General features: G+C 44.3%; 3 protein-coding genes and 1 long non-coding RNA gene across 6 annotated transcripts; 3 read left to right on the top strand and 1 right to left on the bottom strand.

Moving 5' to 3' along the window:
- The first annotated feature begins 4,562 nt into the window (after positions 1 to 4,562).
- Positions 4,563 to 10,237, top strand: LOC142665677 (protein kinase C delta type-like). 2 transcript variants are annotated; one of them, XM_075845406.1, is made up of 3 exons: positions 4,563 to 4,907; positions 8,354 to 8,882; positions 9,050 to 10,237. In XM_075845406.1, exons 2-3 carry the CDS (start codon positions 8,785 to 8,787, stop codon positions 9,606 to 9,608), a joined length of 657 nt encoding a protein of 218 aa, XP_075701521.1. In that variant the 5' UTR covers positions 4,563 to 4,907; positions 8,354 to 8,784; the 3' UTR covers positions 9,609 to 10,237. The 2 variants fall into 2 exon arrangements, with proteins under 2 accessions (XP_075701521.1, XP_075701522.1); XM_075845407.1 differs by having other exon boundaries at positions 4,564 to 4,907.
- Positions 10,238 to 12,676: 2,439 nt separating this feature from the next.
- Positions 12,677 to 33,462, bottom strand: LOC142665471 (uncharacterized). The gene is made up of 3 exons (XR_012851509.1): positions 33,373 to 33,462; positions 26,206 to 26,357; positions 12,677 to 12,750 (listed from the first exon to the last, which is right to left on the bottom strand). It is a non-coding gene; the product is annotated as an uncharacterized LOC142665471 (long non-coding RNA).
- On the top strand, positions 28,175 to 30,613 carry LOC142665662 (protein kinase C delta type-like). Its single transcript, XM_075845384.1, has 2 exons — positions 28,175 to 28,697; positions 28,865 to 30,613. Exons 1-2 carry the CDS (start codon positions 28,600 to 28,602, stop codon positions 29,421 to 29,423), a joined length of 657 nt encoding a protein of 218 aa, XP_075701499.1. The 5' UTR covers positions 28,175 to 28,599; the 3' UTR covers positions 29,424 to 30,613.
- Positions 33,463 to 51,839: 18,377 nt separating the features above from the next.
- LOC142665656 (protein kinase C delta type-like) lies at positions 51,840 to 57,614 on the top strand. Of its 2 annotated transcripts, none has more exons than XM_075845376.1 (3): positions 51,840 to 52,247; positions 55,618 to 56,146; positions 56,314 to 57,614. In XM_075845376.1, exons 2-3 carry the CDS (start codon positions 56,049 to 56,051, stop codon positions 56,870 to 56,872), a joined length of 657 nt encoding a protein of 218 aa, XP_075701491.1. In that variant the 5' UTR covers positions 51,840 to 52,247; positions 55,618 to 56,048; the 3' UTR covers positions 56,873 to 57,614. Both variants share the same exon structure in this region, with proteins under 2 accessions (XP_075701491.1, XP_075701492.1).
- Positions 57,615 to 72,089: the final 14,475 nt, after the last annotated feature.

Raw genomic sequence — 72,089 nt, 5'->3', positions numbered from 1 at the left:
CTCATAACATATATACAGCACCAGAAACAAGCTCAGTAGATATATACATCACCAGAACCAAGCTCAGTACATATATACTGTAGCGTCCATGGCCGTGGGCCGTCAGTTCTACTCACCGCCTGATGCCCGCAGCCATGGATCTGTGAACGCTGGTCCCGATCTCCTTCCTAGGAGACGCCGCGCTCACTTCCGCTCCGGTCCGCTGTGTCCCGTAGGGTGCGCGCACGCTCGTGCCCACTCTTAAAGGGCCAGCGCGCGCACATGTAAGAAATCATCATCATCATCAACACACATGATTTCCTGGACTATAAGAGGGCCCCAGCCCATCTGATCCTTGCCTGAGTGTTGTTAGTTATCCCTAGTCTGTCTTGCAAATGGTCCCTTAGTGTTTCCCGTTCCAGTTGTTACCCATGCCCAGATACTTGTTCCTGTATCCCGTGCTGTGTACTTCTTCCTGTGCCTACTAGTTGGAGTCGTGTCTACTGCACCTGCTGTTGTTTGCCACGTCCTGTGTCATCCGCTCCGTCCTGTGTCATCTGCCATGTCCGGAGGGATTCGCCACGTCTGGCGCAACCTGCGGCACCTGCTGTCATCCGCCACGTCTGGCATTACATGCTGCACCCACCTCCATCCGTGTCAGAGCTGCGGCCACTGTCTGGACTATCCAGGTACCCTTGTGCGGGACTTTGTATTGCTGGCGTTCCCTGTTTGGCCAGCTGCCTCCCCGCTACGTCGGTGCGGCATAGTTGGTCCACATACCCACAAACCGTGACATATACAGCATGAGAATCAACTCAGTACATATATACAGCACCAGAAAAAAGCTCAGTACAAAAATACAGCATCAGAATCAAGATGATAACATATATACAGCACCAGAACTAAGATCATAGATATATACAGCACCAGCACAAATACAGCTCAATGTAGTGCAACCCCTGCTACATAGGTTTGTACAGCGTAAAACTACAGCTCCCAGCATTGGCCGAACAATCATAAGGATATGCTGGGAGTTGCTGTTCCACAAAAAAACACAACTCATACCACCCATCATCTCGCTGCAGATCATACAGTGACTACAGTGCTGATTAGAGGCAGAATAAACATTTACATTAGGTGACTCACCGGTGACGTCTTCTCGAATTCTAGTTCTTTTTCTCTTTTCTTCTCCATCCGGTCCACACCTCTATGACTACTTCTCCCGGCCACAGCCCATTTCTGCAGTTTTCCGCACAGATGTATTCAGCTTCTCACTTTTCAAACATTTCTGCACTTATAAACGAAGATAAAATTCTCATGGTGTCACACACTAAGCCGCAAAATATAATAGCGCCATACACTGCACCTCTAATTAAAATAGTGCCATACACTGTGTCCCTGATTATAATATCACTATACATTGTTTCCCACAGTCACAGTGCTCCCTGTAGATAGTGCCCCCCATGGAGACCCCTGCAGATCGTGCCCCACATAGATCCCACTGTAAATGGTGCCCCACTTAGATGCCCCTGTAGATATTGCCCCACATAAAGCCCCCTGTAGATAGTGCCCCACATAGAGCTCCCTGTAGATAAGGCCCCACATACAGCCCCCTTTAAATAGTGCCCTACATACAGCCCCCTGTAGATAATCCCCACATATAGCCCCCCGTAAATAGTGCACACATATAACTCCCCTGTATATAGTGCCCCATATATAGCTCATCCCTGTAGATAGTGGCCTACATATAGCTCCCCCTATAGCTAGTGCTCCAGATATAGCTGACTCCTGTATATAGTGCCCCACATATAGCCCACCCGTGTATATAGTGCCCCACATATAGCCCACCCCTGTATATACTGCCCTACATATAGCCCACCCCTGTAGATAGTGCTCCACATATAGCCCACCCCTGTATATAGTGCCCCACATATAGCCCCCCATATATAATGCCCCACATATAGCCCATCCATCTATATAATGCCCCACATATAGCCCACCCTTATATATAGTATCCCTCATATAGCCCACCCGTGTATATAATGCCCCACATATAGCCCACCCCTGTATATAGTATCCCTCATATAGCCCACCCCTGTATATAATGCCCCACATATAGCTCCCTCTGTAGATAATGACACGCCCTTTTTATTCTAAAAAAACGAAAACTTTACATGCTCACCCTGATCCCATTCCCACGCCGTTCGGTGGCAATCCAGACCTGCTCTCTTCTGGGCAGGTTTGCTTTGGCTGAACGACGAAAGGCGTTGATTGACAGGGCAAGAAATTCTGCCCTGTCATTCAGCAGCTTTCAATGACGCAAGCGGCGTAAAGAAGTCATCGTGCCGCATGCATCGTTGAAAAGCGCTAAATGGCCGGGAACGGTGCACGGCCATTCATCGCTTATGCAATTATAGTGCAAGAGGTGGTGGCGGCGGCTGGTTTCAGTGGCGCCGCCGCCCAATTAGAGAGGGGAATTTACTCATCCTTTGACTAAACGGACATATGAGAAACGATTCTATCCCACAGGTCGGGATGGGTTGACGCACGTTTATCGTGTATATAACTTAGTGTACTATTACATCATTTGTTATAACTTTAAAATGATCTCTTTCAGATTACTTTACCTGAGCCATATACAAGTTCTCCCCATGTTTACTTTGGACTCCCTTTGTTCCGGTGGGTAACATACATTTTTATATTTAATATCGCCATGAGCATCGAAATTTATCTTTATAAATTGCGTCTATGTACCATAAGAAAACCAGGATGATATATAATAACAGTGTTCTTGTGACCAGAAATTTTTAATATTGAATTTTCCAACATTATGTCTCTATTCACACCGATGCGTTTTTTCAGCTACTTTTTTTTTTTACTTTGATATAATTCTAGTTATATTATCACAATAACTTTCAGAATTTATAACATAGGGACATATACTACATAATAAAATGTCACCTCTAAACAAACTATATTATATTAGGGACTATATTTATAATGTCTCATATATAATTCTCTTAAATTTGAGTAGTGAGCGATTTCACTGTTTCCTATATCATTCTCATTGACCTAGTACGATAGTTTATCACATCACGCATGCGCTGACACGCGCAGTATTTCATCTATTAGGTAATGATATTATATTAACCAAAAAGGCCGCCGATGACTACACATGTCTAATGCGCATGCGCGAACCCGCGTGATGTCATAGACATGCGCAAACGAATCCTTAGAACCCCCGAAATCAACACACACGTGAACTTGGATCCAAAGTATTACATGTTAATGTTTTTAATTGTTCACAGCTGTACATGTTTAATAACGGACACATTAATTAGCACATTATGCACTTTTCTTGTGTATTGAGAAGATATTTGTATTGATCACTGTGGATACTTTATGTATTATTATATGTGATGTCATTTATAGACATCATTGTTGTTTTTAGTCTTTGTATTAATCACATGTTAATGGGACTATTTGTTCAGCCCCCGTATATACCACTGTTTTATACACTATCAGCGTGCTTGAAAAAGCCTCCACAAATACAGCCGAAACCTTGCACAGGGGCTAATAAAACCCACTTTTTTCACTTTGAATCGGAGTGCTGCCTATTCTTGGAAACATATTGAAAGATTTGGAACCAAAAATCGGGTTCCCAAGGCGTGCACCCATCCGTTATATGTGCTGGTGCTGCTGGACGGTGGACTCTATCTATCTATATAATCTATCTATCTATCTATCTATCTATCTATCTATCTATCTATCTCATATCTATCTATAATTTATAATATAAATGTGTATGTAATAAAATATAATAATGTATTTTCTCCTCCATAGACATTGGACTGGGATGAGGACATAGATGACGTGCAGGAGACAACGCATCAATCTCACATTACTGCTGGCGGGTCCTTTCAGAATCTCTGTCACAAACTCAATCAGATGACATCAAAACTACTGACACAATGACCGAACCCAATGGTCATAATAAGTCAATGGTGTCCTGGTGCCGGGGGTGTCCTTCATACGATGGATCCGGCGCTGTGTCATGGTTTACATTATAAATAATCTTATAATTATGATCTATTCACACTCCTTTATTTATTGTACATCCACTGCCAGCCCGATATACCAGTCTCATCACCTGTCCCATCCCCCATCTACTAATGATACAGCACTAGAAGATCCGCCATGACGTTCTCTCTCATTCCTCTAGACCGGTGTTTCCCAACCTTAAAACATGGAACATGTTTTCCACTCCCGGGGAACTACTACTCCCATTCCTATGTATCTCATAGAAGTTTGGTGTAAAGGAGGTAAAGCGTTCTATTATTGTATATTCTGGATGAGAAATGTTTCACCAATAACTTGAGCAAATAGAACTCTGTTTTCTATTTCTACTGTAGGAGTGACATGTATTGCTACTGTGTTCTGTGGACCCCTGACCTGGAATCTCAGGAACCATGGTTGGAAAACATTATGCTGGACACGAGTCTGGCACTCATGATGCCCACATCAGACATGGCAGAGCAGGTTACTGCCAGGCAGGTGCCAACTGAGGATTCCATGACCTCTGACATCATGTGACCTGCACACGACCAACTGCCCTTTACTTTCAACTGTCGACGGCAGCGATCGGACTGGAGTCTACAGGTAGGAAGATATTGGAGAAAATGGCGTCCAATGGACATGGAGAAGACAGTGAGAAGAGAGAAGAAGAGAAGAGGAAGAGGGAGGAGGACAGCGTCACCGGATTCAAGAAGATCATGAAGAAGAGGAGAGGAGCCAAGGACAGAGGATTGGAGGATGAGGAGCCAAGACCTGGGAGCAGCGGAGACCCTGGAACATCCAGCCCCTATGCCAGGCTTACCATCAGCCGCTTCACCATCCACCAGGTCCTGGGTAGGGGCAGCTTTGGCAAAGTGAGTATAATATCTAAATATTACATTTGAAAGGGGCAGTAAACCTAAAGTTTCCATTTTATCTCCATCATTTGTTCTCTGTTATCAGCCATGTCACGCTGGATGGATGATGATTGTAGTGTTAGTCTATGGGATGCTACTTCCGTTTTTTATTTTCGTTTTTTCCTCCCCACCTTCTAAAAGTCATAACTTTTTTATTTTTCTGCTGACACAGCCGTATGAGATTGTTATTATTTTTATTGCGGGATGAGTTGTAGTTTTTCATGCTGCCATTAATGTTTCATATAATGTACTGGGAAATGATTAAAACTTATTTTGATGAATGGAGTGGAAAACAAAACAGCAATTCGTCCATTATTTTTAGGATTTCACTTTTTTAGAGTCAACTGAAAAGTAAAAATAATGTGTTGCCTTTATTCTGCGGTCAGCACAACTACGGTGACAGCAAAATTATAACTTTTTTTTTTTTACACTTTTTATCCAATAAAAACCATTTGTAAAAAATATTCTGAAACCCAGAAGTTTTTTTATTTTTCGGTCGGTGGAGCGGTGTGAGGACTTGTTTTTTGCAGGGCGAGCTGTAGTTTTAATTGGTACCATTTTGGGTTACATATAACATTTCATCACTGTGTATTTCATTTTTTAGTGAGCAAAACAAAATGTAAAAAGTTTTTTTAATTTCGTTTTTTTTAATTTATTTTTTACGGCGTTCACCTTACGGTTAAATAACGTTCGATTTTAAACGTTTATCTTTTTTACGGATAACAATTCATCTTATTTTTTTTTATTTTATCAATTAGGGGTAAAGTGACTTTTTAGATATTTTTTGTATGTTCCGTACACATTTGTTTGACCATTTTTTAAATGAGTTTCTATAAATTCCACTAGAGGACTTGATGGTAAGATTGCTGGTACAATACACTGTAATATTTATGTCTTGTGCTTTTAGCATCCTCCTATTAAGCCCTTCCTCTGGCATGGCTTAATAGGAGTACCAAGATGGCAGCCGTCATTAGGACCTCTAGCTGCCATGACAACTATCTATACACCGCGATCGTGTCACGTAATAGAGGTGATGGGGTGACAAAGGGAGCTTTCCCCTGAGTAACGGTTTAGATGGCACGGTCGCTATTAGTTTATACTTACATAACCATGGTGACACACCCAGTGGCGGATTAAGTAGACCATGGGCCCTGGGCTGTTACCAAACTTGGGCCCCCCTTCCGCACCGCCGCCCTGCCGCGCCGTAACAATTTTTAACACTAGCTTTTTGGGCAAGCATTAACAAATGGGTGTTACGATTCCCCTTGTCACAGGGCTGTGTCCCTACATACTGACAGTATCACACTGTGCAGGGACACGTCCTCCTGACAAGGGGAATTGTCTATCAGTCCTGGACTGCAGAAAGACTTTTTGTGAAATACAAGAATTTCCTATAATAAACATGTCAGGAGAGGTGACAGATTTTTTATAAATCTAGTGACTCACAGATGACAACGTCTCAGATTTTAGTATTTTTTTCCCTCTTTTCTACTCCATCCGGTCCAGAGCTCATGACGACTTTTCCCAGCCATGACTCATTTCTGCAGAATTTGCCACTCAGATGTCTTCGGCTCCTCACTTTTCCACCATTTCCACACCTATAAATGAAAATAAAGTTATCATGGTGCCACAAACTGTACCCCTAAATATAATAGCACCAAACACTGCGCGCCTGAATATAATAATACCACACACTGTAAAACACCACATACACACCGCCCCCTGTACATAGTGCCACACACAGCCCCCTGGACATAGTGCCACACATAGCCCCCTGTACATAGTGCCACACACAGCCCCCCATACATAGTGCCACACACACAGCCCCTGTAGATATTACACACCCCCATAGATAGCGCCCCACACAGCCCCCTGTAGATATCACACATCCCCCGTAGAGAGCGTTACACACAGCCCCCTAAAGATAGTGCCATACAGCCCCACTGTAGAAAGCGCCACACAGCCCTCCCCTCTTGTAAATAGCGCCAAAAAAAACCCTATAAAGAGCGCCACACACATACCGCTGTGGATAGCGCTACACAGCCCCCCCTTGTATATAGTGCTACTCAGCCCTCCCCCTTTGTGCATAGTGTCACACAGCACTCCCCCTTGCATAAAGGCCACATAGCACCCCCCCTTGTATATTGTGACACAGAGCACTTCCCCCTTTGTATACAGGCTCACACAGCGCTACCCTCCCCCTTGTATATAGGGCCACCCAGCACTCCCCCTTGTATATAGTGTAACGGAGCAATCCCCCCCTCCTTGAATATATACACAGCGATAGTCCCCCACCTAAAAAAATGTATACAGTTTACTTACCTTACCCCGTGTCGGCCGCTCCAGCTGGACGCATGTGAATCCTCCGGACTAGACGCATGCGCAGACCGGCGTGATGCAGTACTGGGAGTCTTCCCAGTGCCTTATAGGCTGCAAGCCAAACGTGACCGGCTGCAGCCTATAGTATTAATTTGTATCTAAGTCCTGAGGACTCAGATACAAATGAATGTGGCTGCCGCTAGCACCGGGGCCCCCTCCGATGCTAGCGATGGCATCAGGCATGAGGGGGCCCGTGCGATCATGTGCAGTTCTGCCGGCCATGGGCCCCCCAGGAGCCTTGGGCGGCTGCCCGAACAGCCCTAATGATAATCCGCCACTGCACCCACCTGCCGTCCTGCAGCCCGGCCTCCTGGGATGATGTTTTATCCCATGTGACCGCTGCAGCCTCTGACTGGCTGAAGCGGTCACATGGGAATAAACTTTATCCCAAGGGGCCGATCTGGATGAAGAAGCACAGAATTCTGGGTAAGTATAAGATTTTTCCCCCCCCCTGATTATTGCAAATGAATTGCAGCTTTTCCGCCACAAAAATGGAACATCTGCAATTTATTGCTGGTTTTATCTCCCGACTGAATTTGATGGGGAAAACCCGCAACAAAAAAACAGCGATTATGGAAATACAATTGACATGCTGCGAATTAAAAAGCCGCCCTGCAGTACAATTTCTGAGCGTTTTTTTTTGCTTATCGTTTACGCAGCGTGTGGATAAGATTTGTTCAAATGTCATCCACTCTGCTGCTACTGTCTTATGCTGCGGATTTCTCGCAACAAAATCCGTTGCGGAAAATCTGCTGAATTTACGCTACGTGTGAACTTATCCTTAAAGCGCGTGATTCTGCTCCATTCTCCCTCCTACCAACTATGACTTACATTTACGTCAGATGTCAGTAAGGCGTGAAGACCTCTCCATACAGCACCCAACAGCAGACACTGCATTACTGCATTATGCCGGTAGCTCAGCTTTGTTCTGCTGTAGGGTTCTGGGCACTACCCGACTGACCCACCTCTCAGTCCATGCCTGATCCTTCTTCTTCTCATGGGCACTCTCCATTTGTTTTCCTCAGGTGGTCCTGGCATCAGTCCCCGGCCGAAACACCTACATGGCCGTAAAAATTATCACCAAACGGGACAATGCGGACGAAATTATGAGAGAGCGGCGGATACTCCTGGCGGCCAGACACTGCCCGTTCCTATGCCACCTCTATGCCGCACATCAGTCTGAGGAACGGGCATATTTTATCACGGAGTATCTGTCCGGTGGCAGCCTGGAGGCTTTGATCAGGATGTGCGGCTGCTTGAACATCGGCAACGTAAGGCGAGTAAATAAGCAGGAGACTGAGGGGGATGGACAGAAGAAAAGGTGAGGGAGAGGTCAGATGAAGGACAATGCAGAGAATGCAGAATACAGGCTGCCATAATCAGCGCCTCTTCTCTGATAGAGACCACACACACTCCATCATAACATGATATTAGGGAATTGATAGAGGAAGATTTCATGACATTGAGACTCCGCTCTGTTCTCCCCATCAGATTCTACACAGCAGAGATGATATGTGGCCTCCAGTTCCTCCATGGACACAACATCGTCCACCGGTAAGCAGAACTTCCCCATTTTCTCCGTCTCCATTACATGCTATAAATAATGCACCCAGCTTTCCTACACTCCTGAGTGGCTATTCTGCTTGTAGGTGCAGTGATTCATCCCCCGTCTCCTGGATCACTGGGCGGATTTGTCATTCTCTCGTCTTATTTCTTTGCAGAGATCTAAAGCCGGAGAATATAATGCTGGATGCAGATGGCCACGTCCGTATCATCGACCTGGGACTGGCCCAAGATGGCGTCACCGCCTCCAATAAGATCAGTGGAGTGACGGGAACGTTGGATTACATGGCCCCCGAGGTGCTTCTTGGAAAAAAATACGGCACCGCAGTTGACTGGTGGAGCCTGGGGATTGTGGTGTCCAGGATGGCAGCAGGACGCTCCCCCTTTTACAACGGCCCCGTCAGGCGCATGGCTTTCAAAGCCATCACCACCGCGAAGCCTAAATTTCCAACTTGGCTTAATCCTGACGTGAAACATCTAACCAAGAGACTGGTCCGTAAAAATTCTGAGAGGCGCCTCGGTGTGTGCGGGAACATCAGAGCGCATCCATTCTTCTCCACCATCGGCTGGGAGGAACTGCAGGAGAGGAGGGCACGGCCACCTTTTACACCATTTGTGCCCGTTCTGGAGAACCAACATCTGAAGTGGCCAGAGAATAACAAAGCCCTTCACCCCTTGTCCGGGTTCAGCTTCATGTCACCAAGCTGGACCCCTTAACATCTCAGGACAAGGGCCCAGAACTTCACGCCTCCTGACCCGCGCCTCATGTCTCTGCTGCTGTATGTCACCTCGGCTGCCCAGACCATCATCTCTCTCCGTAACATCTTCATGCCGCACCTCTGCCATCTTGCTGCTGCACCAGGGCCTTGACTTGCCATCCTCCAATCCCGGGCTGGCATCTGACATCACTCCAGCCTGAAGATCCTCTACACCCCCCAGGAGCGGCCTGTGCTTAGTTTCCATCTGGAGAGATCAGAAATAATAGCCGCATGTTGTAGTCCTGGGGCCGGAGCGGCCATTATACCTGATCTCACCTCAGCACAGGCCAGGTAAGTAATGCACCCACATCACCCACATCACTAACATCACCCACATCACCACACTACATATTAAGTATAGACACCGCAGTACATATTAAGTATAGACACCACACTACATGATAAGTATAGGCACCGCACTACATGATAAGTATAGACACCGCACTACATGATAAGTATAGACACCACACTACATGATAAGTATAGATACCACACTACATGATAAGTATAGACACCGCACTACATGATAAGTATAGACACCCGCATATAGACACATAGTACATTTAGATTAGACTTTAGCCTTTGATCCTGGGATTATTCTGATCGCCATGTTTGGGGTCAGGAAGGAATTTTCCCCCCTTAATATGAGGACAATTGGCTCATTCCTCACAGGGGGTTTTCGCCTTCCTCTGGATCAACACGGCCTTAAATAGGTTTAGGATTATAGAGTAATAAGTAGTAACACACATAAGTAACATAATATAAATATAGAAAAATAATTTAACAAAAATAATTCTTAATTTAATACAATTTATAGTTTACACATATATAAATACAGTAGTTAATTAAAAATAATAATAAAAAAAAAATAAACTAAGAATTTTTCCCCATATTACACATCAGCCTTTAATCCTGGGATTTATGCCGACCGCCATATTTGGGGTCAGGAAGGAATTTTCCCCCCTAATATGAGGACAATTGGCTCATTCCTCACAGGGGGTTTTCGCCTTCCTCTGGATCAACACGGCCTTTAGCTAGGTTTAGTATAATAGATAAATAGATGACACATACATATACACAGTATATAATAATAGTAGTCTTAATACTTATATAATAATTTCCTAATAATAAAATATAACCTTCCCTTATCTATAAATAAAATTCTCCTTTTACCCCCTACATCTTTGTGCTTGTTGTTATTCCCATTGGACGTCTATGTTGTAAATGTTGTATAGGTCTCAATGTCTTATTCTCCAGGTTTTACCCATTTAAAGTGTAGCTAAACGTTTGTCAAACTTCTGACATGTCCGAACAAACACAAAGCGGCTGAGCGATTACACAAGTGCTTCAGCTGCTTCATTCTAGCGATTGGTGGGGGTCTCAGTGCTTGGACCCCCACAATCCAACCTTCTGACATGTCACTATGACATGTCAGAAGTTTGTCAAACGTTTAGCTACACTTTAAAGGTATATGTCAGATTTAAAGCCCAAATGTGGTGTGAACAGAGTCTTACAGGGGTTGTTAGGTTTTTACAATACCGTTTTGCTAGAGGGGTCCCGTAATCTCTGGGGGAACTTAATACAAGAGTTTAATTTCCCTACACTCTCAAAGGGTTATTAAAGTATTAGGCGGGATTCACACGACCGGGTCGTTCCCGAGCCCGAGTGTCGGCCAGTAAAATCGGCCATTTTGCCCGGCCGGTTTGCATTAAGTTTTGCATCCGTGCCGGGCCGGGCAGATCCGGCCAGTGACATCAGCGGCAACTCCTGAAGGGGAATCCCCATGTGTTCGGGGATTCCGCTTCAGGAGTTTCCCCTGATGTCAATGCCCAGATATGGACAGAGACATCAAGCGCTCTGTCCAGGAGCGGAATCCCCGAAAACACGGGGATTCCGCTCCTTCAAGGAGCTAAAGTGCGGCTAGCACATAGCAGAGATACCTCCCCGCTCTGCTATAGTGGCGTCGCTACAGTAGTAGCAGCCGCAGCAGCAGCAGCTGCTAGCGTCGCCATCGAAGGTGTCGCCGGGCCAGGGTGCTTTTAAAACAAGCAGGGGAAGGGAGCCAGCGCAGCGCTCCCTTCCACCTGCTGTACACCCCGGCACTGCCACACAGTGTACAGCGATGCCATTCGTCCGAATGGCTTTAACTCCTCCTCCTCACATGCACTCTGCGCTGTGAGGAGGAGGAGATAGAGCGCAAGCGCCGGAAAAACCGGCCATCACTCGGGACACATCCCGGTGATGGCCGTGTAATACCCGGCCCCATAGACTTCTATGGGAGCCGGGCACCCGGCCGAAGATAGAGCATGTCCTATTTTTTGACGGCCGGTTTTCCCGGCCGTCAAAAAATCGGTCGTGTGAATAGCCCCATTAGGGGTCTATTATTCCTAATGCAGCCGGGTGCCGGCCGATTTATGAACGGCCGGCACCCGGCCGGGAAACCCTGCCGTGTGAATGAGGCCTTACACAGTTCTAAAATCACCAGGCTGTGCATGTGCATTCTGGCTAATTAATCAGGTTCCTGAACAGGGGAACCCACACTATTACACTAAAATTCCCTAATAGGGCATTTGAAAATGGGTTTTCCAAACCAGAAAACAGCTTTAATGGTTATATAATGATAAGTGAGAGTTTGTTACAATGTATCAGTGCAGGAGAGAGCTGAAGTACAGGCTATTTAGATTGTGGAGGATTATCTAAACTGGATACATTGAATGGGGCACAGTGGGAGATGGAGGATCGGCTACAATGCTGCCCCCTACAGTCAGGGCCCTCACCTCATGGATGCTCCAGTTACCAGATCCTACACACCAGAGATCAACATTCATGAAGAAGAAAAATCCCCTGCAGAGACGTCCACACCGAGAGATCCAATAGGACTGGTCTATACAAGGAGACTTCATATCCGGGAGCATATTTACAGCCAAGCCCCATATAATAAATACTTCATTCCTGTATACATGAGAAGTTCTACAACTTTATAATATAATTTATGTTTCAATTACTCACCATTTTCAAGAACTGTTTGCTGTCAGTGAATGAGGACGCTCTTGCTCACATTCAGATGCAGTAAACCTGTACATCGCTAGTCCTGCTCTCAGCTAAGAAACATAAAGTAGATTAGGAAATTGTAGATCTTTTCATTTATACAGCAATTAAGCTTTAGTTACATAAAATCGGAAAACACACAGGTAGAGGACTCATTATCGGTAGTACTACAGTGATCTTGTGCCCGCAGGTATCTAATGGTAAATACGGCCCTGGTGAGTACCTCACCTTTATGTGTCTATATGTGACAGGGCATAAAATGTCATATAGGAAAAATCTTAAGAAAGAACTTACCACACGGGGATCATATATGTTATGTCGCTGGAACAGGAGGATGAGGAGGCGTCGACGCCACTGAATGTGCCGTCCATCAACGCCATCGTCCCACGCGTTTCACTCCACCTGTGACTCTGCCGACTAATGTGAATACTGACTAAACACAAACACTGACCGGCCTCTTCACTAGTCCCTATTGTCATACAGCCGCCTTCGATAGAGAATTTACCCTAATCCAGTGGTGGTGAACTAACCCTAATCCACTTACAAGTGGTTTCCAGTAGTCAGTGGTACATATAGTATCCAAAGTCTGACAGCCAGTGGTATATAAAGTATCCACAGTCTGTTGGTTAGAGGCACATATAATATCCAGAGTCTGGTGGTCAGTGGTATATATAGTATCCACAGTCTGGTGGCCAGTGGTACATAAAGTATCCAGAGTCTGGTGTCAGTAATATATATAGTGGCGAAAGTCTGGAGTATCCAGAGTCTGGTAGCCAGTGGTATATATAGTATCGAGAGTCTGGTGGCCAGTGGTATATATAGTATCCGGAGTCTGGTGGCCAGTGGTATATATAGTATCCGGAGTCTGGTGGCCAGTGGTACATAAAGTATCCAGAGTCTGGTGTCAGTGGTATATATAGTGCCAAGAGTCTGGAGTATCCAGAGTCTGGTGGCCAGTGGTATATATAGTATCCAGAGCCTAGTGGCCAGTGGTATATATAGTATCCAGAGTCTGATGGCCAGTAGTTGTCACGAAGGGTCTGTGGACCCACTGAGCCATACCAGGGGAGGGGGGCCCAGTCAAAAGTTTGCTATGGGGCCCAGTCTTTCCTAGTTACGCCCCTGCATATAGTATCCAGAGTCTGGTGTCAATGGTATATATATAGTGTCCAGAGTCTGGTAGTCAGTAGTACACATAGTATCCACAGTCTTGTGGTCAGTGATATACACAGTATACAGAGTCTGGTGGTTCATGGTCCATATAGTATACAGAGTCTGGTGGTTCATGGTCCATATAGTATCCAGAGTCTGGTGTCAGTGGTGTATATATATATATATAGTATCCAGAGTCTGGTGTCAGTGGTATATATATAGTATCCAGAGTCTGGTGTCAGTGGTATATATATATATACATATATATATATATACATATAGTGTTCAGAGTCTGGTGGTCAGTGGTAAATATAGTATCCAGAGTCTGAGGGTCAGTGATACATATAGCATCCATAGTCTGATGGTCAGTAATACATATAGCTTCCAGAGTCTGGTGGTCAATGGTACACATAGTATCCAGAGTCTTGTGGACAGTGGTGTATATAGTATATAGAGTCTGGTTGTCAGTGGTACATATGGTATCCAGAATCTGGTGGTTCATGGTACATATGGTATCCAGAGTCTGGTGGTTCATGGTACATATAGTATCCAGAGTCTGGTGGTTCATAGTACATATATTATCCAGAGTCTGGTGGTCAGTGGTATATATAGTGTCCAGAGTCTGGTGGTCAGTGGTACATAAAGTATCCAGAGTCAGGTGGCCATGGGTATATATAGTATCCAGAGTCTGGTGGTCAGTGGTATATATAGTATACAGAGTCTGATGGTCAGTGGTACATATAGTATCCAGAGGCTGGTGGTCAGTAGTACACATAGTATCCACAGTCTTGTGGTCAGTGATATACACAGTATACAGAGTCTGGTGGTTCATGGTCCATATAGTATACAGAGTCTGGTGGTTCATGGTCCATATAGTATCCAGAGTCTGGTGTCAGTGGTGTATATATATATATAGTATCCAGAGTCTGGTGTCAGTGGTATATATATAGTATCCAGAGTCTGGTGTCAGTGGTATATATATATATATACATATATATATATATATACATATAGTGTTCAGAGTCTGGTGGTCAGTGGTAAATATAGTATCCAGAGTCTGAGGGTCAGTGATACATATAGCATCCATAGTCTGATGGTCAGTAATACATATAGCTTCCAGAGTCTGGTGGTCAATGGTACACATAGTATCCAGAGTCTTGTGGACAGTGGTGTATATAGTATATAGAGTCTGGTTGTCAGTGGTACATATGGTATCCAGAATCTGGTGGTTCATGGTACATATGGTATCCAGAGTCTGGTGGTTCATGGTACATATAGTATCCAGAGTCTGGTGGTTCATAGTACATATATTATCCAGAGTCTGGTGGTCAGTGGTATATATAGTGTCCAGAGTCTGGTGGTCAGTGGTACATAAAGTATCCAGAGTCAGGTGGCCATGGGTATATATAGTATCCAGAGTCTGGTGGTCAGTGGTATATATAGTATACAGAGTCTGATGGTCAGTGGTACATATAGTATCCAGAGGCTGGTGGTCAGTAGTACATATAGTATCCAGAGTCTGGTGGTCAGTGGTACATATAGTATCCAAAGTCTGGTGGTCAGTGGTACAAACACTAGCCATAGTCTGTTGGTCAGCAGTATATACATAATTTGTATCCAGAGTCTGGTGATGAGTGATACATATAGCGTTCAGAGTCTGGTAGTCAGTGGTACATATAGTATCCAGAGTCTGGTAGCCAGTGGTACATATAGTATCCAGAGTCTGGTAGTCAGTGGTATATATAGTATCCAGAGTCTGGTAGTCAGTGGTACATATAGTATCCAGAGTCTGGTAGTCAGTGGTACATATAGTATCCAGAGTCTGGTAGTCAGTGGTACATATAGTATCCAGAGTCTGGTAGTCAGTGGTACATATAGTATCCAGAGTCTGGTAGTCAGTGGTACATATAGTATCCATAGTCTGGTAGTCAGTGGTACATATAGTTTTCAGAGTCTAGTAGTGAGTGGTACATATAGTTTCAGGGGCACTTTGTGAGAGGAGTGTTAAGTACTGGAATTATATGCAGTTTAGCCTTTCCCAGTGCCCTGATTTGTGGGTTTGAGCACAGCCTGCAAGGAGAAGGAAAAGCCTCCACCTCTCAATTCCTTAAGGGCTCTTGCACAAGACCGTGTGTGATGCCCGAGTCCCGTCCATGGTCCTTGAAAAGATAGGGCATTTTCACAACCCGATTCACCTACTGCAGTGAATGAGTGCATGGAAACTATCGGTTGCCACTCGGATGCTGTGAAAAACGACCCGAGTGGCACTTGGTAATTTGCCTGATGAATCCAGGAGAGTAACATTGGGGAGTTCCCTGGATTCCTGTACACATAATGTATATTATATATGGGACAGGTTACAGGCAGGGGCCAGAGTCATATAAAAAGTACAAGGCACCCAGCTTGTGTATCGTCACCTAAATGTTGGGAGTGATCGGTATGAAACTCCTCATATTCTTGTTCTTATTCTCAAAGATGTTCTGCAGTAGCTAAGAAAGGTGTGTATTAAAAGATCTAGTCTATTTTCAGAACCTGGAGAAGTGCTTTGAAGAGGGGATAGGAAAGCTTCATGTCAATCATTGTCTATTGTCTAGTTTTCTTCCAAGTCAATACATTTTTGTAAGTGCCAGTATTATTTGATGTTTTTATTTCCGTGTTTTTTTCTCTCGGGCAAACGAGTGCCGTAGGTTTCTTCTGCCTCCTATTGATTTCAATGGGAGGTCAAAGGTAGAATCCACTCAAAGAAAGAGCATGCCGCTTTTTTTCCCGTGAGCGGCCAAAACTGTCCGAAACCGCTTCTGCCTCCCATTGAAGTCCATGGGAAGCAATTTGGGCCATCTTTTAGTGCTGACATAAACTCTGTGTGAACTGGCCCTAAAAAAGGCAGAACCCAGACCCCTAATAAACACAGACCCCAGACCCCCTAATAAATACAGACATCCTAAAAAATACTGACCCCCTTATATATATATATATAGACCCCAGACCCCCTAATAAATGCAGACCCCAAATCACATTATAAATTCAGATCCCAGACCCCTAACACATACAAACCCAAGTCGCCCTAATAAACACAGACCCCAGACCAGACCCCTAATAAATACAGACCCCACACCATCTAATAAATAGAGACCCCAGGCCCTCTAAGAAATACAGACCCCAGACCCCTTTATAAATACAGACCCCCATATAAATAAACTCAGGATGAAGCAGCCACACACTAGGGCGGGTCCACACAACCTGGTAGAAGAGAGATCGATGCACATTTAACCCCTTCCCGCCCCATGACATAATAGTACATTAAGGTTAATCACTGTTGATTTATTTTTCTTGTGTTCTCTAAAAATAAATGTAAAACTTTGTAAAGTTCCTTCAAATGTTTCCTACAAGATCTAGGGGCCGATAATGAATGAAGATGATTGGAGGAACCTAGAAGAATGGACAAAATCCAGAATAAGGGAAAACACCTGACAAATCTCCTGTGTAACAGAGAAGCAGCTAAAGATGAGAAGTAATAAGGAGATATGAACGTCATTACATTCTACACGAGATACGGGAGTCAGTGATTTCTGCAGAGTTTGCCGCTCAGATGCCATCATCTTCTCACTTTTCGAATACATCCACACCTCTAAACTAAGACAAGAAAATCAATGTGCCACACACTGTGAATCTGAATATAATAGTATCACACACTATGCCTCAGAATATACTGCCACACACAGTTAAATAAAACACCACACACACGATGTGTCCCCTGGAGATAGCGCCCTTCACAGTACACTCTGTAGATAATGCCACTCACAGCGCCCCCTGGAGATAGTGCCCCCTGGAGATAGTGCCCTCAGGAGATAAAAATACAAAGTCCCCCCTGGAGACAGTGCTTTCTAGAGATAGTGCCCCCTGGGGATAGTGCCATCTGTAGATAATGCCACTCACAATGCCCCCTGGAGACGGTGCTCACTGGAGATAGTGCTCGGTGGAAATAGTGCCCCCTGGAGATAGTGCTCCCTTGAGATGGTAGCACTCACAGTGCCCTCTATAGACAATGCCACTTTCAGTGCCCCCTGGAAATTTTGCCATTTGTAGATGATGCCACTCACAGTACCCCCTTTATATAGTGCCCTCTTTAGAAAGCGCCACAATGCCCCTTTGAGATAGGGCCACAATGTCCTAAGGACGCGGATACAATTGAGTGCAGAAGGACCAGTTCTGGATCCTGGTTCTCCCCGGTTCCCTGAACCGATAGTAATTTTAACAAACAGGTCGCAGTCGCATAGCGTTTTATGCCACGAATTTGCAACAATTGCAGCACAATTTGATAAAAATGTGTAAACAGAACTTTAATGGCCGCACGATTTAGTAAAGTGCTTCTTATGTGTGGACTTCAAGGTGCTGGAATAGACAAGTAATGCAGATGTGTGGTATGTCTATGTGCCGTGTCCCTGACGTATATCTTGCCAAAAACATTACCATTTACGGTTATTCCCTCACAAAAGATATAAATATATAAGTAGGCATTAAGGGTATGTTCACACGACCTATTTTCAGACGTAATTCAGGCGTTTTACGCCTCAAATTACGCCTGAAAAAACGTCTCCAAAACTTCTGCAAACATCTGCCCATTGATTTCAATGGGTTTTACGATGTTCCGTTCAGACGAGGTATATTTTGACGCGTCGCTGTCAAAAGACGGCGCGGAATAAGACGCCCGCCTCAAAGAAGGGCATGTCACTTCTTGGGACGTAATTGGACCTGCTTTTCATTGACGTAATTTCAGTTGTATTTTGCGTTTGCGTGTCAACATACCCTAAGGGGTCTTATTCTACAGAGCCGTGCCACCCTGGAGCGTGGGGCATGGATGTCTAATGATGCCTGGAATCCATTTAAAAATGATGTCCATAGTAGACTAGTACTATCCTGCAGAGAGGCGCCAGCCAGCCAATCACTGCATGCACTTCACTAATAAAGTGGCCACTGATTGGTTCTACTTGCCTCCAGTATTATGCTCTGACACACAGACTTCTACCAGTATAATGCCCATGCTGATTGGCTGGATCTTCCACCCAATCACAGGTGCCACAGATAAGCACTGCCTGTACTACTGTATGTTGAATGTGATTACATAATGTGATACCAAAATATCTATCTATCTATCTATGTCATATCTATCTATCTATCTAATATCTATCTATCTAATATCTATCTATCTATCTATCTATCTATCTATCTATCTATCTATCTATCTATCTATCTATCTATCTATCTATCTATCTATCTATCTCATATCTATCTCATATCTATCTCATATCTATCTCATATCTATCTCATATCTATCTCATATCTATCTATCTATCTATCCCATATCTATCTATCTATCTATCCCATATCTATCTATCTATCTATCTATCTATCTATCTATCTATCTATCTATCTATCTATCTATCTATCTATCTATCTATCTATCTATCTATCATCTATCTATCTCTCCCATATCTATCTATCTATCTATCTATCTATCTATCTATCTATCTATCTATCTATCTATCTATCTATCTATCTATCTATCTATCTATCTATCTATCTATCTATCTATCTATCTATCCATCCATCCATCCATCTATCTGTCTGTCTGTCTGTCTGTCTGTCTGTCTATATATCAGGGCCGATTCTAGCTTTTCTGCTGCTTAAGGTGAAAATTGAGATGGCGCCCCCCAGATTTTGATTGACACCCCCCTGGCTGTTCTACATCACTATCAGCCACCACCAACTCTTTCGGGTGCGCCGTTGGCTTGTACTCCCCTGGCATGCGCGGTGCAGCCTGGCAGAGTACACCTCGTTGCACGGTGTGTGCCAAAGGAGTACAAGGCAATGGCGCATCCGAAAAAGTTGGAGGAGACTGGTAGTGATGTATAACAGCCAGGGGGGATGTCAATCATGAATGGAAAGGTGGGTTTCGAGGCAAGACTATGTGACTCTTCACATGACCGCCAAATGACCCTTTTTATGAGTAATTAGCATATAGTGTGCGTCATTTTAAAAGTTGATTTTATAGATTTTACTTCATCTGAAAAATACATACAAGGGAATCTTTGGAAATATTGTCAGGTCATGTATTACCGCATGGTGGAGGTTCGAGGGGTTAAAACTACCTGAAAAAAATCCCATAAAATATATAATGAACTGAAAACAATTCTATCTTCCCTGCAATTTTGTTATTATAAATATATATAATTACAGCATCAGAACCAAGCTCATACATATATACAGTACCAGAACCAAGATCATAACATATATACAGTACCAGAACCAAGCTCAGTACATAAATACAGTAACAGAACAAAATCATAACATATATACAGCACCAGAACGAAGTTCAGTACATAAATACACCACCAGAACAAAGGTCATAACATATATACAGCACCAGAACAAAGCTCAGTACATAAATACAGCTCCAGAACAAAGGTCATAACATATATACAAACACCAGAACCAAGCTCATACATATATACAGCATGAGAATAAAGCTCAGTACACATATGCAACACCAGAACAAAGCTCATATATATATATATATATATATATATATATATACACATCACCATAACAAAGCTCATACATATATACAGCACCAGAACAAAGCTCATACATATATACATCACCAGAGCAAAGCTTATACATATATACAGCACCAGAAACAAGCTCAGTAGATATATACATCACCAGAACCAAGCTCAGTACATATATACTGTAGCGTCCATGGCCGCGGGCCGTCAGATCTACTCACCGCCTGATGCCCGCAGCCATGGATCTGTGAACGCTGGTCCCGATCTCCTTCCTAGGAGACGCCGCGCTCACTTCCGCTCCGGTCCGCTGTGTCCCGTAGGGTGCGCGCACGCTCGTGCCCACTCTTAAAGGGCCAGCGCGCGCACATGTAAGAAATCATCATCATCATCAACACACATGATTTCCTGGACTATAAGAGGGCCCCAGCCCATCTGATCCTTGCCTGAGTGTTGTTAGTTATCCCTAGTCTGTCTTGCAAATGGTCCCTTAGTGTTTCCCGTTCCAGTTGTTACCCATGCCCAGATACTTGTTCCTGTATCCCGTGCTGTGTACTTCTTCCTGTGCCTACTAGTTGGAGTCGTGTCTACTGCACCTGCTGTTGTTTGCCACGTCCTGTGTCATCCGCTCCGTCCTGTGTCATCTGCCATGTCCGGAGAGATTCGCCACGTCTGGCGCAACCTGCGGCACCTGCTGTCATCCGCCACGTCTGGCATTACATGCTGCACCCACCTCCATCCGTGTCAGAGCTGCGGCCACTGTCTGGACTATCCAGGTACCCTTGTGCGGGACTTTGTATTGCTGGCGTTCCCTGTTTGGCCAGCTGCCTCCCCGCTACGTCGGTGCGGCATAGTTGGTCCACATACCCACAAACCGTGACATATACAGCATGAGAATCAACTCAGTACATATATACAGCACCAGAACAAAGCTCAGTACAAAAATACAGCATCAGAATCAAGATGATAACATATATACAGCACCAGAACTAAGGTCATAGATATATACAGCACCAGCACAAATACAGCTCAATGTAGTGCAACCCCTGCTACATAGGTTTGTACAGCGTAAAACTACAGCTCCCAGCATTGGCCGAACAATCATAAGGATATGCTGGGAGTTGCTGTTCCACAAAAAAACACAACTCATACCACCCATCATCTCGCTGCAGATCATACAGTGACTACAGTGCTGATTAGAGGCAGAATAAACATTTACATTAGGTGACTCACCGGTGACGTCTTCTCGAATTCTAGTTCTTTTTCTCTTTTCTTCTCCATCCGGTCCACACCTCTATGACTACTTCTCCCGGCCACAGCCCATTTCTGCAGTTTTCCGCACAGATGTATTCAGCTTCTCACTTTTCAAACATTTCTGCACTTATAAACGAAGATAAAATTCTCATGGTGTCACACACTAAGCCGCAAAATATAATAGCGCCATACACTGCACCTCTAATTAAAATAGTGCCATACACTGTGTCCCTGATTATAATAGCACTATACACTGTTTCCCACAGTCACAGTGCTCCCTGTAGATAGTGCCCCCCATGGAGACCCCTGCAGATCGTGCCCCACATAGATCCCCCTGTAAATGGTGCCCCACTTAGATGCCCCTGTAGATATTGCCCCACATAAAGCCCCCTGTAGATAGTGCCCCACATAGAGCTCCCTGTAGATAAGGCCCCACATACAGCCCCCTTTAAATAGTGCCCTACATACAGCCCCCTGTAGATAATCCCCACATATAGCCCCCCGTAAATAGTGCCCACATATAACTCCCCTGTATATAGTGCCCCATATATAGCTCATCCCTGTAGATAGTGCCCTACATATAGCTCCCCCTATAGCTAGTGCTCCAGATATAGCTGACTCCTGTATATAGTGCCCCACATATAGCCCACCCGTGTATATAGTGCCCCACATATAGCCCACCCCTGTATATACTGCCGTACATATAGCCCACCCCTGTAGATAGTGCTCCACATATAGCCCACCCCTGTATATAGTGCCCCACATATAGCCCCCCATATATAATGCCCCACATATAGCCCATCCATCTATATAATGCCCCACATATAGCCCACCCTTATATATAGTATCCCTCATATAGCCCACCCGTGTATATAATGCCCCACATATAGCCCACCCCTGTATATAGTATCCCTCATATAGCCCACCCCTGTATATAATGCCCCACATATAGCTCCCTCTGTAGATAATGACACGCCCTTTTTATTCTAAAAAAACGAAAACTTTACATGCTCACCCTGATCCCATTCCCACGCCGTTCGGTGGCAATCCAGACCTGCTCTCTTCTGGGCAGGTTTGCTTTGGCTCAACGACGAAAGGCGTTGATTGACAGGGCAAGTCATTCTGCCCTGTCATTCAGCAGCTTTCAATGACGCAAGCGGCGTAAAGAAGTCATCGTGCCGCATGCATCGTTGAAAAGCGCTAAATGGCCGGGAACGGTGCACGGCCATTCATCGCTTATGCAATTATAGTGCAAGAGGTGGTGGCGGCGGCTGGTTTCAGTGGCGCCGCCGCCCCCTTAGAGAGGGGAATTTACTCATCCTTTGACTAAACGGACATATGAGAAACGATTCTATCCCACAGGTCGGGATGGGTTGACGCACGTTTATCGTGTATATAACTTAGTGTACTATTACATCATTTGTTATAACTTTAAAATGATCTCTTTCAGATTACTTTACCTGAGCCATATACAAGTTCTCCCCATGTTTACTTTGGACTCCCTTTGTTCCGGTGGGTAACATACATTTTTATATTTAATATCGCCATGAGCATCGAAATTTATCTTTATAAATTGCGTCTATGTACCATAAGAAAACCAGGATGATATATAATAACAGTGTTCTTGTGACCAGAAATGTTTAATATTGAATTTTCCAACATTATGTCTCTATTCACACCGATGCGTTTTTTCAGCTACTTTTTTTTTTTACTTTGATATAATTCTAGTTATATTATCACAATAACTTTCAGAATTTATAACATAGGGACATATACTACATAATAAAATGTCACCTCTAAACAAACTATATTATATTAGGGACTATATTTATAATGTCTCATATATAATTCTCTTAAATTTGAGTAGTGAGCGATTTCACTGTTTCCTATATCATTCTCATTGATAGTTTATCACATCACGCATGCGCTGACACGCGCAGTATTTCATCTATTAGGTAATGATATTATATTAACCAAAAAGGCCGCCGATGACTACACATGTCTAATGCGCATGCGCGAACCCGCGTGATGTCATAGACATGCGCAAACGAATCCTTAGAACCCCCGAAATCAACACACACGTGAACTTGGATCCAAAGTATTACATGTTAATGTTTTTAATTGTTCACAGCTGTACATGTTTAATAACGGACACATTAATTAGCACATTATGCACTTTTCTTGTGTATTGAGAAGATATTTGTATTGATCACTGTGGATACTTTATGTATTATTATATGTGATGTCATTTATAGACATCATGGTTGTTTTTAGTCTTTGTATTAATCACATGTTAATGGGACTATTTGTTCAGCCCCCGTATATACCACTGTTTTATACACCATCAGCGTGCTTGAAAAAGGCTCCACAAATACAGCCGAAACCTTGCACAGGGGCTAATAAAACGCACTTTTTTCACTTTGAATCGGAGTGCTGCCTATTCTTGGAAACATATTGAAAGATTTGGAACCAAAAATCGGGTTCCCAAGGCGTGCACCCATCCGTTATATGTGCTGGTGCTGCTGGACGGTGGACTCTATCTATCTATCTATCTATCTATCTATCTATCTATCTATCTATCTATCTATCTATCTATCATTTATAATATAAATGTGTATGTAATAAAATATAATAATGTCTTTTCTCCTCCATAGCCATTGGACTGGGATGAGGACATAGATGACGTGCAGGAGACAACGCATCAATCTCACATTATTGCTGGCGGGTCCTTTCAGAATCTCTGTCACAAACTCCATCAGATGACATCAAAACTACTGACACAATGACCGAACCCAATGGTCATAATAAGTCAATGGTGTCCTGGTGCCGGGGGTGTCCTTCATACGATGGATCCGGCGCTGTGTCATGCTTTACATTATAAATAATCTTATAATTATGATCTATTCACACTCCTTTATTTATTGTACATCCACTGCCAGCCCGATATACCCGTCTCATCACCTGTCCCACCCCCCATCTACTAATGATACAGCACTAGAAGATCCGCCATGACGTTCTCTCTCATTCCTCTAGACCGGTGTTTCCCAACCTTAAAACATGGAACATGTTTTCCACTCCCGGGGAACTACTACTCCCATTCCTATGTATCTCATAGAAGTTTGGTGTAAAGGAGGTAAAGCGTTCTATAATTGTATATTCTGGATGAGAAATGTTTCACCAATAACTTGAGCAAATAGAACTCTGTTTTCTATTTCTACTGTAGGAGTGACATGTATTGCTACTGTGTTCTGTGGACCCCTGACCTGGAACCTCAGGAACCATGGTTGGAAAACATTATGCTGGACACAAGTCTGGCACTCATGATGCCATTAATGTTTCATATAATGTACTGGGAAACAATTAAAACTTATTTCGATGGATGGAGTGGAAAACAAAACAGCAATTCGTCCATTATTTTTAGGATTTCACTTTTTTTGAGTCAACTGAACAGTAAAAATAATGTGTTGCCTTTATTCTGCGGTCAGCACAACTACGGTGACAGCAAAATTATAACTTTTTTTTTTTTTACACTTTTTATCCAATAAAAACCATTTGTAAAAAATATTCTGAAACCCAGAACTTTTTTTATTTTTCGGTCGGTGGAGCGGTGTGAGGACTTGTTTTTTGCAGGGCGAGCTGTAGTTTTAATTGGTACCATTTTGGGTTACATATAACATTTCATCACTGTGTATTTCATTTTTTAGTGAGCAAAACAAAATGTAAAAAGTTTTTTTAATTTCGTTTTTTTTAATTTATTTTTTACGGCGTTCACCTTACGGTTAAATAACGTTCGATTTTAAACGTTTATCTTTTTTACGGAAAACAATTCATCTTATTTTTTTTTTATTTTATAAATTAGGGGTAAGGTGACTTTTTAGATATTTTTTGTATGTTCCGTACACATTTGTTTGACCATTTTTTAAATGAGTTTCTATAAATTCCACTAGAGGACTTGATGGTAAGATTGCTGGTACAATACACTGTAATATTTATGTATTGTGCTTTTAGCATCCTCCTATTAAGCCCTTCCTCTGGCATGGCTTAATAGGAGGACCAAGATGGCAGCCGTCATTAGGACCTCTAGCTGCCATGACAACTATCTATACACCGCGATCGTGTCACGTAATAGAGGTGATGGGGTGACAAAGGGAGCTTTCCCCTGAGTAACGGTTTAGATGGCACGGTCGCTATTAGTTTATACTTACATAACCATGGTGACACACCCAGTGGCGGATTAAGTAGACCATGGGCCCTGGGCTGTTACCAAACTTGGGCCCCCCTTCCGCACCGCCGCCCTGTAACAATTTTTAACACTAGCTTTTTGGGCAAGCATTAACAAATGGGTGTTACGATTCCCCTTGTCACAGGGCTGTGTCCCTACATACTGACAGTATCACACTGTGCAGGGACACGTCCTCCTGACAAGGGGAATTGTCTATCAGTCCTGGACTGCAGAAAGACTTTTTGTGAAATACAAGAATTTTCTATAATAAACATGTCAGGAGAGGTGCCAGATTTTTTATAAATCTAGTGACTCACAGGTGACAACGTCTCAGATTTTAGTATTTTTTTCCCTCTTTTCTACTCCATCCGGTCCAGAGCTCATGACGACTTTTCCCGGCCATGACTCATTTCTGCAGAATTTGCCACTCAGATGTCTTCGGCTCCTCACTTTTCCACCATTTCCACACCTATAAATGAAAATAAAGTTATCATGGTGCCACAAACTGTACCCCTAAATATAATAGCACCAAACACTGCGCGCCTGAATATAATAATACCACACACTGTAAAACACCACATACACACAGCCCCCTGTACATAGTGCCACACACAGCCCCCTGGACATAGTGCCACACATAGCCCCCTGTACAAAGTGCCACAAACAGCCCCCCATACATAGTGCCACACACACAGCCCCTGTAGATACTGCACACCCCCATAGATAGCACCCCACATAGCCCCCTGTAGATATCGCACATCCCCCGTAGAGAGCGTTACACACAGCCCCCTATAGATACTGCCATACAGCCCCACTGTAGAAAGCGCCACACAGCCCTCCCCTCTTGTAAATAGCGCCAAAAAAAAACCCTACAAAGAGCGCCACACACATACCGCTGTGGATAGCGCTACACAGCCCCCCCTTGTATATAGTGCTACTCAGCCCTCCCCCTTTGTGCATAGTGTCACACAGCACTCCCCCTTGCATAAAGGCCACATAGCACCCCCCCCTTGTATATTGTGACACAGAGCACTCCCCCCTTTGTATACAGGCCCACACAGCGCTACCCTCCCCCTTGTATATAGGGCCACCCAGCACTCCCCCTTGTATATAGTGTAACGGAGCAATCCCCCCCCCTCCTTGAATATATACACAGCGATAGTCCCCCACCTAAAAAAATGTATACAGTTTACTTACCTTACCCCGTGGCGGCCGCTCCAGCTGGACGCATGTGAATCCTCCGGACTAGACGCATGCGCAGACCGGCGTGATGCAGTACTGGGAGTCTTCCCAGTGCCTTATAGGCTGCAAGCCCAACGTGACCGGCTGCAGCCTATAGTATTAATTTGTATCTAAGTCCTGAGAACTCAGATACAAATGAATGTGGCTGCCGCTAGCACCGGGGCCCCCTCCGATGCTAGCGATGGCATCGGGCATGAGGGGGCACGTGCGATCATGTGCAGTTCTGCCGGCCATGGGCCCCCCAGGAGCCTTGGGCGGCTGCCCGAACAGCCCTAATGATAATCCGCCACTGCACCCACCTGCCGTCCTGCAGCCCGGCCTCCTGGGATGATGTTTTATCCCATGTGACCGCTGCAGCCTCTGATTGGCTGAAGCGGTCACATGGGAATAAACTTTATCCCAAGGGGCCGATCTGGATGAAGAAGCACAGAATTCTGGGTAAGTATAAGATTTTTCCCCCCCCCTGATTATTGCAAATGAATTGCAGCTTTTCCGCCACAAAAATGGAACATCTGCAATTTATTGCTGGTTTTATCTCCCGACTGAATTTGATGGGGAAAACCCGCAACAAAAAAACAGCGATTATGGAAATACAATTGACATGCTGCGAATTAAAAAGCCGCCCTGCAGTGCAATTTCTGAGCGTTTTTTTTTTGTTTATCATTTACGCAGCGTGTGGATAAGATTTGTTCAAATGTCATCCACTCTGCTGCTACTGTCTTATGCTGCGGATTTCTCGCAACAAAATCCGTTGCGGAAAATCTGCTGAATTTACGCTACGTGTGAACTTATCCTTAAAGCGCGTGATTCTGCTCCATTCTCCCTCCTACCAACTATGACTTACATTTACGTCAGATGTCAGTAAGGCGTGAAGACCTCTCCATACAGCACCCAACAGCAGACACTGCATTACTGCATTATGCCGGTAGCTCAGCTTTGTTCTGCTGTAGGGTTCTGGGCACTACCCGACTGACCCACCTCTCAGTCCATGCCTGATCCTTCTTCTTCTCATGGGCACTCTCCATTTGTTTTCCTCAGGTGGTCCTGGCATCAGTCCCCGGCCGAAACACCTACATGGCCGTAAAAATTATCACCAAACGGGACAATGCGGACGAAATTATGAGAGAGCGGCGGATACTCCTGGCGGCCAGACACTGCCCGTTCCTATGCCACCTCTATGCCGCACATCAGTCTGAGGAACGGGCATATTTTATCACGGAGTATCTGTCCGGTGGCAGCCTGGAGGCTTTGATCAGGATGTGCGGCTGCTTGAACATCGGCAACGTAAGGCGAGTAAATAATCAGGAGACTGAGGGGGGTGGACAGAAGAAAAGGTGAGGGAGAGGTCAGATGAAGGACAATGCAGAGAATGCAGAATACAGGCTGCCATAATCAGCGCCTCTTCTCTGATAGAGACCACACACACTCCATCATAACATGATATTAGGGAATTGATAGAGGAAGATTTCATGACATTGAGACTCCGCTCTGTTCTCCCCATCAGATTCTACACAGCAGAGATGATATGTGGCCTCCAGTTCCTCCATGGACACAACATCGTCCACCGGTAAGCAGAACTTCCCCATTTTCTCCGTCTCCATTACATGCTATAAATAATGCACCCAGCTTTCCTACACTCCTGAATGGCTATTCTGCTTGGAGGTGCAGTGACCCATCCCCCGTCTCCTGGATCACTGGGCAAATTTGTCATTCTCTCTTCTTATTTCTTTGCAGAGATCTAAAGCCGGAGAATATAATGCTGGATGCAGATGGCCACGTCCGTATCATCGACCTGGGACTGGCCCAAGATGGAGTCACCGCCTCCAATAAGATCAGTGGAGTGACGGGAACGTTGGATTACATGGCCCCCGAGGTGCTTCTTGGAAAAAAATACGGCACCGCAGTTGACTGGTGGAGCCTGGGGATTGTGGTGTCCAGGATGGCAGCAGGACGCTCCCCCTTTTACAACGGCCCCGTCAGGCGAATGGCTTTCAAAGCCATCACCACCGCGAAGCCTAAATTTCCAACTTGGCTTAATCCTGACGTGAAACATCTAACCAAGAGACTGGTCCGTAAAAATTCTGAGAGGCGCCTCGGTGTGTGCGGGAACATCAGAGCGCATCCATTCTTCTCCACCATCGGCTGGGAGGAACTGCAGGAGAGGAGGGCACGGCTACCTTTTACACCATTTGTGCCCGTTCTGGAGAACCAACATCTGAAGTGGCCAGAGAATAACAAAGCCCTTCACCCCTTGTCCGGGTTCAGCTTCATGTCACCAAGCTGGACCCCTTAACATCTCAGGACAAGGGCCCAGAACTTCACGCCTCCTGACCCGCGCCTCATGTCTCTGCTGCTGTATGTCACCTCGGCTGCCCAGACCATCATCTCTCTCCGTAACATCTTCATGCCGCACCTCTGCCATCTTGCTGCTGCACCAGGGCCTTGACTTGCCATCCTCCAATCCCGGGCTGGCATCTGACATCACTCCAGCCTGAAGATCCTCTACACCCCCCAGGAGCGGCCTGTGCTTAGTTTCCATCTGGAGAGATCAGGAATAATAGCCGCATGTTGTAGTCCTGGGGCCGGAGCGGCCATTATACCTGATCTCACCTCAGCACAGGCCAGGTAAGTAATGCACCCACATCACCCACATCACTAGCATCACCCACATCACTAACATCACCACATATTAAGTATAGACACCACACTACATAATATGTATAGACACCACACTACATGATAAGTATAGACACCGCACTACATGATAAGTATAGACACCACACTACATGATAAGATTAGACACCGCACTACATAATATGTATAGACACCGCACTACATGATAAGTATAGACACCCGCATATAGACACATAGTACATTTAGATTAGACTTTAGCCTTTGATCCTGGGATTATTCTGATCGCCATATTTGGGGTCAGGAAGGAATTTTCCCCCCTTAATATGAGGACAATTGGCTCATTCCTCAAAGGGGGTTTTCGCCTTCCTCTGGATCAACACGGCCTTAAATAGGTTTAGGATTATAGAGTAATAAGTAGTAACACACATAAGTAACATAATATAAATATAGAAAAATAATTTATCAAAAATAATTCTTAATTTAATACAATTTATAGTTTACACATATATAAATACAGTAGTTAATTAAAAATAATAATAAAAAAAAAATAAACTAAGAATTTTTCCCTATATTACACATCAGCCTTTGATCCTGGGATTTATGCCGACCGCCATATTTGGGGTCAGGAAGGAATTTTCCCCCCTAATATGAGGACAATTGGCTCATTCCTCACAGGGGGTTTTCGCCTTCCTCTGGATCAACACGGCCTTTAGCTAGGTTTAGTATAATAGATAAATAGATGACACATACATATACACAGTATATAATAATAGTAGTCTTAATACTTATATAATAATTTCCTAATAATAAAATATAACCTTCCCTTATCTATAAATAAAATTCTCCTTTTACCCCCTACATCTTTGTGCTTGTTGTTATTCCCATTGGACGTCTATGTTGTAAATGTTGTATAGGTCTCAATGTCTTATTCTCCAGGTTTTACCCATTTAGAGTGTAGCTAAACGTTTGACAAACTTCTGACATGTCCGAACAAACACGAAGCGGCGGAGCGATCACACAAGTGCTTCAGCTGCTTCATTCTAGCGATTGGTGGGGGTCTCAGTGCTCGGACCCCCACCAATCTAACCTTCTGACATGTCACTATGACATGTCAGAAGTTTGTCAAACGTTTAGCTACACTTTAAAGGTATATGCCAGATTTAAAGCCCAAATGTGGTGTGAACAGAGTCTTACAGGGGTTGTTAGGTTTTTACAATACCGTTTTGCTAGAGGGGTCCCGTAATCTCTGGGGGAACTTAATACAAGAGTTTAATTTCCCTACACTCTCTCTAAAGGGTTATTAAAGTATTAGGCGGGATTCACACGACCGGGTGGTTCCCGAGCCCGAGTGTCGGCCAGTAAAATCGGCCATTTTGTCCGGCCGGTTTGCATTAAGTTTTGCATCCGTGCCGGGCCGGGCAGATCCGGACAGTGACATCAGCGGCAACTCCTGAAGGGGAATCCCCATGTGTTCGGGGATTCCGCTTCAGGAGTTTCCCCTGATGTCACTGCCCAGATATGGACAGAGACATCAAGCGCTCTGTCCAGGAGCGGAATCCCCGAAAACACGGGGATTCTGCTCCTTCAAGGAGCTAAAGTGCGGCAAGCACATAGCAGAGATACCTCCCCGCTCTGCTATAGTGGCGTCGCTACAGTAGTAGCAGCCGCAGCAGCAGCAGCTGCAGCTGCTAGCGTCGCCATCGAAGGTGTCGCCGGGCCAGGGTGCTTTTAAAACAAGCAGGGGAAGGGAGCCAGCGCAGCGCTCCCTTCCACCTGCTGTACACCCCGGCACTGCCACACAGTGTACAGCGATGCCATTCGTCCGAATGGCTTTAACTCCTCCTCCTCACATGCACTCTGCGCTGTGAGGAGGAGGAGATAGAGCGCAAGCGCCGGAAAACCCGGCCATCACTCGGGACACATCCCGGTGATGGCCGTGTAATACCCGGCCCCATAGACTTCTATGGGAGCCGGGCGGCCGGGTACCCGGCCGAAGATAGAGCATGTCCTATTTTTTGACGGCCGGTTTTCCCGGCCGCCAAAAAATCGGTCGTGTGAATAGCCCCATTAGGGGTCTATTATTCCTAATGCAGCCGGGTGCCGGCCGATTTATGAACGGTCGGCACCCGGCCGGGAAACCCTGCCGTGTGAATGAGGCCTTACACAGTTCTAAAATCACCAGGCTGTGCATGTAGTACATGGATGTGTTGATCCTCCTTAGCAGGAGATGATGTTTGTAGCTCCTCTCCATTCTGGCTAATTAATCAGGTTCCTGAACAGGGGAACCCACACTATTACACTAAAATTCCCTAATAGGGCATTTGAAAATGGGTTTTCCAAACCAGAAAACAGCTTTAAAGGAACAGTGTCATCACAAATAATTTTTTTATATGTTAAAGATGTTAGTGCTTTAATAAAAACGTTTATTTTCATTTGTGTGTTTGTGTTTTACTGTTTCTTATTTTTACACTTTTTCTTCCCTATGGGGGCTGCCATTTCTTGTTCCATTTCTGTGTGTGTCGATTAACGACACACACAGACATGGAGTACGGCAGCCACAGTCCCATAGGGACTGTGAACGGCTCCCGTCCCATTGACTGCCGTGTACGGCGTCTGTGTGGGAACTGCGCATGCGCCGCTCCCACACAGTCCTATTCGAAATTGGCGCCGTCCGGCGCCATTTTCCTGTGGACCGGAAGTCGCGGCCGGACAGTAATATTACTATTTCCGGTCGCGGCTTCCGGACTTGTGCACATGGAACAGCGGCAGCAAAGGGAGCGGACGGGCCGGAGGGAGCCGCGGCGGCAGGAGCAGGTAAGAGATTTTAATGTATGTTAGTGTTTGTGGGTGTTTACTACTGTATGTAAACCTACTACACTGTGGGTTACCTCAAAAAATGGCGACACACAGTGTAGGAGGTTAAACCTTTCAAACCCCTCGTTTATCCCGGCACTAGCCAGGATAAAGGAGGGGGGGATGCTGAGAGCTCACTAGAGCGAGGGCTTTTAACCCAATGTTGCAATTTTGGGAACAGCTCCATCTAGTGACCCTAAATGGGTAGTATTATAAATTAGAAATAATTTATAATATTACATGGACTCGTGCAAAAAAAGAAAAAAAATTTGAACAATGTTTAATCACCCACACACTAAATGTTTAATTTTTTAAAAAAAAAACATGTTTTTCTGGCAACACATTCCCTTTAATGGTTATATAATGATAAGTGAGAGTTTGTTACAATGTATCAGTGCAGGAGAGAGCTGAAGTACAGGCTATTTAGATTGTGGAGGATTATCTAAACTGGATACATTGAATGGGGCACAGTGGGAGATGGAGGATCGGCTACAATGCTGCCCCCTACAGTCAGGGCCCTCACCTCATGGATGCTCCTGTTACCAGATCCTACACACCAGAGATCAACATTCATGAAGAAGAAAAATCCCCTGCAGAGACGTCCACACCGAGAGATCCAATAGGACTGGTCTATACAAGGAGACTTCATATCCGGGAGCATATTTACAGCCAAGCCCCATATAATAAATACTTCATTCCTGTATACATGAGAAGTTCTACAACTTTATAATATAATTTATGTTTCAATTACTCACCATTTTCAAGATCTGTTTGCTGTCAGTGAATGAGGACGCTCTTGCTCACATTCAGATGCAGTAAACCTGTACATCGCTAGTCCTGCTCTCAGCTAAGAAACATAAAGTAGATTAGGAAATTGTAGATCTTTTCATTTATACAGCAATTAAGCTTTAGTTACATAAAATCGGAAAACACACAGGTAGAGGACTCATTATCGGTAGTACTACAGTGATCTGGTGCCCGCAGGTATCTAATGGTAAATACGGCCCTGGTGAGTACCTCACCTTTATGTGTCTATATGTGACAGGGCATAAAATGTCATATAGGAAAAATCTTAAGAAAGAACTTACCACACGGGGATCATATATGTTATGTCGCTGGAAGAAACCTGCAGCACCGGCACCAATGGAACAGGAGGATGAGGAGGCGTCGACGCCACTGAATGTGCCGTCCATCAACGCCATCGTCCCACGCGTTTCACTCCACCTGTGACTCTGCCGACTAATGTGAATACTGACTAAACACAAACACTGACCGGCCTCTTCACTAGTCCCTATTGTCATACAGCCGCCTTCGGTAGAGAATTTACCCTAATCCAGTGGTGGTGAACTAACCCTAATCCACTTACAAGTGGTTTCCAGTAGTCAGTGGTACATATAGTATCCAAAGTCTGACAGCCAGTGGTATATAAAGTATCCACAGTCTGTTGGTTAGAGGCACATATAATATCCAGAGTCTGGTGGTCAGTGGTATATATAGTATCCACAGTCTGGTGGCCAGTGGTACATAAAGTATCCAGAGTCTGGTGTCAGTAATATATATAGTGGCGAAAGTCTGGAGTATCCAGAGTCTGGTAGCCAGTGGTATATATAGTATCGAGAGTCTGGTGGCCAGTGGTATATATAGTATCCGGAGTCTGGTGGCCAGTGGTATATATAGTATCCGGAGTCTGGTGGCCAGTGGTACATAAAGTATCCAGAGTCTGGTGTCAGTGGTATATATAGTGCCAAGAGTCTGGAGTATCCAGAGTCTGGTGGCCAGTGGGATATATAGTATCCAGAGCCTAGTGGCCAGTGGTATATATAGTATCCAGAGTCTGATGGCCAGTAGTTGTCACAAAAGGTCTGTGGACCCACTGAGCCGTACCGCCTTGGCGGTAAGGCAGCTGGCCAACAGGGAGCAGGTGAATGTCTATAGTTCTATAGGTACCTGTGGCAGCTCAAACAGCAGCAGGGCAGGCTCGGCTGGGACTTAGGTAGCAGGCGGACGTAGGGTGAGGTGAAGCAGGTCAGACGTGGATATAGCACGGCACGACTTTGGCACAGCTCAGTGCTAGACCAGGAAGGTATGGATTGCTAGGAACAGGAACTGGAAACAGGTATAGGGACAGGGACTGGAACTGGAAACTCACTAGGAGGCCATCACATAGACAAACTAGGGAACACAACAACGCTCAGGCATAGAACTAGGGGGCTGGACCCCTCTTATAGTCCAGGGTACTCACGGGTCAAAGTTCATCAATGAGGTCCGGTGCGCGTGCTGCCCCTTTAAGAGCGGGCGCACGCACCCTACCGGGTCCGGCAGAGGTAAGTGGACGCGAGCACTGGCGTCTCCTGAGGAGGAGGCTGAGGCCAGCGCTTGCCGACTCGTGGCTGCGGCTGTCAGTGGGAGGTTGGAGCTGAAAGCCCGCAGCCACGGACATTACAGTAGTACATATAGTATCCAGAGTCTGGTGGCCAGTGGTATATATAATATCCAGTGTCTGGTGGCCAGTGGTATATATAGTATCTAGAGTCTGGTGGCCAGTGGTACATATAGTATCCAGAGTCCGGTGGCCAGTGGTGTATATATAGTGTCCAGAGTCTGGCGTATCCAGAGTCTGGTGGCCAGCGGTATATATAGTATCCAGAGTCTGGTGGCCAGTGGTATATATAGTATCCAGAGTCTGATGGCCAGTAGTACATATAGTATCCAGAGTCTGGTGGCCAGTGGTATATATAATATCCAGAGTCTGGTGGCCAGTGGTATATATAGTATCCAGAGTCTGGTGGCCAGTGGTATATATAGTATCCAGAGTCTGGTGGCGTTACCTACAGGGGGGGCTGTATGGCGTTACCTAAAGGGGGGGCTATATGGTGTTACCTAAAGGGGGGCTGTATAGCGTTACCTACAGGGGGGCTGTATAGCGTTACCTACAGGGGGGCTGTATAGCGTTACCTACATGGGGTTGTATAGCGTTACCTACAGGGAGGGCTGTATGGCGTTACCTTAAAGGGGGGCTGTATGGTGTTACCTACAGGGGGGCTGTATGGCGTTATCTACAGGGGGGGGGGGCTGTATGGCATTATCTACAGGGGGGCTGTAAAGAATGCACTATCTACAAGGGGGGGTTGTGTGACACCCAGGGGAGGGGGGGCCCAGTCAAAAGTTTGCTATGGGGCCCAGTCTTTCCTAGTTATGCCCCTGCATATAGTATCCAGAGTCTGGTGTCAATGGTATATATATAGTGTCCAGAGTCTGGTAGTCAGTAGTACACATAGTATCCACAGTCTTGTGGTCAGTGATATACACAGTATACAGAGTCTGGTGGTTCATGGTCCATATAGTATACAGAGTCTGGTGGTTCATGGTCCATATAGTATCCAGAGTCTGATGGTCAGTGGTATATATATAGTATCCAGAGTCTGGTGTCAGTGGTATATATATATATATATATATATATATATACATATAGTGTTCAGAGTCTGGTGGTCAGTGGTAAATATAGTATCCAGAGTCTGATGGTCAGTGATACATATAGCATCCATAGTCTGATGGTCAGTAATACATATAGCTTCCAGAGTCTGGTGGTCAATGGTACACATAGTATCCAGAGTCTTGTGGTCAGTGGTGTATATAGTATATAGAGTCTGGTTGTCAGTGGTACATATGGTATCCAGAATCTGGTGGTTCATGGTACATATAGTATCCAGAGTCTGGTGGTTCATAGTACATATATTATCCAGAGTCTGGTGGTCAGTGTTATATATAGTGTCCAGAGTCTGGTGGTCAGTGGTATATAAAGTATTCAGAGTCAGGTGGCCATGGGTATATATAGTATCCAGAGTTTGGTGGTCAGTGGTATATATAGTATACAGAGTCTGATGGTCAGTGGTACATATAGTATCCAGAGGCTGCTGGTCAGTAGTACATATAGTATCCAGAGTCTGGTGGTCAGTGGTACATATAGTATCCAAAGTCTGGTGGTCAGTGGTACAAACACTAGCCATAGTCTGTTGGTCAGCAGTATATACATAATTTGTATCCAGAGTCTGGTGATGAGTGGTACATATAGCGTTCAGAGTCTGGTAGTCAGTGGTACATATAGTATCCAGAGTCTGGTAGTCAGTGGTATATATAGTATCCAGAGTCTGGTAGCCAGTGGTACATATAGTATCCAGAGTCTGGTAGTCAGTGGTATATATAGTATCCAGAGTCTGGTAGTCAGTGGTACATATAGTATCCACAGTCTGGTAGTCAGTGGTACATATAGTATCCAGAGTCTGGTAGTCAGTGGTACATATAGCATCCAGAGTCTGGTAGTCAGTGGTACATATAGCATCCAGAGTCTGGTAGTCAGTGGTACATATAGTTTCAGGGGCACTTTGTGAGAGGAGTGTTGAGTACTGGAATTATATGCAGTTTAGCCTTTCCCAGTGCCCTGATTTGTGGGTTTGAGCACAGCCTGCAAGGAGAAGGAAAAGCCTCCAACCCTCAATTCCTTAACCCCTTCCCGCTCCTTGACGTACTATTACGTCATGGCAGCTGTATCGTTCGCGCTCCATGCCGTAATAGTACGTCTCGGGAGTAACGGCCGTTTCGGCCGTCCTCCCGACACATACAGGAGCTGTGACGCTGCTGTCTTGTTCAGCAGCTGTCACAGCTCCTACAGCGGGGACAGATCGCTGTTTTCCCTCCGATTAACCCCTTAAAAGCCGCGTTCTATAGAGATTGCGGCTTTTTAGGGGTTAAGCTGCCATCGCCGGCCTGCTACGCGATAGCGGCCGGCGATGGTGACTATGGCAACCGGACACCAAACAATGGCGTCCGACTATGCCATAGACGGAAGCCTAGTGGGTCCTGACAACGTCAGGACCCACTATGCTTGCTGTCAGTGAGTAGCTGACAGTTCTAATACACTGCACTACGTATGTAGTGCAGTGTATTAGAATAGCGATCAGGGCCTCCTGCCCTCAAGTCCCCTAGTGGGACAAAGTAATAAAGTTAAAAAAAAGTTAAAAAAAGATGTGTAAAAATAAGAAAATAAAAGATTTAAAAGTAATAAAAGTAAAAATCCCCCTTTTTCCCTTATCAGTCCTTTATTATTAATAAAAATATATAAACAAACAAATAAACTATACATAATTGGTATCGCCGCGTCCGTAACGGCCTGAACTACAAAACTATTTCGTTATTTATCCCGCACGATGAACGCCGTAAAATAAAATAATAATAAACCGTACCACAATCACAATTCTTTGGTCACTTCACCTCCCAAAAAATGGAATAAAAAGAGATCAAAAAGTCGCATGTACCTAAAAATGGTACTGTTCGAAACTACAGTTCGTTACGCAAAAAATAAGTCCTCGCACGGCTTTATTGATTGAAAAATAAAAACGTTCTGGCTCTTAGAATAAGCGAACACAAAAAGTGAATGATTGTTTACAAAACGTATTTTATTGTGCAAACGCCAAAAGACATAAAAAAAAACTATAAACATCTGGTATCGCCGTAATCGTATCGCCCCGCAGAATAAAGTGAATGTGTCATTTATAGCGCACGGTAAAACGCTGTAAAAAAAATAGAATAAAAAAACAATAGTAGAATTGCTGTTTTTTAGTCACCGCGCCACCTAAAAATAGAATAAAAACTGATCAAAAAGCCACATGCACCCCAAGAAAACTACAATGAATTCCTCAAGGGGTCTAGTTTCCAAATTGGGGTCACTTTTGGGGGGTTCCCAATGTTTTGGCACCACAAGACCTCTTCAAACCGGACATGGTGCCTAATAAAAAAGAGGCCTCAAAATCCACCAGGTGCTCCTTTGCTTCGGAGGCCGGCGCTTCAGTCCATTACTGCACTAGAGCCACATGTGGGATATTTATCAAAACTGCAGAATCTGGGCAATAAGTATTAAGTTGCGTTTCTCTGATAAAACCTTTTGTGTTATAAAAAAAATGGTATAAAGAGGATTTTCTGACAAAAAAAAAAAGTAAATTTCACCTCTACTTTGCTCTAAATATCTGTGAAACACCTAAAGGGTTCATAAACTTTCTAAATGCTGTTGTGAATACTTTGAGGGGTCTAGTTTCTAAAATGGGGTGTTTGATAGGGGTTTCTAATATATGGGCCCCTCAAAGCAACTTCAGAACTGAACTGGAACCTAAAAAAATACATTAATGAGGCAATACTTCGCTTCTTACATTATACTGATAATGAGCCGTGCCCACCCCGAGATGGCCCCAGTTTTGACCGTTTGTATAAACGGAGACCCCTATTAGACCGTTTCAGTGCCCGGTTTTCCCAAACATACACCCCCGAGAAGTGTATTTCTATTGCTGAGTCCCTGGTACATTTTAAAGGGAGGGTTCAATTCCGCCAGTACCTGCCGGGTAAGAGGGCAAGGTATGGCATGAAGATGTATAAGCTGTGCGAGAGTGCATCAGGGTATACCTACAGATTTAGGATATATGAAGGAAAGGCCACCCCCAAACCAGACTGCATCCTGGACTACAATAGGTACATGGGAGGGATGGACTTGTCAAATCAAGTCCTGAAGCCCTACAGCGCCATGCGGTGTGGTATAAGAAGCTGGCCGGGCACATCATACAGATGGCTTTGTACAATGCGTACGTGCTACGTCGATGTGCAGGCCAGAGGGGAACTTTCCTGGAATTTCAAGATCTAATGTTTAGGGACCAGGAAGGGGGGGCACCCAGTACTTCTGGAAGCGAGGCCACATGCATCGTACCAGGGCAACACTTTCCAGGAGAAGTTCCCAAAACCGGTGGAGAGGGAAAGAGTCAAAAGAGGTGCAGAGTCTGCTATAAGAGGGGGATAAGGAAGAACACAATATACCAATGTGACACATGTCCCGAAAAACCAGGGCTCTGTATAAAAGATTGTTTTAAAATGAATCATACATCCGTTGATTTTTAATTTACCCTGATGCACTCCGCACAGCTTACCCCCCTCATCTTTCCCTTCTGAGCCCTGCCGTATGCCCAGGCAGCTGATAACAGCCACATGTAGGGTATTGCCGTACCCAGGAGATCCCACATTACAATTTAAGGGGTGTATATCTCCGGTGGCGCATGCTGGGCACAATATATTGGACACTGAAATGGCATATATATATATATATATAAAATTGCAAATCTCACACTGCACCATCTGCTGCGCATTATCTTTTACACAGTACCTGTGTGGTCAAAATGCTCACTACACCTCTAGATGAATGTCTTAAGGGGTGTAGTTTTTAAAATGGGGTCACTTCTCGGAGGTTTCAACTCTACTGGTACCTCAGGGGCTTCTGCATACATGACTTAGCACCAGAAAAGCTCCAGTAGGCCAAATGGTGGTCCTTTCCTTCTGAGCCCTCCCATGGGCCCAAACGGCAGTTTATCACCACAAATGGGGTATTGCCGCACTAAGGACAAATTGGGCAACAAAATGGGGTATGTTGTTCCCTGTGAAAATAAGAAATTTTGATCAAAAATGACATCTTATTGGAAAAAATATCATTTTTTTCATTTCACAGCCCAATTCAAATAGGTGCTGTGAAAAAACTGTGCGGTCAAAATGATAACAAAAACCATAAATGAATTCCTTGAGGGGTGTAGTTTCCAAAATGGGGTCACTTCTGGCGGGTTTCCATTGCTTTGATACCTCTGGGGCTCTGCAAATGCGACATGGCACCCGAAAACCAATCCAGCAAAATCTGGACTCCAACAAACACATAGCGCTCCTTTCCTTCTGAGGCCTCCCATGGGCCCAAACGGCAGTTTATCACCACAAATGGGGTATTGACGCACTAAGGACAAATTGGGCAACAAAATGGGGTATGTTGTTCCCTGTGAAAATAAGAAATTTTGTTAAAAAATGACATCTTATTGGAAAAAATATCATTTTTTTCATTTCACAGCCCAATTCAAATAGGTGCTGTGAAAAAACTGTGCGGTCAAAATGATAACAAAAACCATAAATGAATTCCTTGAGGGGTGTAATTTCCAAAATGGGGTCACTTCTGGTGGATTTCCTTTGTTTTGATACCTCAACACCTCTTCAAACCTGGCATGCTGCCTAAAATATATTCTAATAAAAAAGAGGCCTCAAAATGTACTAGGTGCTTCTTTGCTTCTAGGGCTTGTGTTTTAGTCCACGAGCGCAGTAGGGCCACATGTGGGACATTTCTAAAAACTGCAGAATCTGGACAATACATATTTAGTAGTATTTCTCTGGTAAAACCTTCTCTGTTACAGAATTTTTTTTTATAAAATTGAAATTCAGCAGAAAAAATGAAATTTGCAAATTTCATTTCCACTTTGCTTTAATTCCTGTGAAATGCCTGAAGGGTTAAAAAACTTTCTATATGCTGTTTTGAATACTTTGAGGGGTCTAGTTTTTAAAATGGGGTGTTTTATGGGGGTTTCTAATACAAAGGCCCCACAAAGCCACTTCAGAACTGAACTGGTACCTTCAAAAAAAGGCTTTTGAAATTTTCTTAAGAATATGAGAAATTGCTGTTTATGTTCTAAGCCTTGTAACTTCCAAGAAAAATAAAATAATGTTCAAAAAACGATGCCAATCTAAAGTAGACATATGGGAAATGTGAACTAGTAACTATTTTGGGTGGTATAACCGTCTGTTTTTCAAGCAGATGCATTTAAATTCTGAAAAATGCAATTTTTTGTAAATTTTCTCCAAATTTTGCAATTTTTCACAAATAAAGACTGAATATATCGACCAAATTTTACCACGAACATGAAGCCCAAAGTGTCACGAGAAAACAATCTCAGAATCGCTTGGATAGGTTTAAGCATTCCGACGTTATTACCACATAAAGTGAAATATGTCAGATTTGAAAAATGGGCTCTGAGCCTTAAGGCCCAAACTAGGCTGCGTCCTTAAGGGGTTAAGGGCTCTTGCACAAGACCGTGTGTGATGCCCGAGTCCCGTCCATGGTCCTTGAAAAGATAGGGCATTTTCACAACCCGATTCACCTACTGCAGTGAATGAGTGCATGGAAACTATCGGTTGCCACTCGGATGCTGTGAAAAACGACCCGAGTGGCACTTGGTAATTTGCCTGATGAATCCAGGAGAGTAACATTGGGGAGTTCCCTGGATTCCTGTACACATAATGTATATTATATATGGGACAGGTTACAGGCAGGGGCCAGAGTCATATAAAAAGTACAAGGCACCCAGCTTGTGTATCGTCACCTAAATGTTGGGAGTGATCGGTATGAAACTCCTCATATTCTTGTTCTTATTCTCAAAGATGTTCTGCAGTAGCTAAGAAAGGTGTGTATTAAAAGATCTAGTCTATTTTCAGAACCTGGAGAAGTGCTTTGAAGAGGGGATAGGAAAGCTTCATGTCAATCATTGTCTATTGTCTAGTTTTCTTCCAAGTCAATACATTTTTGTAAGTGCCAGCATTATTTGATGTTTTTATTTCCGTGTTTTTTTCTCTCGGGCAAACGAGTGCCGTAGGTTTCTTCTGCCTCCTATTGATTTCAATGGGAGGTCAAAGGTAGAATCCACTCAAAGAAAGAGCATGCCGCTTTTTTTCCCGTGAGCGGCCAAAACTGTCCGAAACCGCTTCTGCCTCCCATTGAAGTCCATGGGAAGCAATTTGGGCCATTTTTTAGCGCTGACATAAACTCTGTGTGAACTGGCCCTAAAAAAGGCAGAACCCAGACCCCTAATAAACACAGACCCCAGACCCCCTAATAAATACAGACATCCTAAAAAATACAGACCCCCTTATATATATAGACCCCAGACCCCCTAATAAATACAGACCCCAAATCACATTATAAATTCAGATCCCAGACCCCTAACACATACAAACCCAAGTCGCCCTAATAAACACAGACCCCAGACCAGACCCCTAATAAATACAGACCCCACACCATCTAATAAATAGAGACCCAAGGCCCTCTAAGAAATACAGACCCCAGACCCCTTTATAAATACAGACCCCCATATAAATAAACTCAGGATGAAGCAGCCACACACTAGGGCGGGTCCACACAACCTGGTAGAAGAGAGATCGATGCACATTTAACCCCTTCCCGCCCCATGACATAATAGTACATTAAGGTTAATCACTGTTGATTTATTTTTCTTGTGTTCTCTAAAAATAAATGTAAAACTTTGTAAAGTTCCTTCAAATGTTTCCTACAAGATCTAGGGGCCGATAATGAATGAAGATGATTGGAGGAACCTAGAAGAATGGACAAAATCCAGAATAAGGGAAAACACCTGACAAATCTCCTGTGTAACAGAGAAACAGCTAAAAATTAGAAGTAATAAGGAGATATGAACGTCATTACATTCTACACGAAATACGGGGGTCAGTGGTTATTAGGGGTCCTGAGTCGGCTCTAGTGTCAGAGGCTTTAGCAGACATTGCTGGGCCCCATAGAAAACCTTTCAATGGACCCCCAAAGTGGTTACCAGCTCGATGTGAAAGTTAGGGTGAGGACACACGTGCATAAATACAGCACCAGAAGCAAGCTTAACACATAATTACAGAACCAGAACAAAGCCCAGTACATATGTACAGCACCAGAACAAAGCTCATACATATATACAGCACCAGAAGCAAGCTTAATACATCATTACAGAACCAGAACATAGCCCAGTGCATATGTACAGCACCAGAACAAAGCTCATACATATATACAGCACCAGAACGAAGCTGAGTACATATGTACAGCACCAAAACAAAGCTCAGTACATATATATAGCCAGAACAAAGCTGAGTACATATGTACAGCACCAGAACAAATCTCAGTACATATATATAGCCAGAACGAAGCTTAGTACATATGTACAGCACCAGAACAAATCTCAGTACATATATATATATATATATATATATATATATATATATATATATATATAGCCAGAACTGAGCTTAGTACATATATACAGCACCAGAACCAAGCTCAGTAGATATATATGTAATACCAGCAAAAATACAGCTCAGTACAGAGAACATTTGCAAAGTAAGTAAACCCCTGCCATATAAGTTTGTACGGTGTGAATCTACAGCTCACAGTATGGCCTCAACCATGGTAAAGATATGATGGCAGTTGCTTTTACAAAAAAGGTAGGCATCTCACAGGTGGCATCTACTCAGATTTTAGTTGTTCTTTTTCTCATTTCTTCTCCATCCGCTCAAACCTCCATGACGACCTCTTCCGGCCATGACTGATTTCTGCAGAGTTTGCCGCTCAGATGCCATCATCTTCTCACTTTTCGAATACATCCACACCTCTAAACTAAGACAAGAAAATCACGGTGCCACACACTGTGAATCTGAATATAATAGTATCACACACTATGCCTCAGAATATACTGCCACACACAGTTAAATAAAACACCACACACACGATGTGTCCCCTGGAGATAGCGCCTTTCACAGTACACTCTGTAGATAATGCCACTCACAGCGCCCCCTGGAGATAGTGCCCCCTGGAGATAGTGCCCTCAGGAGATAAAAATACAAAGTCCCCCCCTGGAGACAGTGCTTTCTAGAGATAGTGCCCCCTGGGGATAGTGCCATCTGTAGATAATGCCACTCACAATGCCCCCTGGAGATGGTGCTCCCTGGAGATAGTGCTCGGTGGAAATAGTGCCCCCTGGAGATAGTGCTCCCTTGAGATGGTAGCACTCACAGTGCCCTCTATAGACAATGCCACTTTCAGTGCCCCCTGGAAATTTTGCCATTTGTAGATGATGCCACTCACAGTACCCCCTTTATATAGTGCCCTCTTTAGAAAGCGCCACAATGCCCCTTTGAGATAGGGCCACAATGTCCTAAGGACGCGGATACAATTGAGTGCAGAAGGACCAGTTCTGGATCCTGGTTCTCCCCGGTTCCCTGAACCGACAGTAATTTTAACAAACAGGTCGCAGTCGCATAGCGTTTTATGCCACGAATTTGCAACAATTGCAGCACAATTTGATAAAAATGTGTAAACAGAACTTTAACGGCCGCACGATTTAGTAAAGTGCTTCTTATGTGTGGACTTCAAGGTGCTGGAATAGACAAGTAATGCAGATGTGTGGTATGTCTATGTGCCGCGTCCATGACGTATATCTTGCCAAAAACATTACCATTTACGGTTATTCCCTCACAAAAGATATATATATAAGTAGGCATTAAGGGTATGTTCACACGACCTATTTTCAGACGTAATTCAGGCGTTTTACGCCTCAAATTACGCCTGAAAAAACGTCTCCAAAACTTCTGCAAACATCTGTCCATTGATTTCAATGGGTTTTACGATGTTCTGTTCAGACAAGGTATATTTTGACGCGTCGCTGTCAAAAGACGGCGCGGAATAAGACGCCCGCCTCAAAGAAGGGCATGTCACTTCTTGGGACGTAATTGGACCTGCTTTTCATTGACGTAATTTCAGTTGTATTTTGCGTTTGCGTGTGAACATACCCTAAGGGGTCTTATTCTACAGCGCCGTGCCACCCTGGAGCGTGGGGCATGGATGTCTAATGATGCCTGGAATCCATTTAAAAATGATGTCCATAGTAGACTAGTACTATCCTGCAGAGAGGCGCCAGCCAGCCAATCACTGCATGCACTTCACTAATAAAGTGGCCACTGATTGGTTCTACTTGCCTCCAGTATTATGTGCTGACACACAGACTTCTACCAGTATAATGCCCATGCTGATTGGCTGGATCTTCCACCCAATCACAGGTGCCACAGATCAGCACTGCCTGTACCACTGTATGTTGAATGTGATTACATAATGTGATACCAAAATATCTATCTATCTCATATCTATCTATCTATCTATCTATCTATCTAATATCTATCTATCTATCTATCTATCTCATATCTATCTATCTATCTATCTCATATCTATCTATCTCATATCTATCTATCTATCTATCTATCTATCTATCTATCTATCTATCTATCTATATATCTATCTATATATCTATCTCATATCTATCTATCTATCTATCTCATATCTATCTATCTCATATCTATCTATCTCATATCTATCTATCTATCTCATATCTATCTATCTATCTCATATCTATCTATCTATCTAATATCTATCTATCTAATATCTATCTATCTAATATCTATCTCTCCCATATCTATCTATCTCTCCCATATCTATCTATCTCTCCCATATCTATCTATCTATCTATCTATCTATCTATCTATCTATCTCTCCCATATCTATCTATCTATCTATCTATCTATCTATCTATCTATCTATCTATCTATCTCCTATCTATCTCCTATCTATCTATCTATCTATCTATCTATCTATCTATCTATCTATCTATCTATCTATCTATCTCATATCTATCTATCTAATATCTATCTATCTATCTATCTATCTCATATCTATCTATCTATCTATCTATCTATCTATCTATCTATCTATCTATCTGTCTGTCTGTCTGTCTGTCTGTCTGTCTATATATCAGGGCCGATTCTAGCTTTTCTGCTGCTTAAGGTGAAAAAAGATGGCGCCCCCAGATTTTGATTGACATCCCCCTGGCTGTTCTACATCACTATCAGCCACCACCAACTCTTTCGGATGCGCCGTTGCCTTGTACTCCCCTGGCATGCGCGGTGCAGCCTGGCAGAGTACACCTCGCTGCACGGTGTGTGCCAAAGGAGTACAAGGCAATGGCGCATCCGAAAAAGTTGGAGGAGACTGGTAGTGATGTATAACAGCCAGGGGGGATGTCAATCATGAATGGAAAGGTGGGTTTCGAGGCAAGACTATGTGACTCTTCAGGATAGCGGCACCGCCACATGACCCTTTTTATGAGTAATTAGCATATAGTGTGCGTCATTTTAAAAGTTGATTTTATAGATTTTGCTTCATCTGAAAAATACATACAAGGGAATCTTTGGAAATATTGTCAGGTCATGTATTACCGCATGGTGGAGGTTCGAGGGGTTAAAACTACCTGAAAAAAATCCCATAAAATATATAATGAACTGAAAACAATTCTATCTTCCCTGCAATTTTGTTATTATAAATATATATAAATTACTGCATCAGAACCAAGCTCATACTTATATACAGTACCAGAACCAAGATCATAACATATATACAGTACCAGAACCAAGCTCAGTACATAAATACAGTAGCAGAACAAAATCATAACATATATACAGCACCAGAACCAAGCTCAGTACATAAATACACCACCAGAACCAATATCAAAACATATCTACAGCACCAGAACCAAGCTCAGTACATAAATACACCACCAGAACCAATATCATAACATATATACAGCACCAGAACAAAGCTCAGTACATAAATACAGCTCCAGAACAAAGGTCATAACATATATACAAACACCAGAACCAAGCTCATACATATATACAGCATGAGAATAAAGCTCAGTACACATATGCAACACCAGAACAAAGCTCATATATATATATATATATATATATATATATACATCACCATAACAAAGCTCATACATATATACAGCACCAGAACAAAGCTCATACATATATACATCACCAGAGCAAAGCTTATACATATATATATAGCACCAGAACCAAGATCAGTACATATATACAGCACCAGATCCAAGATCAGTACATAAATACAGCTCCAGAACAATGTTCATAATATGTAAACAGCACCAGAACAAAGATCATAACAAATATACAGCACCAGAACCAAGATCATAACATATATACAGCACCAGAACAAAGCTCATAACATATATACAGCACCAGAAACAAGCTCAGTAGATATATACATCACCAGAACAAAGCTCAGTACATATATACTGTAGCATCTATGGCCGCGGGCTGTCAGATCTACTCACTGCCTAATGCCCGCAGCCATGGATCTGTGAACGCTGGTCCCCATCTCCTTCCTAGGAGACGCCTGCGCTCACTTCCGCTCCGGTCCGCTGTGTCCCGTAGGGTGCGCGCACACTCGTGCCAAATCTTAAAGGGCCAGCGCGCGCGCACATGTAAGAAATCATCATCATCATCAACACACATGATTTCCTGGACTATAAGAGGGCCCCAGCCCATCTGATCCTTGCCTGAGTGTTGTTAGTTATCCCTAGTCTGTCTTGCAAATGGTCCCTTAGTGTTTCCCGTTCCAGTTGTTACCCATGCCCAGATACTTGTTCCTGTATCCCGTGCTGTGTACTTCTTCCTGTGCCTACTAGTTGGAGTCGTGTCTACTGCACCTGCTGTTGTTTGCCACGTCCTGTGTCATCCGCTACGTCCTGTGTCATCTGCCATGTCCGGAGGGATTCGCCACGTCTGGCGCAACCTGCGGCACCTGCTGTCATCCGCCATGTCTGGCATTACATGCTGCACCCACCTCCATCCGTGTCAGAGCTGCGGCCACTGTCTGGACTATCCAGGTACCCTTGTGCGGGACTTTGTATTGCTGGCGTTCCCTGTTTGGCCAGCTGCCTCCCCGCTACGTCGGTGCGGCCTAGTTGGTCCACATACCCACAAACCGTGACATATACAGCATGAGAATCAACTCAGTACATATATACAGCACCAGAACAAAGCTCAGTACAAAAATACAGCATCAGAACCAAGATCATAACATATATACAGCACAAGAACTAAGATCATAGATATATACAGCACCAGCACAAATACAGCTCAATGTAGTGCAACCCCTGCTACATAGGTTTGTACGGCGTAAAACGACAGCTCCCAGCATTGGCCGAACAATCATAAGGATATGCTGGGAGTTGCTGTTCCACAAAAAAACACAACTCATACCACCCATCATCTCGCTGCAGATCATACAGTGACTACAGTGCTGATTAGAGGCAGAATAAACATTTACATTAGGTGACTCACCGGTGACGTCTTCTCGAATTCTAGTTATTTTTCTCTTTTCTTCTCCATCCGGTCCACACCTCTATGACTACTTCTCCCGGCCACAGCCCATTTCTGCAGTTTTCCGCACAGATGTATTCAGCTTCTCACTTTTCAAACATTTCTGCACCTATAAACGAAGATAAAATTCTCATGGTGTCACACACTAAGCCGCAAAATATAATAGCGCCATACACTGAACCTCTAATTAAAATAGTGCCATACACTGTGTCCCTGATTATAATATCACTATACATTGTTTCCCACAGTCACAGTGCTCCCTGTAGATAGTGCCCCCCATGGAGACCCCTGCAGATCGTGCCCCACATAGATCCCCCTGTAAATTGTGCCCCACTTAGATGCCCCTGTAGATATTGCCCCACATAAAGCCCCCTGTAGATAGTGCCCCACATACAGCTCCCTGTAGATAAGGCCCCACATACAGCCCCCTTTAAATAGTGCCCTACATACAGCCCCCTGTAGATAATCCCCACATATAGTCCCCCGTAAATAGTGCCCACATATAACTCCCCTGTATATAGTGCCCCATATATAGCTCATCCCTGTAGATAGTGCCCTACATATAGCTCCCCCTATAGCTAGTGCTACAGATATAGCTGACTCCTGTATATAGTGCCCCACATATAGCCCACCCGTGTATATAGTGCCCCACATATAGCCCATCCCTGTATATACTGCCCTACATATAGCCCACCCCTGTAGATAGTGCTCCACATATAGCCCACCCCTGTATATAGTGCCCCACATATAGCCCCCCATATATAATGCCCCACATATAGCCCATCCATCTATATAATGCCCCACATATAGCCCACCCTTATATATAGTATCCCTCATATAGCCCACCCATGTATATAATTCCCCACATATAGTCCACCCCTGTATATAGTATCCCTCATATAGCCCACCCCTGTATATAATGCCCCACATATAGCTCCCTCTGTAGATAATGACACGCCCTTTTTATTCTAAAAAAACGAAAACTTTACATGCTCACCCTGATCCCATTCCCACGCCGTTCGGTGGCAATCCAGACCTGCTCTCTTCTGGGCAGGTTTGCTTTGGCTGAACGACGAAAGGCGTTGATTGACAGGGCAAGTAATTCTGCCCTGTCATTCAGCACCTTTCAATGACGCAAGCGGCGTAAAGAAGTCATCGTGCCGCATGCATCGTTGAAAAGCGCTAAATGGCCGGGAACGGTGCACGGCCATTCATCGCTTATGCAATTATAGTGCAAGAGGTGGTGGCGGCGGCTGGTTTCAGTGGCGCCGCCGCCCCCTTAGAGAGGGGAATTTACTCATCCTTTGACTAAACGGACATATGAGAAACGATTCTATCCCACAGGTCGGGATGGGTTGACGCACGTTTATCGTGTATATAACTTAGTGTACTATTACATCATTTGTTATAACTTTAAAATGATCTCTTTCAGATTACTTTACCTGAGCCATATACAAGTTCTCCCCATGTTTACTTTGGACTCCCTTTGTTCCGGTGGGTAACATACATTTTTATATTTAATATCGCCATGAGCATCGAAATTTATCTTTATAAATTGCGTCTATGTACCATAAGAAAACCAGGATGATATATAATAACAGTGTTCTTGTGACCAGAAATGTTTAATATTGAATTTTCCAACATTATGTCTCTATTCACACCGATGCGTTTTTTCAGCTACTTTTTTTTTTTACTTTGATATAATTCTAGTTATATTATCACAATAACTTTCAGAATTTATAACATAGGGACATATACTACATAATAAAATGTCACCTCTAAACAAACTATATTATATTAGGGACTATATTTATAATGTCTCATATATAATTCTCTTAAATTTGAGTAGTGAGCGATTTCACTGTTTCCTATATCATTCTCATTGATAGTTTATCACATCACGCATGCGCTGACACGCGCAGTATTTCATCTATTAGGTAATGATATTATATTAACCAAAAAGGCCGCCGATGACTACACATGTCTAATGCGCATGCGCGAACCCGCGTGATGTCATAGACATGCGCAAACGAATCTTTAGAACACCGAAATCAACACACACGTGAACTTGGATCCAAAGTATTACATGTTAATGTTTTTAATTGTTCACAGCTGTACATGTTTAATAACGGACACATTAATTAGCACATTATGCACTTTTCTTGTGTATTGAGAAGATATTTGTATTGATCACTGTGGATACTTTATGTATTATTATATGTGATGTCATTTATAGGCATCATTGTTGTTTTTAGTCTTTGTATTAATCACATGTTAATGGGACTATTTGTTCAGCCCCTGTATATACCACTGTTTTATACACTATCAGCGTGCTTGAAAAAGGCTCCACAAATACAGCCGAAACCTTGCACAGGGGCTAATAAAACCCACTTTTTTCACTTTGAATCGGAGTGCTGCCTATTCTTGGAAACATATTGAAAGATTTGGAACCAAAAATCGGGTTCCCAAGGCGTGCACCCATCCGTTATATGTGCTGGTGATGCTGGACGGTGGACTCTATCTATCTATCTATCTATCTATCTATCTATCTATCTATCTATCTATCTATCTATCTATCTACCATTTATAATATAAATGTGTGTGTAATAAAATATAATAATGTCTTTTCTCCTCCATAGACATTGGACTGGGATGAGGACATAGATGACGTGCAGGAGACAACGCATCAATCTCACATTACTGCTGGCGGGTCCTTTCAGAATCTCTGTCACAAACTCAATCAGATGACATCAAAACTACTGACACAATGACCGAACCCAATGGTCATAATAAGTCAATGGTGTCCTGGTGCCGGGGGTGTCCTTCATACCATGGATCCGGCGCTGTGTCATGGTTTACATTATAAATAATCTTATAATTATGATCTATTCACACTCCTTTATTTATTGTACATCCACTGCCAGCCCGATATACCCGTCTCATCACCTGTCCCATCCCCCATCTACTAATGATACAGCACTAGAAGATCCGCCATGAAGTTTTCTCTCATTCCTCTAGACCGGTGTTTCCCAACCTTAAAACATGGAATATGTTTTCCACTCCCGGGGAACTACTACTCCCATTCCTATGTATCTCACAGAAGTTTGGTGTAAAGGAGGTAAAGCGTTCTATAATTGTATATTCTGGATGAGAAATGTTTCACCAATAACTTGAGCAAATAGAACTCTGTTTTCTATTTCTATTGTAGGAGTGACATGTATTGCTACTATGTTCTGTGGACCCCTGACCTGGAACCTCAGGAACCATGGTTGGAAAACATTATGCTGGACACGAGTCTGGCACTCATGATGCCCACATCAGACATGGCAGGGCAGGTTACTGCCAGGCAGGTGCCACCTGAGGATTCCATGACCTCTGACATCATGTGACCTGCACACGACCAACTGCCCTTTACTTTCAACTGTCGACGGCAGCGATCGGACTGGAGTCTACAGGTAGGAAGATATTGGAGAAAATGGCGTCCAATGGACATGGAGAAGACAGTGAGAAGAGAGAAGAAGAGAAGAGGAAGAGGGAGGAGGACAGCGTCACCGGATTCAAGAAGATCATGAAGAAGAGGAGAGGAGCCAAGGACAGAGGATTGGAGGATGAGGAGCCAAGACCTGGGAGCAGCCAAGACCCTGGAACATCCAGCCCCTATGCCAGGCTTACCATCAGCCGCTTCACCATCCACCAGGTCCTGGGTAGGGGCAGCTTTGGCAAAGTGAGTATAATATCTAAATATTACATTTGAAAGGGGCAGTAAACCTAAAGTTTCCATTTTATCTCCATCATTTGTTCTCTGTTATCAGCCATGTCACGCTGGATGGATGATGATTGTAGTGTTAGTCTATGGGATGCTACTTCCGTTTTTTATTTTCGTTTTTTCCTCCCCACTTTCTAAAAGTCATAACTTTTTTATTTTTCTGCTGACACAGCCGTATCAGATTATTATTATTTTTATTGCGGGATGAGATGTAGTTTTTCATGCTGCCATTAATGTTTCATATAATGTACTGGGAAATGATTAAAACTTATTTTGATGGATGGAGTGGAAAACAAAACAGCAATTCGTCCATTGTTTTTAGGATTTCACTTTTTTTGAGTCAACTGAACAGTAAAAATAATGTGTTGCCTTTATTCTGCGGTCAGCACTTTTTATCCAATAAAAACCATTTGTAAAAAATATTCTGAAACCCAGAAGTTTTTTTATTTTTCGGTCGGTGGAGCGGTGTGAGGACTTGTTTTTTGCAGGGCGAGCTGTAGTTTTAATTGGTACCATTTTGGGTTACATATAACATTTCATCACTGTGTATTTCATTTTTTAGTGAGCAAAACAAAATGTAAAAAGTTTTTTTTATTTCGTTTTTTTTAATTTATTTTTTACGGCGTTCACCTTACGGTTAAATAACGTTCGATTTTAAACGTTTATCTTTTTTACGGATAACAATTCATCTTATTTTTTTTTATTTTATAAATTAGGGGTAAAGTGACTTTTTAGATATTTTTTGTATGTTCCGTACACATTTGTTTGACCATTTTTTAAATGAGTTTCTATAAATTTCACTAGAGGACTTGATGGTAAGATTGCTGGTACAATACACTGTAATATTTATGTATTGTGCTTTTAGCATCCTCCTATTAAGCCCTTCCTCTGGCATGGCTTAATAGGAGTACCAAGATGGCAGCCGTCATTAGGACCTCTAGCTGCCATGACAACTATCTATACACCGCGATCGTGTCACGTAATAGAGGTGATGGGGTGACAAAGGGAGCTTTCCCCTGAGTAACGGTTTAGATGGCACGGTTGCTATTAGTTTATACTTACATAACCATGGTGACACACCCAGTGGTGGATTAAATAGGCCATGGGCCCTGGGCTGTTACCAAACTTGGGCCCCCCTTCCGCACCGCCGCCCTGCCGCGCCGTAACAATTTTTAACACTAGCTTTTTGGGCAAGCATTAACAAATAGGTGTTACGATTCCCCTTGTCACAGGGCTGTGTCCCTACATACTGACAGTATCACACTGTGCAGGGACACGTCCTCCTGACAAGGGGAATTGTCTATCAGTCCTGGACTGCAGAAAGACTTTTTGTGAAATACAAGAATTTCCTATAATAAACATGTCAGGAGAGGTGACAGATTTTTTATAAATCTAGTGACTCACAGGTGACAACGTCTCAGATTTTAGTATTTTTTTCCCTCTTTTCTACTCCATCCGGTCCAGAGCTCATGACGACTTTTCCCAGCCATGACTCATTTCTGCAGAATTTGCCACTCAGATGTCTTCGGCTCCTCACTTTTCCACCATTTCCACACCTATAAATGAAAATAAAGTTATCATGGTACCACAAACTGTACCCCTAAATATAATAGCACCAAACACTGCGCGCCTGAATATAATAATACCACACACTGTAAAACACCACATACACACAGCCCCCTGGACATAGTGCCACACATAGCCCCCTGTACATAGTGCCACACACAGCCCCCCATACATAGTGCCACACACACAGCCCCTGTAGATATTACACACCCCCATAGATAGCGCCCCACACAGCCCCCTGTAGATATCACACATCCCCCGTAGAGAGCGTTACACACAGCCCCCTATAGATAGTGCCATACAGCCCCACACAGCCCTCCCCTCTTGTAAATAGTGCCAAAAAAAACCCCTATAAAGAGCGCCACACACATACCGCTGTGGATAGCGCTACACAGCCCCCCCTTGTATATAGTGCTACTCAGCCCTCCCCTTTGTGCATAGTGTCACACAGCACTCCCCCTTGCATAAAGGCCACATAGCACCCCCCCTTGTATATTGTGACACAGAGCACTCCCCCCTTTGTATACAGGCCCACACAGCGCTACCCTCCCCCTTGTATATAGGGCCACGCAGCACTCCCCCTTGTATATAGTGTAACGGAGCAATCCCGCCCTCCTTGAATATATACACACTGATAGTCCCCCACCTAAAAAAAATGTATACAGTTTACTTACCTTACCCCGTGGCGGCCGCTCCAGCTGGACGCATGTGAATCCTCCGGACTAGACGCATGCGCAGACCGGCGTGATGCAGTACTGGGAGTCTTCCCAGCGCCTTATAGGCTGCAAGCCCAACGTGACCGGCTGTAGCCTATAGTATTAATTTGTATCTAAGTCCTGAGGACTCAGATACAAATGAATGTGGCTGCCGCTAGCACCGGGGCCCCCTCCGATGCTAGCGATGGCATCGGGCATGAGGGGGCCCGTGCGATCATGTGCAGTTCTGCCGGCCATGGGCCCCCCAGGAGCCTTGGGCCCTGGGCGGCTGCCCGAACAGCCCTAATGATAATCGGCCACTGCACCCACCTGCCGTCCTGCAGCCCGGCCTCCTGGGATGATGTTTTATCCCATGTGACCGCTGCAGCCTCTGATTGGCTGCAGCGGTCTCATGGGAATAAACTTTATCCCAGGGGGCCGATCTGGATGAAGAAGCACAGAATTCTGGGTAAGTATTAGATTTCCCCCCCCCCTGATTATTGCAAATGAATTGCAGCTTTTCCGCCACAAAAATGGAACATCTGCTATTTATTGCTGGTTTTATCTCCCGACTGAATTTGATGGGGAAAACCCGCAACAAAAAAACAGCGATTATGGAAATACAATTGACATGCTGCGAATTAAAAAGCCGCCCTGCAGGGCAATTTCTGAGCGTTTTTTTTTGCTTATCATTTACGCAGCGTGTGGATAAGATTTGTTCAAATGTCATCCACTCTGCTGCTACTGTCTTATGCTGCGGATTTCTCGCAACAAAATCCGTTGAGGAAAATCTGCTGAATTTACGCTACGTGTGAACTTATCCTTAAAGCGCGTGATTCTGCTCCATTCTCCCTCCTACCAACTATGACTTACATTTACGTCAGATGTCAGTAAGGCGTGAAGACCTCTCCATACAGCACCCAACAGCAGACACTGCATTACTGCATTATGTCGGTAGCTCAGCTTTGTTCTGCTGTAGGGTTCTGGGCACTACCCGACTGACCCACCTCTCAGTCCATGCCTGATCCTTCTTCTTCTCATGGGCACTCTCCATTTGTTTTCCTCAGGTGGTCCTGGCATCAGTCCCCGGCCGAAACACCTACATGGCCGTAAAAATTATCACCAAACGGGACAATGCGGATGAAATTATGAGAGAGCGGCGGATACTCCTGGCGGCCAGACACTGCCCGTTCCTATGCCACCTCTATGCCGCACATCAGTCTGAGGAACGGGCATATTTTATCACGGAGTATCTGTCCGGTGGCAGCCTGGAGGCTTTGATCAGGATGTGCGGCTGCTTGAACATCGGCAACGTAAGGCGAGTAAATAATCAGGAGACTGAGGGGGGTGGACAGAAGAAAAGGTGAGGGAGAGGTCAGATGAAGGACAATGCAGAGAATGCAGAATACAGGCTGCCATAATCAGCGCCTCTTCTCTGATAGAGACCACACACACTCCATCATAACATGATATTAGGGAATTGATAGAGGAAGATTTCATGACATTGAGACTCCGCTCTGTTCTCCCCATCAGATTCTACACAGCAGAGATGATATGTGGCCTCCAGTTCCTCCATGGACACAACATCGTCCACCGGTAAGCAGAACTTCCCCATTTTCTCCGTCTCCATTACATGCTATAAATAATGCACCCAGCTTTCCTACACTCCTGAGTGGCTATTCTGCTTGTAGGTGCAGTGATTTATCCCCCGTCTCCTGGATCACTGGGCAGATTTGTCATTCTCTCTTCTTATTTCTTTGCAGAGATCTAAAGCCGGAGAATATAATGCTGGATGCAGATGGCCACGTCCGTATCATCGACCTGGGACTGGCCCAAGATGGCGTCACCGCCTCCAATAAGATCAGTGGAGTGACGGGTACGTTGGATTACATGGCCCCCGAGGTGCTTCTTGGAAAAAAATACGGCACGGCAGTTGACTGGTGGAGCCTGGGGATTGTGGTGTCCAGGATGGCAGCAGGACGCTCCCCCTTTTACAACGGCCCCGTCAGGCGAATGGCTTTCAAAGCCATCACCACCGCGAAGCCTAAATTTCCAACTTGGCTTAATCCTGACGTGAAACATCTAACCAAGAGACTGGTGCGTAAAAATTCTGAGAGGCGCCTCGGTGTGTGCGGGAACATCAGAGCGCATCCATTCTTCTCCACCATCGGCTGGGAGGAACTGCAGGAGAGGAGGGCACGGCCACCTTTTACACCATTTGTGCCCGTTCTGGAGAACCAACATCTGAAGTGGCCAGAGAATAACAAAGCCCTTCACCCCTTGGCCGGGTTCAGCTTCATGTCACCAAGCTGGACCCCTTAAGATCTCAGGACAAGGGCCCAGAACTTCACGCCTCGTGACCCGCGCCTCATGTCTCTGCTGCTGTATGTCACCTCGGCTGCCCAGACCATCATCTCTCTCCGTAACATCTTCATGCCGCACCTCTGCCATCTTGCTGCTGCACCAGGGCCTTGACTTGCCATCCTCCAATCCCGGGCTGGCATCTGACATCACTCCAGCCTGAAGATCCTCTACACCCCCCAGGAGCGGCCTGTGCTTAGTTTCCATCTGGAGAGATCAGGAATAATAGCCGCATGTTGTAGTCCTGGGGCCGGAGCGGCCATTATACCTGATCTCACCTCAGCACAGGCCAGGTAAGTAATGCACCCACATCACCCACATCACTAACATCACCCACATCACCACACTACATATTAAGTATAGACACCGCAGTACATAATAAGTATAGACACCACACTACATGATAAGTATGGACACCACACTACATGATAAGATTAGACACCGCACTACATAATATGTATAGACACCGCACTACATGATAAGTATAGACACCCGCATATAGACACATAGTACATTTAGATTAGACTTTAGCCTTTGATCCTGGGATTATTCTGATCGCCATATTTGGGGTCAGGAAGGAATTTTCGCCCCTTAATATGAGGACAATTGGCTCATTCCTCAAAGGGGTTTTTCGCCTTCCTCTGGATCAACACGGCCTTAAATAGGTTTAGGATTATAGAGTAATAAGTAGTAACACACATAAGTAACATAATATAAATATAGAAAAATAATTTAACAAAAATAATTCTTAATTTAATACAATTTATAGTTTACACATATATAAATACAGTAGTTAATTAAAAATAATAATAAAAAAATAAATAAACTAAGAATTTTTCCCTATATTACACATCAGCCTTTGATCCTGGGATTTATGCCGACCGCCATATTTGGGGTCAGGAAGGAATTTTCCCCCCTAATATGAGGACAATTGGCTCATTCCTCACAGGGGGTTTTCGCCTTCCTCTGGATCAACACGGCCTTTAGATAGGTTTAGTATAATAGATAAATAGATGACACATACATATACACAGTATATAATAATAGTAGTCTTAATACTTATATAATAATTTCCTAATAATAAAATATAACCTTCCCTTATCTATAAATAAAATTCTCCTTTTACCCCCTACATCTTTGTGCTTGTTGTTATTCCCATTGGACGTCTATGTTGTAAATGTTGTATAGGTCTCAATGTCTTATTCTCCAGGTTTTACCCATTTAAAGTGTAGCTAAACGTTTGTCAAACTTCTGACATGTCCGAACAAACACAAAGCGGCTGAGCGATCACACAAGTGCTTCAGCTGCTTCATTCTAGCGATTGGTGGGGGTCTCAGTGCTCGGACCCCCACAATCCAACCTTCTGACATGTCACTATGACATGTCAGAAGTTTGTCAAACGTTTAGCTACACTTTAAAGGTATATGTCAGATTTAAAGCCCAAATGTGGTGTGAACAGAGTCTTACAGGGGTTGTTAGGTTTTTACAATACCGTTTTGCTAGAGGGGTCCCGTAATCTCTGGGGGAACTTAATACAAGAGTTTAATTTCCCTACAGCGTCTCTAAAGGGGAATTAAAGTATTAGGCGGGATTCACACGACCGGGTCGTTCCCGAGCCCGAGTGTCGGCCAGTAAAATCGGCCATTTTGCCCGGCCGGTTTGCATTAAGTTTTGCATCCGTGCCGGGCCGGGCAGATCCGGACAGTGACATCAGCGGCAACTCCTGAAGGGGAATCCCCATGTGTTCGGGGATTCCGCTTCAGGAGTTTCCCCTGATGTCACTGCCCAGATATGGACAGAGACATCAAGCGCTCTGTCCAGGAGCGGAATCCCCGAAAACACGGGGATTCCGCTCCTTCAAGGAGCTAAAGTGCGGCTAGCACATAGCAGAGCGGGGAGATACCTCCCCGCTCTGCTATAGTGGCGTCGCTACAGTAGTAGCAGCCGCAGCTGCAGCTGCTAGCGTCGCCATCGAAGGTGTCGCCGGGCCAGGGTGCTTTTAAAACAAGCAGGGGAAGGGAGCCAGCGCAGCGCTCCCTTCCACCTGCTGTACACCCCGGCCCTGCCACACAGTGTACAGCGATGCCATTCGTCCGAATGGCATCAACTCCTCCTCACATGCACTCTGCGCTGTAAGGAGGAGGAGATAGAGCGCAAGCGCCGGAAAACCCGGCCATCACTCGGGACACATCCCGGTGATGGCCGTGTAATACCTGGCCCCATAGACTTCTAAGGGAGCCGGGCGGCCGGGTACCCGGCCAAAGATAGAGCATGTCCTATTTTTTGACGGCCGGTTTTCCCGGCCGTCAAAAAATCGGTCGTGTGAATAGCCCCATTAGGGGTCTATTATTCCTAATGCAGCCGGGTGCCGGCCGATTTATGAATGGCCGGCACCCGGCCGGGAAACCCTGCCGTGTGAATGAGGCCTTACACAGTTCTAAAATCACCAGGCTGTGCATGTAGTACATGGATGTGTTGATCCTCCTTAGCAGGAGATGATGTTTGTAGCTTCTCTCCATTCTGGCTAATTAATCAGGTTCCTGAACAGGGGAACCCACACTATTACCCCAAAATTCCCTAATAGGGCATTTGAAAATGGGTTTTCCAAACCAGAAAACAGCTTTAATGGTTATATAATGATAAGTGAGAGTTTGTTACAATGTATCAGTGCAGGAGAGAGCTGAAGTACAGGCTATTTAGATTGTGGAGGATTATCTAAACTGGATACATTGAATGGGGCACAGTGGGGGATGGAGGATCGGCTACAATGCTGCCCCCTACAGTCAGGGCTCTCACCTCATGGATGCTCCTGTTACCAGATCCTACACACCAGAGATCAACATTCATGAAGAAGAAAAATCCCCTGTAGAGACGTCCACACCGAGAGATCCAATAGGACTGGTCTATACAAGGAGACTTCATATCCGGGAGCATATTTACTGCCAAGCCCCATATAATAAATACTTCATTCCTGTATACATGAGAAGTTCTACAACTTTATAATATAATTTATGTTTCAATTACTCACCATTTTCAAGATCTGTTTGCTGTCAGTGAATGAGGACGCTCTTGCTCACATTCAAATGCAGTAAACCTGTACATCGCTAGTCCTGCTCTCAGCTAAGAAACATAAAGTAGATTAGGAAATTGTAGATCTTTTCATTTATACAGCAATTAAGCTTTAGTTACATAAAATCGGAAAACACACAGGTAGAGGACTCATTATCGGTAGTACTACAGTGATCTGGTGCCCGCAGGTATCTAATGGTAAATACGGCCCTGGTGGGTACCTCACCTTTATGTGTCTATATGTGACAGGGCATAAAATGTCATATAGGAAAAGTCTTAAGAAGGAACTTACCACACGGGGATCATATATGTTATGTCGCTGGAAGAAACCTGCAGCACCGGCACCAATGGAACAGGAGGATGAGGAGGTGTCGACGCCACTGAATGTGCCGTCCATCAACGCCATCGTCCCACGCGTTTCACTCCACCTGTGACTCTGCCGACTAATGTGAATACTCACTAAACACAAACACTGACCGGCCTCTTCACTAGTCCCTATTGTCATACAGCCGCCTTCGATAGAGAATTTACCCTAATCCAGTGGTGGTTAACTAACCCTAATCCACTTACAAGTGGTTTCCAGTAGTCAGTGGTACATATAGTATCCAAAGTCTGACAGCCAGTGGTATATAAAGTATCCACAGTCTGTTGGTTAGAGGCACATATAATATCCAGAGTCTGGTGGTCAGTGGTATATATAGTATCCACAGTCTGGTGGCCAGTGGTACATAAAGTATCCAGAGTCTGGTGTCAGTGATATATATAGTGGCGAAAGTCTGGAGTATCCAGAGTCTGGTAGCCAGTGGTATATATATAGTATCGAGAGTCTGGTGGCCAGTGGTATATATAGTATCCGGAGTCTGGTGGCCAGTGGTATATATAGTATCCGGAGTCTGGTGGCCAGTGGTACATAAAGTATCCAGAGTCTGGTGTCAGTGGTATATATAGTGCCAAGAGTCTGGAGTATCCAGAGTCTGGTGGCCAGTGGTATATATAGTATCCAGAGCCTAGTGGCCAGTGGTATATATAGTATCCAGAGTCTGATGGCCAGTAGTTGTCACGAAGGGTCTGTGGACTCACTGAGCCGTACCGCCTTGGCGGTAAGGCAGCTGGCCAACAGGGAGCAGGTGAATGTCTATAGTTCTATAGGTACCTGTGGCAGCTCAAACAGCAGCAGGGCAGGCTCGGCTGGGACTTCGGTAGCAGGCGGACGTCAGGTGAGGTGAAGCAGGTCAGACGTGGATATAGCACGGCACGACTTTGGCACAACTCAGTGCTAGACCAGGAAGGTATGGATTGCTAGGAACAGGAACTGGAAACAGGTATAGGGACAGGGACTGGAAGAGGGACTGGAACTGGAAACTCACTAGGAGGCCATCACATAGACAAACTAGGGAACACAACAACGCTCAGGCATAGAATTAGGGGGCTGGACCCCTCTTATAGTCCAGGGTACTCACGGGTCAAAGTTCATCAATGAGGTCCGGTGCGCGTGCTGTCCCTTTAAGAGCGGGCGCGCGCACCCTACCGGGTCCGGCAGAGGTAACTGGACGCGAGCACTGGCGTCTCCTGAGGAGGAGGCTGAGGCCAGCGCTTGCCGACTCGTGGCTGCGGCTGTCAGTGGGAGGTTGGAGCTGAAAGCCCGCAGCCACGGACATTACAGTAGTACATATAGTATCCAGAGTCTGGTGGCCAGCGGTATATATAATATCCAGTGTCTGGTGGCCAGTGGTATATATAGTATCCAGAGTCTGGTGGCCAGTGGTACATATAGTATCCAGAGTCCGGTGGCCAGTGGTGTATATATAGTGTCCAGAGTCTGGCGTATCCAGAGTCTGGTGGCCAGCGGTATATATAGTATCCAGAGTCTGGTGGCCAGTGGTATATATAGTATCCAGAGTCTGATGGCCAGTAGTACATATAGTATCCAGAGTCTGGTGGCCAGTGGTATATATAATATCCAGAGTCTGGTGGCCAGTGGTATATATAGTATCCAGAGTCTGGTGGCCAGTGGTATATATATATATATATATACATATATATATATACACATATAGTGTTCAGAGTCTGGTGGTCAGTGGTAAATATAGTATCCAGAGTCTGATGGTCAGTGATACATATAGCATCCATAGTCTGATGGTCAGTAATACATATAGCTTCCAGAGTCTGGTGGTCAATGGTACACATAGTATGCAGAGTCTTGTGGTCAGTGGTGTATATAGTATATAGAGTCTGTGTTAGGGATCTGCCAGGTACTTCATCTAGCTATACTCCTGGGATTAATCAATCCACACCTGAGGCCAGACCTGCTCGACTGACACCATCTCCCACCAACCAGGGTGGCAGGCTCAGGAGTGGGAGAGCCTATCGCGGCCTGGTCTCTCGGAGTTAGCTCCGCCCCCTGCCCTTTATTACCTGCCCTGTGCTCTCCCTCAGTGCTTGTAATTCTTTTGGATTCCTGGCCTCTGCTGCTTGCTCCAGCCTGCTTCTGCCGTGCTTCTGCCTTGCTGCAGTTCTGCTTGACCTGCTTGCTTGCCCTGGCTTGCTTCTGTCTCTGTGCCTGCTCGGGTGTACTCACTTCGTCCTGGTCCTGACTGTTCGTTCGCCGCCCCGTTTCCTCGTGGCGTTCCGTGGCTACTGCCCCTTCCCTTGCGTGTTCCCTGTTTGTCTTCCTGTGAACTTAGCCAGCGTAGGGACCGCCGCCCAGTTGTACCTCGTCGCCTAGGGCGGGTCGTTGCAAGTAGGCAGGGACAGGGCGGTGGGTAGATTAGGGCTCACTTTCCCTTCACCTCCTTCCTGCCATTACAGTCTGGTTGTCAGTGGTACATATGGTATCCAGAATCTGGTTGTTCATGGTACATATGGTATCCAGAGTCTGGTGGTTCATGGTACATATAGTATCCAGAGTCTGGTGGTTTATAGTACATATATTATCCAGAGTCTGGTGGTCAGTGGTATATATAGTGTCCAGAGTCTGGTGGTCAGTGGTACATAAAGTATCCAGAGTCAGGTGGCCATGGGTATATATAGTATCCAGAGTCTGGTGGTCAGTGGTATATATAGTATACAGAGTCTGATGGTCAGTGGTACATATAGTATCCAGAGGCTGGTGGTCAGTAGTACATATAGTATCCAGAGTCTGGTGGTCAGTGGTACATATAGTATCCAAAGTCTGGTGGTCAGTGGTACAAACACTAGCCATAGTCTGTTGGTCAGCAGTATATACATAATTTGTATCCAGAGTCTGGTGATGAGTGGTACATATAGCGTTCAGAGTCTGGTAGTCAGTGGTACATATAGTATCCAGAGTCTGGTAGCCAGTGGTACATATAGTATCCAGAGTCTGGTAGTCAGTGGTATATATAGTATCCAGAGTCTGGTAGTCAGTGGTACATATAGTATCCAGAGTCTGGTAGTCAGTGGTATATATAGTATCCAGAGTCTGGTAGTCAGTGGTACATATAGTATCCAGAGTCTGGTAGTCAGTGGTAAATATAGTATCCAGAGTCTGGTAGTCAGTGGTACATATAGTATCCATAGTCTGGTAGTCAGTGGTACATATAGTTTTCAGAGTCTAGTAGTGAGTGGTACATATAGTTTCAGGGGCACTTTGTGAGAGGAGTTTTGAGTACTGGAATTATATGCAGTTTAGCCTTTCCCAGTGCCCTGATTTGTGGGTTTGAGCACAGCCTGCAAGGAGAAGGAAAAGCCTCCACCCCTCAATTCCTTAAGGTCTCTTGCACAAGACCGTGTGTGATGCCCGAGTCCCGTCCATGGTCCTTGAAAAGAGGCATTTTCACATCCCGATTCACCTACTGCAGTGAATGAGTGCATGGAAACTATCGGTTGCCACTCGGATGCTGTGAAAAACAACCCGAGTGGCACTTGGTAATTTGCCTGATGAATCCAGGAGAGTAACATTGGGGAGTTCCCTGGATTCCTGTACACATAATGTATATTATATATGGGACAGGTTACAGGCAGGGGCCAGAGTCATATAAAAAGTACAAGGCACCCAGCTTGTGTATCGTCACCTAAATGTTGGGAGTGATCGGTATGAAACTCCTCATATTCTTGTTCTTATTCTCAAAGATGTTCTGGAGTAGCTAAGAAAGGTGTGTATTAAAAGATCTAGTCTATTTTCAGAACCTGGAGAAGTGCTTTGAAGAGGGGATAGGAAAGCTTCATGTCAATCATTGTCTATTGTCTAGTTTTCTTCCAAGTCAATACATTTTTGTAAGTGCCAGCATTATTTGATGTTTTTATTTCTGTGTTTTTTTTCTCTCGGGCAAACGAGTGCCGTAGGTTTCTTCTGCCTCCTATTGATTTCAATGGGAGGTCAAAGGTAGAATCCACTCAAAGAAAGAGCATGCCGCTTTTTTTCCCGTGAGCGGCCAAAACTGTCCGAAACCGCTTCTGCCTCCCATTGAAGTCCATGGGAAGCAATTTGGGCCATTTTTTAGCGCTGACATAAACTCTGTGTGAACTGGCCCTAAAAAAGGCAGAACCCAGACCCCTAATAAACACAGACCCCAGACCCCCTAATAAATACAGACATCCTAAAAAATACAGACCCCCTTATATATATAGAACCCAGACCCCCTAATAAATACAGACCCCAAATCACATTATAAATTCAGATCCCAGACCCCTAACACATACAAACCCAAGTCGCCCTAATAAACACAGACCCCAGACCATACCCCTAATAAATACAGACCCCACACCATCTAATAAATAGAGACCCAAGGCCCTCTAAGAAACACAGACCCCAGACCCCTTTATAAATACAGACCCCCATATAAATAAACTCAGGATGAAGCAGCCACACACTAGGGCCGGGTCCACACAACCTGGTAGAAGAGAGATCGATGCACATTTAACCCCTTCCCGCCCCATGACATAATAGTACATTAAGGTTAATCACTGTTGATTTATTTTTCTTGTTTTCTCTAAAAATAAATGTAAAACTTTGTCAAGTTCCTTCAAATGTTTCCTACAAGATCTAGGGGCCGATAATGAATGAAGATAATTGGAGGAACCTAGAAGAATGGACAAAATCCAGAATAAGGGAAAACACCTGACAAATCTCCTGTGTAACAGAGAAGCAGCTAAAGATGAGAAGTAATAAGGAGATATGAACGTCATTACATTCTACACGAGATACGGGAGTCAGTGGTTATTAGGGGTCCTGAGTCGGCTCTAGTGTCAGAGGCTTTAGCAGACATTGCTGGGCCCCATAGAAAACCTTTCAATCGACCCCCAAAGTGGTTACCAGCTCGATGTGAAAGTTAGGGTGAGGACACACGTGCATAAATACAGCACCAGAAGCAAGCTTAACACATAATTACAGAACCAGAACAAAGCCCAGTACATATGTACAGCACCAGAACAAAGCTCATACATATATACAGCACCAGAAGCAAGCTTAATACATCATTACAGAACCAGAACATAGCCCAGTGCATATGTACAGCACCAGAACAAAGCTCATACATATATACAGCACCAGAACAAAGCTCAGTACATATGTACAGCACCAGAACAAAGCTCATACATATATACAGCACCAGAAGCAAGCTTAATACATCATTACAGAACCAGAACAAAGCCCAGTGCATATGTACAGCACCAGAACAAAGCTCATACATATATACAGCACCAGAACAAAGCTCAGTACATATGTACAGCACCAGAACAAAGCTCATACATATATACAGCACCAGAACAAAGCTGAGTACATATGTACAGCACCAGAACAAAGCTCAGTACATATATATAGCCAGAACGAAGCTTAGTACATATGTACAGCACCAGAACAAATCTCAGTACATATATATATATATATATATATATATATATATATATATATAGCCAGAACCGAGCTTAGTACATATATACAGCACCAGAACCAAGCTCAGTAGATATATATGTAATACCAGCAAAAATACAGCTCAGTACAGAGAACATTTGCAAAGTAAGTAAACCCCTGCCATATAAGTTTGTACGGTGTGAATCTACAGCTCACAGTATGGCCTCAACCATGGTAAAGATATGATGGCAGTTGCTTTTACAAAAAAGGTAGGCATCTCACAGGTGGCATCTACTCAGATTTTAGTTGTTCTTTTTCTCATTTCTTCTCCATCCGCTCAAACCTCCATGACGACCTCTTCCGGCCATGACTGATTTCTGCAGAGTTTGCCGCTCAGATGCCATCATCTTCTCACTTTTCGAACACATCCACACCTTTAAACTAAGACAAGAAAATCACGGTGCCACACACTGTGAATCTGAATATAATAGTATCACACACTATGCCTCAGAATATACTGCCACACACAGTTAAATAAAACACCACACACACGATGTGTCCCCTGGAGATAGCGCCCTTCACAGTACACTCTGTAGATAATGCCACTCACAGCGCCCCCTGGAGATAGTGCCCTCAGGAGATAAAAATACAAAGTCCCCCCTGGAGACAGTGCTTTCTAGAGATAGTGCCCCCTGGGGATAGTGCCACCTGTAGATAATGCCACTCACAATGCCCCCTGGAGATGGTGCTCCCTGGAGATAGTGCTCGGTGGAAATAGTGCCCCCTGGAGATAGTGCTCCCTTGAGATGGTAGCACTCACAGTGCCCTCTATAGACAATGCCACTTTCAGTGCCCCTTGGAAATTTTGCCATTTGTAGATGATGCCACTCACAGTACCCCCTTTATATAGTGCCCTCTTTAGAAAGCGCCACAAGGCCCCTTTGAGATAGGGCCACAATGTCCTAAGGACGCGGATACAATTGAGTGCAGAAGGACCAGTTCTGGATCCTCGTTCTCCCCGGTTCCCTGAACCGACAGTAATTTTAACAAACAGGTCGCAGTCGCATAGCGTTTTATGCCACGAACTTGCAACAATTGCAGCACAATTTGATAAAAATGTGTAAACAGAACTTTAATGGCCGCACGATTTAGTAAAGTGCTTCTTATGTGTGGACTTCAAGGTGCTGGAATAGACAAGTAATGCAGATGTGTGGTATGTCTATGTGCCGTGTCCCTGACGTATATCTTGCCAAAAACATTACCATTTACGGTTATTCCCTCACAAAAGATATAAATATATAAGTAGGCATTAAGGGTATGTTCACACGACCTATTTTCAGACGTAATTCAGGCGTTTTACGCCTCAAATTACGCCTGAAAAAACGTCTCCAAAACTTCTGCAAACATCTGCCCATTGATTTCAATGGGTTTTACGATGTTCTGTTCAGACGAGGTATATTTTGACGCGTCGCTGTCAAAAGACGGCGCGGAATAAGACGCCCGCCTCAAAGAAGGGCATGTCACTTCTTGGGACGTAATTGGACCTGCTTTTCATTGATGTAATTTCAGTTGTATTTTGCGTTTGCGTGTGAACATACCCTAAGGGGTCTTATTCTACAGCGCCGTGCCACCCTGGAGCGTGGGGCATGGATGTCTAATGATGCCTGGAATCCATTTAAAAATGATGTCCATAGTAGACTAGTACTATCCTGCAGAGAGGCGCCAGCCAGCCAATCACTGCATGCACTTCACTAATAAAGTGGCCACTGATTGGTTCTACTTGCCTCCAGTATTATGTGCTGATACACAGACTTCTGTAAGGAAAATGCCCATGCTGATTGGCTGGATCTTCCACCCAATCACAGGTGCCACAGATAAGCACTGCCTGTACCACTGTATGTTGAATGTGATTACATAATGTGATACCAAAATATCTATCTATCTATCTATCTATCTATCTATCTATCTATCTATCTATCTCATATCTATCTATCTATCTATCTCATATCTATCTATCTCATATCTATCTCATATCTATCTCATATCTATCTCATATCTATCTCATATCTATCTCATATCTATCTATCTATCTATCTATCTATCTATCTATCTATCTATCTATCTATCTATCTATCTCATATCTATCTCATATCTATCTATCTATCTATCTCATATCTATCTATCTATCTAATATCTATCTATCTATCTATCTCATATCTATCTCTCATATCTATCTATCTAATATCTATCTATCTATCTAATATCTATCTAATATCTATCTATCTAATATCTATCTATCTAATATCTATCTATCTAATATCTATCTCCTATCTATCTATCTATCTATCTATCTATCTATCTATCTATCTATCTATCTATCTATCTATCTATCTATCTCCTATCTATCTCCTATCTATCTATCTCCTATCTATCTATCTATCTATCTATCTATCTATCTATCTATCTATCTATCTATCTATCTCATATCTATCTATCTAATATCTATCTATCTATCTATCTCATATCTATCTCATATCTATCTATCTATCTATCTATCTATCTATCTATCTATCTATCTGTCTGTCTGTCTGTCTGTCTGTCTGTCTATATATCAGGGCCGATTCTAGCTTTTCTGCTGCTTAAGGTGAAAAAAGATGGCGCCCCCAGATTTTGATTGACATCCCCCTGGCTGTTCTACATCACTATCAGCCACCACCAACTCTTTCGGATGCGCCGTTGCCTTGTACTCCCCTGGCATGCGCGGTGCAGCCTGGCAGAGTACACCTCGCTGCACGGTGTGTGCCAAAGGAGTACAAGGCAATGGCGCATCCGAAAAAGTTGGAGGAGACTGGTAGTGATGTATAACAGCCAGGGGGGATGTCAATCATGAATGGAAAGGTGGGTTTCGAGGCAAGACTATGTGACTCTTCAGGATAGCGGCACCGCCACATGACCCTTTTTATGAGTAATTAGCATATAGTGTGCGTCATTTTAAAAGTTGATTTTATAGATTTTGCTTCATCTGAAAAATACATACAAGGGAATCTTTGGAAATATTGTCAGGTCATGTATTACCGCATGGTGGAGGTTCGAGGGGTTAAAACTACCTGAAAAAAATCCCATAAAATATATAATGAACTGAAAACAATTCTATCTTCCCTGCAATTTTGTTATTATAAATATATATAAATACAGCATCAGAACCAAGCTCATACATATATACAGTACCAGAACCAAGATCATAACATATATACAGTACCAGAACCAAGCTCAGTACATAAATACACCACCAGAACCAATATCATAACATATATACAGCACCAGAACAAAGCTCAGTACATAAATACACCACCAGAACCAATATCATAACATATATACAGCACCAGAACAAAGCTCAGTACATAAATACAGCTCCAGAACAAAGGTCATAACATATATACAAACACCAGAACCAAGCTCATACATATATACAGTATGAGAATAAAGCTCAGTACACATATAAAACACCAGAACAAAGCTCATATATATATATATATATATACACACACATCACCATAACAAAGCTCATACATATATACAGCACCAGAAAAAAGCTCATACATATATACATCACCAGAGCAAAGCTTATACATATATACAGCACCAGAACCAAGATCAGTACATATATACAGCACCAGATCCAAGATCAGTACATATATACAGCACCAGATCCAAGATCAGTACATATATACAGCACCAGATCCAAGATCAGTACATAAATACAGCTCCAGAACAATGTTCATAATATGTAAACAGCACCAGAACAAAGATCATAACAAATATACAGCACCAGAACCAAGATCATAACATATATACAGCACCAGAACAAAGCTCATAACATATATACAGCACCAGAAACAAGCTCAGTAGATATATACATCACCAGAACAAAGCTCAGTACATATATACTGTAGCGTCCATGGCCGCGGGCCGTCAGATCTACTCACCGCCTGATGCCCGCAGCCATGGATCTGTGAATGCTGGTCCCCATCTCCTTCATAGGAGACGCCTGCGCTCACTTCCGCTCCGGTTTGCTGTGTTCCGTAGGGTGAACGCACGCTCGTGCCCACTCTTAAAGGGCCAGCGCGCACATGTAAGAAATCATCATCATCATCAACACACATGATTTCCCGGACTATAAGAGGGCCCCAGCCCATCTGATCCTTGCCTGAGTGTTGTTAGTTATCCCTAGTCTGTCTTGCAAATGGTCCCTTAGTGTTTCCCGTTCCAGTTGTTACCCATGCCCAGATACTTGTTCCTGTATCCCGTGCTGTGTACTTCTTCCTGTGCCTACTAGTTGGAGTCGTGTCTACTGCACCTGCTGTTGTTTGCCACGTCCTGTGTCATCCGCTACGTCCTGTGTCATCTGCCATGTCCGGAGGGATTCGCCACGTCTGGCGCAACCTGCGGCACCTGCTGTCATCCGCCATGTCTGGCATTACATGCTGCACCCACCTCCATCCGTGTCAGAGCTGCGGCCACTGTCTGGACTATCCAGGTACCCTTGTGCGGGACTTTGTATTGCTGGCGTTCCCTGTTTGGCCAGCTGCCTCCCCGCTACGTCGGTGCGGCCTAGTTGGTCCACATACCCACAAACCGTGACATATACAGCATGAGAATCAACTCAGTACATATATACAGCACCAGAACAAAGCTCAGTACAAAAATACAGCATCAGAAACAAGATCATAACATATATACAGCACCAGAACTAAGATCATAGATATATACAGCACCAGCACAAATACAGCTCAATGTAGTGCAACCCCTGCTACATAGGTTTGTATGGTGTAAAACTACAGCTCCCAGCATTGGCCGAACAATCATAAGTATATGCTGGGAGTTGCTGTTCCACAAAAAAACACAACTCATACCACCCATCATCTCGCTGCAGATCATACAGTGACTACAGTGCTGATTAGAGGCAGAATAAACATTTACATTAGGTGACTCACCGGTGACGTCTTCTCGAATTCTAGTTCTTTTTCTCTTTTCTTCTCCATCCGGTTCACACCTCTATGACTACTTCTCCCGGCCACAGCCCATTTCTGCAGTTTTCTGCACAGATGTATTCAGCTTCTCACTTTTCAAACATTTCTGCACCTATAAACGAAGATAAAATTCTCATGGTGTCACACACTAAGCCGCAAAATATAATAGCGCCATACACTGCACCTCTAATTAAAATAGTGCCATACACTGTGTCCCTGATTATAATAGCACTATACACTGTTTCCCACAGTCACAGTGCTCCCTGTAGATAGTGCCCCCCATGGAGACCCCTGCAGATCGTGCCCAACATAGATCCCCCTGTAAATGGTGCCCCACTTAGATGCCCCTGTAGATATTGCCCCACATAAAGCCCCCTGTAGATAGTGCCCCACATACAGCTCCCTGTAGATAAGGCCCCACATACAGCCCCCTTTAAATAGTGCCCTACATACAGCCCCCTGTAGATAATCCCCACATACAGCCCCCCATAAATAGTGCCCACATATAACTCCCCTGTATATAGTGCCCCATATATAGCTCATCCCTGTAGATAGTGCCCTACATATAGCTCCCCCTATAGCTAGTGCTCCAGATATAGCTGACTCCTGTATATAGTGCCCCACATATAGCCCACCGTGTATATAGTGCCCACATATAGCCCACCCCTGTAGATAGTGCTCCACATATAGCCCACCCCTGTATATAGTGCCCCACATATAGCCCCCCATATATAATGCCCCACATATAGCCCATCCATCTATATAATGCCCCACATATAGCCCACCCTTATATATAGTATCCCTCATATAGCCCACCCGTGTATATAATGCCCCACATATAGCCCACCCCTGTATATAGTATCCCTCATATAGCCCACCCCTGTATATAATGCCCCACATATAGCTCCCTCTGTAGATAATGACACGCCCTTTTTATTCTAAAAAAACGAAAACTTTACATGCTCACCCTGATCCCATTCCCACGCCGTTCGGTGGCAATCCAGACCTGCTCTCTTCTGGGCAGGTTTGCTTTGGCTGAACGACGAAAGGCGTTGATTGACAGGGCAAGTAATTCTGCCCTGTCATTCAGCACCTTTCAATGACGCAAGCGGCGTAAAGAAGTCATTGTGCCGCATGCATCGTTGAAAAGCGCTAAATGGTCGGGAACGGTGCACGGCCATTCATCGCTTATGCAATTATAGTGCAAGAGGTGGTGGCGGCGGCTGGTTTCAGTGGCGCCGCCGCCCCCTTAGAGAGGGGAATTTAC

This window comes from Rhinoderma darwinii, chromosome 13 (assembly GCF_050947455.1).
Source record: "Rhinoderma darwinii isolate aRhiDar2 chromosome 13, aRhiDar2.hap1, whole genome shotgun sequence".
In the NCBI taxonomy this organism is placed as follows: Eukaryota; Metazoa; Chordata; class Amphibia; order Anura; family Rhinodermatidae; genus Rhinoderma; species Rhinoderma darwinii.
The sequence above is the reverse complement of the archived record's forward strand: the minus strand, read 5'-3'. Positions and strand labels throughout refer to the sequence as shown.

What these genes read in the sequence shown, in the direction of transcription:
- LOC142665677 (XM_075845406.1), top strand. Translation starts at nt 8,785, where the DNA reads ATGACATTGAGACTCCGCTCTGTTCTCCCCATCAGATTCTACACAGCA. An exon ending in GGACACAACATCGTCCACCG is followed by an intron (nt 8,883 to 9,049) that starts GTAAGCAGAACT and finishes ATTTCTTTGCAG; the next exon opens with AGATCTAAAGCCGGAGAATA.
- LOC142665662 (XM_075845384.1), top strand. Translation starts at nt 28,600, where the DNA reads ATGACATTGAGACTCCGCTCTGTTCTCCCCATCAGATTCTACACAGCA. An exon ending in GGACACAACATCGTCCACCG is followed by an intron (nt 28,698 to 28,864) that starts GTAAGCAGAACT and finishes ATTTCTTTGCAG; the next exon opens with AGATCTAAAGCCGGAGAATA.
- LOC142665656 (XM_075845376.1), top strand. Translation starts at nt 56,049, where the DNA reads ATGACATTGAGACTCCGCTCTGTTCTCCCCATCAGATTCTACACAGCA. An exon ending in GGACACAACATCGTCCACCG is followed by an intron (nt 56,147 to 56,313) that starts GTAAGCAGAACT and finishes ATTTCTTTGCAG; the next exon opens with AGATCTAAAGCCGGAGAATA.